Source organism: Arachis stenosperma, chromosome 6 (assembly GCF_014773155.1).
Source record: "Arachis stenosperma cultivar V10309 chromosome 6, arast.V10309.gnm1.PFL2, whole genome shotgun sequence".
NCBI lineage: Eukaryota > Viridiplantae > Streptophyta > Magnoliopsida > Fabales > Fabaceae > Arachis > Arachis stenosperma.
The window spans coordinates 88263916-88336004 of NC_080382.1; the positions used below are offsets into that span (position 1 = coordinate 88263916).

Genomic DNA, 72089 nt, shown 5'->3' on the forward strand with positions numbered 1-72089 from the left:
CTCTGAAACTCATAATGATTGGCTTCTTTTAAAACTCAACATGCAGATGAGGTTATTGATTTTCCTAGTTTAACTTTGATTGATTCTTGAACACAGCTTCCTTGAGTCTTGCTTGTGACCCTTAGCATTTTGTTTTCCAGTATTACCACCGGATACATAAATGCCACGGACATATAACTGGGGGAACCTTTTTAGATTGTGACTCAGCTTTGCTAGAGTCCCCAGTTAGAGGTGCCAGAGTTCTTAAGCACACTTTTTTGCTTTGGATCACGACTTTAACCACTCAGTCTAAGCTTTTCACTTGGACCTTTATGACACAAGCACATGGTTAGGGACAACTTGATTTAGCCACTTAGGCTAGGATTTTGTTCCTTTGGGCCCTCCTATCCATTGATACTCAAAGCCTTGGATCCATTTCACCCTTGCCTTTTTGTTTAAAGGGTTATTGGCTTTTTCTGCTTGCTCTTTCTTTTTCTTCCACTTCTTTTTTTTGAATACTACTTTTTCTTGCTTCAAGAATCAATTTTATGATATTTCAGATTATCAATAACATCTTTCTGTTTACCTCATTCTTTCAAGAGCCAAACATTACTTAAATTTCAGTATATAAAAAAATATGCACTGTTTATGCATTCATTCAGAGAGCTTAAGTAATGCCACCACATATAATTAATTTGAATTTTTCTTATTATATACTCGAAATGTTTGCACCCTTACTCTTCTAAAAAAAATCTACAGTTTTATTCAGGTTTAATGATGATAAGAAGAGTAAATTATAGCCAAATTGAAAAAAAAAATAAAAATAAAGTACTACTCATGCAATTCAAATTTTATTAAAATAACAGAGAATTAAAATGGAAATTTAAATGCTACTAATACTTATGGAATAATAATAAAAAAATAAACGACTCTAATACTAGTGCTCATGTAACTTTTAAAATAGGTCTCTAATAACAAAAGTTATCATAGAGTTAGGACTCAACAACCTTAATTTTGAGAGAGAGATGCTCCTTCAATCTGTGGGATGGCTGGCTCTTCAAGGGACAACTTCTGGTGCTTTAGCTTCTGTATCTCATGCCCTTGCTTCTCTTATTCTTTGAGCAGTTTGCAGAGCATGCTGTTTTGATTCTGCTGCTCTTCTTTGAGTTGATCCATAGCTTCTTGCAGCTTGGTGACAGATGCTTCTGAGCGGGCCCAATAGTCAAATTGAGGAATTTCTGGGAGGAGCTCATGCGCCCTCCTCTTGATGGGGTTGTCTTGAACTTGAGGTCCATCCATTACCTTTTTGGTGATTGGGCGTTCAACTGGGATATACTCATTCACACCTATCTTTACCCCCGCATCTTTACATAACAGACTAATCAAGCTTGGGTAAGCCAATTTGGCCTCAGTGGATTCCTTGTTTGAAAATATGTAAATTTCACAAGGAATCAGCTGATGAACCTCCACTTCTTTTCCCAGCATAATACAGTGAATCATCACTGCCCTTTTGACAGTGACTTCAGAGTGGTTACTGATGGGAAGTATAGAACGCCCAATGAAATCCAGCCAGTCCCTAGCAACTAGCTTGAGATATCCTCTCTTCAGTTGGTTTGGAACACCTTTTGAATTGGTTATCCACAAGGTTCCAGGGAGGCATATATCCTCTAGAACTTGATCCAACTTTTTATCTTTAGCCATTCTCCTATTAAAGGATTCTGGATCATCTTGTAGTTGAGGAAGTTTTAGGACTTCTCTTACTTTTTCAAGGTGGAAGTAAATAACCTTCCCTCTAACCATAGTCTGAAAGGAGTAGAAAGTAGTTCCCTCTATTCTTTACTTATCCGTTATCCACAAATTTGCATAGAATTCCTAGATCATGTTTCTTCCAACATGTATCTCAAGATTAGCTAGGACTTCCCAGCCCCTGTTTCGAATCTGCTCTTAGATCTTCGGGTATTCGTCTTCTTTCAAATTGAACTTAACTTCTGGGATCACTGATATTCTGCAAGCAATTTTGAGGTAATGGTCTGCATGTTCTTTGGTGTAGAACCTCTCATGTATCCAAGGTAGTTTTGGATATTTTTCTTTCTTGCCTCTTGGAGTGGTTTGCTTTCCTTTAGAGGCCATGATCTCGGTCTGTTTTAGCTCAGTGATCACAGAAAATCACACCAAACTTAGAGGTTTGCTTGTCCTCAACCAAAAAAAAAGAAAAAAGAGGAATAAAGGGAGAGAAAGATTCGAATAAGGGGTCAAGGAGGTTGGCCGAATGTGTATTTAAAAGGGAGGGGGGAATGGGTTTCAAATTTTTAGAAAAAGATAAGATAGAAAGATATGATTGATAAAAGATAAACATGATATGAAAAAGATAAGATTTTAAAATTTAAAAGAGATGAAAAAGATATGAGGAAGTAAAATCTGAATTTTTGTTAATGCATCTAAGAATTAAAAGATAATATGGATGAATTAAAAAGATTTGGAAAGAAATTGGAAAGATAAATGAGTTTTCAAAATGTTTTGAAAAAGAATTGAAAAGAATTGAAAAAGAATTAAAAAGAAATTATTAATTTTTGGAAATGGAAGTTGAAAGATGAATATTTGTAACATTTTATGCAAAAAATTATGAATTAAAACATGAAAATTCGAAAAAAATTGAATTGGAAACGAAATTACCTCCCCCTTGCTATTTTGGCGTCAAACGCCCAAAATGATAGCCATTCTGGTGTTTAACGCCCATCTGGTAGCCATTTTGGGCGTTTTCTGAATGCCCAGGATGCTGCTATTTCTGGCATTAAATGCCCAGAATACTGCCCGTTCTGGCGTTTAACACCCAGAATGATACCTTTACTGGCGTTAAACGCCCAGAATGATAGCCATTCTGGCGTTTAACGCCCAAAATGCCTCTTTGCAGCCGTTTTAACGCTAGTGAGCTCTTTTTCTCTGTGATTCCTCTGCTTTATGTTCTGAACCTTCATTTCTCTGTATTATTTACTGAAATGTATTAACAAACATGAATAACAAAATTAAATAAACTCTATAATTGTTATAAACATCTAATTTTTGCTAATGGCTGGGTTGCCTCCCAACAAGTGCTTTTTTACTGTCTTTAGCTGGACTTTAGTCTCAATCTTGAGCATTCTTGCTCAACACTACCTTCAAGATAATGCTTGACTGACTCTCTATCCCTTAACAATAAACTTTTTGTCAGAGTCAATATCCTGAAGCTCTACATATCCATACGGTGACACACTTGTAATCACATATGGTCCCTTCTACTGGGATTTCAATTTCCGAGGGAATAATCTGAGCCTAGAGTTAAACAGCAGAACCTTCTATCCTGGCTCAAAGACTCTAGATGATAGCTTTCTGTCATGCCACCTTTTTGCTTTCTCCTTGTAAATTTTAGCATTTTCGAAAGCATTGAGTCTGAACTCCTCTAGCTCATTCAACTGGAGCAATCTTTTCTCTACAGCTACCTTAGCATCAAGGTTTAGGAACCTGGTTGCCCAGTAGGCCTTGTGTTCCAATTCCACTGGCAGATGATAGGCCTTTCTATACACAAGCTGGTATGGAGAGGTCCCTATAGGAGTTTTGAATGCAGTTCTATATGCCCACAAGGCATCATCCAGACTTCTTGCCCAATCCCTTCTACGGGTATTTACAGTCCCATTCTAGGATTCATTTTAGTTCCCTATTTGAGACTTCAGCCTGCCCATTTGTCTGTGGGTGATATGGAGTTGCCCACTTTATGGTTAATTCCATATCGGATCAGAGCAGAGTCAAGCTGTTTATTGCAGAAATGAGTGCCTCCATCACTGATCAGTACCCTAGGGACACCGAACCGGCTAAAGATATGCTTCTGGAGGAACTTTATCACTATCTTAGTATCATTAGTAGGTGTTGCAATTGCCTCTACCCACTTAGATACATAGTCTACTGCCACCAGAATATAAGTCTTTGAGTATGATGGCAGGAAAGGCCCCATAAGCATGAGGCATGTCATAAGCATGAGGCAGATTACCGGCTCTCTGGTAACTATCACAGTTATGTACAAACTCTCGGGAGTCTCTATAGAGAGTAGGCCAGTAGAAGCCACATTGGAGAACCTTTGTGGCTGTTCACTCACCTCCGAAATGTCCTCCATATTGTGATCCATGGCAATGCCATAGGATCTTCTGTGCCTCTTCTCTAGGCACACATTTACGGATTATTTCTTCTGCACATCTCTTAAAGAGATATGGTTCATCCCATAAGTAATACTTTACATCAGAAACCAATTTTTTTTTGTTTGCTGCCTATTGTACTCTTTGGGTATGAATTTCACAGCTTTATAGTTTGCAATGTTTACAAATCACGGTACTTCCTGAATGGCAAAGAGTTGCTCATCCAGAAATATTTTAGAGATCTCAGTAGGAGGGAGGGACGCTCCTGCTACTGGTTCTATCCGGGACAGGTGATTGGTGATGCGTGAGCATCTTTCCTATCTTTTTCTAGTGAATTTACATCTAATTTGTTGAGTTTAATAAAGAATTAATTATCTTTTTGCCAATATGGATGCTACTTTGAGTCTTTTGCAATTTTGTTTATTTTAGGTAGCATTCGACTGGATTTGATGGAGTTTCTGCAGCACAAGAACAAAAGGAGATGGCAGCGAGGAGCGACGCGTACGCGTGACTGACGCGTACACGTGACTGACGCGTATGCGTGATTTGGAGCTTTCCATGGCGACGCGTGCGCGTGGTTGACGCGTACACGTGATTTGAAGATTTGTACCGCGACGCGTGCACGTGATCGACGCGTACGCGTGACTAACGCGTACGCGTGTGCCACGTGTAAAAAGTGCAGAAAAATGCTGAGGGTGATCTCTGGGCTGTTTTGACCCAGTTTTCATCCTAGAAAACACAGATTAGAAGCTGCAGAATGGACAAAACAAGTGGTCCCCACCCATCAGCTGAAGACTTGTTAATTAATTCAAATTTAAATTCAAATCTTTTAGGAAAAGATATTATTTTAGTTTTAGATAGATTTTAAATTAATTAGGATTAATTTTAAAAGGAATGCCAACAGGGTGATTCCAACACAACATTATTCCATTCCAATTTACAATCCTAGTTTTCTTCTCTGAACCATGAGCAACTAATCCTTCATTGTTAAGGTTAGGAGCTCTGTCTATTTGTATGAATTGATTTTATTGCTTTTTCTATTTTAATTTATGCATGGATTTATAATTTAAGAATTGTTTTCGCTCTTTATTTTATGAATTTGGGTGGAACGGAAGTATAACCCTCTTTCACAACTAGAAAATGGATTAATACAGACAGATTTACAGACAAATTTAGTCTTTATTACAGACGAATTTTTGGTTACCGATGAAATTACTGACGGATTTTGTCCCTCTGTAAAAGCCCTGTCAGAAATTATTTACCGACGGATTTTTTTCCGTCAAAAAATTACAGACAGATTTTTACTAGTTACCGACGGATTTTCCCTCTGTAAATTCTCTATCCATTTCCCGAAGGCGACGAACTTTCCGACGGATTTTTCGGCTGTAATTACAGATGGATTTTCCGATAGATTTTCCGTCTGTAATTACAGACGAATTTTTAGACAGATTTTCCCTCTGTAAATATAGACGGATTTTCCGACAGATTTCTGTCTGTAATTACAAACGGATTTTCAGACGGATTTTCCGTCTGTAATTATAGACGGATTTTTCAACAGATTTTCCGTCTGTAATTTGAACTTTGAAAAATCATCTCACACTCTGATTACAGACAGAAAATCCGTCTGTAAATCCGTTAGTAAGGTAAAATAGAATTTTTTTATTTTTCCAATTACAAAATAAACTTGTTTTCACACAAAATAAATATAAATTTAATACAAATTTTTATCTAATTTGTATTCAAATATTTATAATATTTCAAAAAATAAACAAATTCAACGTATTATCAAACTAAAAAAAACTACTATAAACAAGCAAGTCAATATAATTCAAAATATAAACAAAGTGTATTGATACATCAACTATAATAAGAAGTAACAAACATACATCAACAAAGTCTATTGAATAAATTAAAAGTTGTTAATGAGTATCCAAAGGGCTCTAAATGATTTTCCTCATACTAGTAAATTAAAAGACCTATATTGCAAGCAACTCCTATTCAATTTCCTAACTTATTTGAACAATTTTCGCTGCTCTAATAATTAATAGATGAAGTTGGTGAAGGAGGTCTTGTGTTAATTCCACTTATCTCATCTGCAAAATTCACTTCACTTGCTCTTTCTGCTGCTGCTTCTTCTTCATCATCCTAGCTTTCCTCACACGGTCACAAATATTCTCTAAGACCAGATCATTCATGTGTTGAAACAGTAGTGCCTGAAAAAATTAAAATAATTAAATGTTGACCAATAAAGGATCGAGAATGTAATACCATGATGCAAATAATGCACAAAATCCAGAATATATGTTCATAGTCAATAGTGAACAAAATCTCAACTCACACCACAAACATGGCTGTTTCAAATATAATCTAGTTAATAGTAAAAAAACAAACAGCTATTTCTATAATGCTAATAGTAATCATTGTCAAATAGTATTGTAATGTACAAACACATCTTCGCATTCAAATGCAAAGCAAAGTAATGATCATTCTTAACATTTTGCTGCTAAAAAAATAAAGCACCCTTAACCGCAATAAGTAAAAATAAGATGAGTCTAATGTTCTTAATAGCAGGTCTCTCTACAGTGTGAGTATGTCTCTTCTGTTAATTATCTCCTTTTATTGTAAAACTTTGCTCTAAACTACCTACTGAACAATGAGTATTTCAAGTTCAAGTTCATAGCATTCAATTTTGGCTGATCAGCAAACCAATTTTTTGATCAGCAAACCAATGAAAGCATTCAATTTTGGCTGATCAGCAAACCAATTTTGGTAGCTTTCTGAACCTGCTCTGAGTAGTTAAGGTACAGTTCATAATTTGGTGAGAATTTGGACCATGCTAAAAGTTACCACTCAAGCTGGTGTGTCCAAGAAAGCAAAAAACCCATACCTTTAAAAGCGCACTAGGTCCTTCTTCCTTGATAATTGTTTGAACACAATCTACGATTCCATTATATTGGTTTGCAGATCCCTTTAGGAGGAAAATGAGAACTTTGTTAATGGATTGATAATTGAAACTGGATATTCTTACTGATTTTCATGCGGATTACAGTACATAACATGGAATCATCTGCATATGGCGTTATACGAGTTTCATGTGAAAATGAGATTGAAAAGGAAGAATACAGCAAAAGAGATTGAAAAGGAAGAATATGCAAGTCATTACAGTTTCCCCTCACAACTGATAAAAACAAATAGAAGACCAGGGCCAAGCTGCATATGATACAAAATTTCTAAATATCATTACATGATGAAAATGCCAAATTATGAATAATAGTTGCTAAACTGTTTAGAAGGAAGGATTTTAGAAGAAAAGAGATATTACCGCTTTGAAGGGCCACCTTCCAGCACAATTAAATCCACTGAGTATTCCATTTCCAAGCTGCAATCATGAAGCAGTTATGTGATGATCCGGGAAAAAAATCCATAGAATTCCCTGCTTTTAAACTTGGGTTGAAACTTGAAACAAAAGAGAAAGTTGAAGAACAAAACAAAACCCAAAAACACCCACCTGATATTGGAAGAATGAGGCTTGAAATTGGTGTGAGGCTAAGGTTGAGGTAGCCAGGTGAAAGCAGCAGAGTCTGGACCCATGAAGTCAGCCACAGAGATGTTATCAAAGCCATAATCGTACTCTCATTCTTTTTCAAAATGTACCTATTAAAAACTGTAAACTAAAATTCGAACTTAAATTGCATCCTTATATGATAAACTGAGCTTCTTTACCATCAAACAAAAATTTATGTAGTCATGTATTGATTTTTCAAGAAAAACAAGGCATAAAAAAACAAGCAGTACTTGCTTTAATAAATACCTTGACTAAGAGTGAACTTTATAGGTTGATCTTTATCCCTACTGGAATCAAACTTGGTTCCATCTTCCAAAGTCCCAACATAGTGCACTGCATTCTCGAGATGAAATAAATAATCAAACATTAAACATTTTTTATTATTAACAACAACTACTACTTTTTTTATTACTAACAACAACTACTGCCACTAAGAGTGTTCTTGTTTCAGCTTATGTTGCCAGAAAAATCTTATTTTCAAAAAAATCCTAATTAAAAAAATCAATAAATCTGATTTTCAGCTTCATACATTCTCAACTTCTTCAATTATATGTAAAATCACCTAAGAAGTTATGTCCAAAGCAATATGAACCCTCCACCGGGCCTGGAGAAAAGATTCGCCAATCCGAAACTGGCAGCAATGATCCCAGTAGTGTGCAGCTTGAGATTGAATCTGTCATAGAAGTACTCAGCTATGATGTTATCAATAGTCAACTCCACACCAAAGTAGTATCCATAAGTGAAGTACAGACAGCAGTATTCAATTTCTGAATAAAAAATTAATCTTTACAACAGCAAAAACAAAAATATAAATAAATAAAGCATAATGCCAACAAAAAAAGTGTCAAAAAGAGATTATAAAGCATTACTTACAGTATTTTAGCTTAGCTTAGCTTAGCTTCCTTTTAATTGCAGTAGGGAACAAGCAATCATCAAAATTAAACAAAGGGGAAAGAGAGAATGAAAAGGATGGGAGCATAGAGAGCATACATGTTCATTCTTTGTTCATCAAAACAAACATGTCGTACTCAACCACCTTTGCTACTCCCAATCAGCTATAGCAATTCTCTGCTTCTGTCCTCTAGAAAGTTGGGTGCCACCTTCTCCAACCTGTGTTAGAAATAAACTATCAGACTTTAAATTTGAATGCGTATTTTCTGATATCAAAGTATTTTAGATCTACACTTTCGTTACCGAAAGATTTTTGTTTTAACACTCTAGTCCCTTTTGAGGATTAAAATGTATATATCTTAATCATGCGGAACTGAAGTGTAGTCTTACTCAATTAATCGTGTTGTGGACACACCTGAGTATTATAACCATCAGGTAATCCTTCAATGAAGGAATGAGCATTTGCAGCCTTGGCAGCTTGTATGATTTGATCCATGTCAGCACCTTCTTTTCCAAATAAGATGTTGCCAGCTATTGTTGTGGCAAATAGTGCTGGTTCTTGACTTACCAATCCCATCTGTTCTTTCAACCATTTCAATTGAAGATTCTTTAAGTCATATCTATCCAACAGGATCTTACCTAAGTGAAAATTAATGCATTAACCTCTCCTCCTAAATGCACAACTCTATATAAAGCAACTATCTGTGAACTATTTCAATAAAGTGTGATATATGTCAGGTTTATGCATTTTAATGTGTTTGTATTTTTTGTCCTCAGAATTGAGATAGTATTTAAATGCAGGTGTGACTTTGGTAAAAATAGAGGTGAAAAATTCAAAGATGAGTCTTAGGTATGATTTTACTCAGTTTGATCATAATTTTACACCCTCACCCAAAATAGCAGTGTCAATTACCTGAAGTTGTGAGAGTAAGATTGATAATGTTGTTCCTATGGTTTGCAAAAGTTGTGAGAGTAAGATTGATAAAGTGAGTTCGGCGAGTGTGAGACAGAGTGAGTTCGCAATACTCGAAAACTCGAATTCGTCCTAGTTTTGTTGCCACAAACAGCCTTGTCCCCTGGCCCTGCATACTCATCAAAGAAGCTATAATTTTCAGACCTCATGAAGCATCCATCAAGAAATATTTGGGACATTGTGGCTTAAAGCAAACATGTTAAGGAACTAGTTTGTTGCTCAACAATAAAATACTATCATTAACTATAACTTTGCAAAAGCAATATCAGGACAGCAAAGAGAGATCAAATTAAACATGACCTGAAGTATTATTGCAATAGCAATTATCATGCAAATTGAAATGAGTTTAAAATGAAGATGTAAATTAAAGGATACAATGACAAATATCTATCAGGCCTCAAAAAAGTAACTCTCTGACCACCATTGAGTATGACTTTGACATTCGACACTTTTCCAGGAATTATATAGTCTTTTGTTCCTAAATCTGCAAACAAATTTATGCACACCATTAACAAGAAATGGATGCAAGGAATGGATGCCCACAAAGGAATGGATGCACACCACAATGAACTCTAGCAAAACCTTGCTGAATTCCACTCAATTAACATTATCAGATACACCTAAGTAAATGAAATGACACCGGAGATGCTAACAGGCTCTGACAGCTATCTTTCTAAATATTTCAAATTACAATTTATACTATAGACCAACCAAAGCTTCAAATTAGATGAATTCTGAATGACTAAATCAAACTTGATTTTGGTGTGAACTCCAAAACAATATGAACAACTTGAACTGACATATGACCCCAAGCACCATTACCAGTCCCATCAACAATTCAAAGTCAATCTCACATATTAAAGTGCTTTAGTGCATCTACATATTAAAGTTGAAAGCTTTAGTTCATCTAAAGTTTATTGAACAAAATATAAAAAATCTGCCAATTCAAATGCAATGGTTATTCGCATCAGTCACCATCCAACAATTAGATTTTGAATTAACTTAAAAGTAAGAAAATAAAAATCAGAATGACAAAAAAGAAAAACAAAGCATACTGCTGGGGATCTTCACTCGACCATAAATGGTGTAACCTTCAGCGGACCTGAAAAAAACAAATTAGGATTAAAATCAATCCACATAACATAATTCTAAACCAGAAAGAACAAACGGAAAATTAGGGTTAAGGGACAAGAATTAGGGTTAAGAAAAATAGGGAAGGGACAGGGTTAGGGCTAGGGATAATGAAATCGGAACAGAATCACAATGGAAGGGTTAGGGCTAGGGACGAGAAGGAAGCGGAGGCCTACCTGAACTAACAGCGACGAGAAGAGACGATGATAAACCTCCGGCAAGGAGAGAAGAAGCAGCGCGAGAGCGGTGACGGAGGGAGCTCGTAAGACAAGAGCACGGCCGAGAGAACTCGTGTGACGACGAAAGGAGCAAACGCATTGAGAGCGGCAGTGGAAGGAGCTTGTGCGACTTAAGCCGTAGCCACGGCGGTGGCGGCGACAGCAGAGGACGTCACATCTTCAATGGAGCTTCAATGGAGAGAGAGAGAGAGAGAGAGAGAAGGCATGTGGGTTCAACAGAGTAACTCACGGAGATGTGAAAAAAAGTGAAATGAAGTATTCGGGAGTAAAGTGACCATCTCCTTATTCTAATATATTTCTGTCGGAAAATTTTAAATTATAGACGAAAAATCCGTCTGTAATAATTTAACAAAATGCAGCACTTTGTTTATTTAATTACAGACGGAAAATTCGTCTGTAATTATTTTTCACAAAAAAAATAATTTTACAGATAGAATTATCGACGGATTCTCTTTTCCGTTTGTAATTTATGCTAATTCATATTTTTTGTTTTTCGAGAAAAAAATTCCTCTGAAATTCTGTCTGTATTTCCGTGGGATAAAATTCGTCGGAATTATCCGTCTGTAATAACTAGTTTTCTAGTAGTGTTTCTATTTGAGTTCTTGTAAAACTTGAAAAAACTCTTTACTTGAACAACAGCTTGAAAACAATTTCTCCTAAATTTTAATTATTTAAATTTAACGGGATACGTGACATATAATCCCCTTATTTTTGGGTAATTATAATTTTGTGGCATATAAACTGGAATTTGAACTTCACACTCTAATTGGAATTAATTTACCAAGGAATTGGCAGTTAATGAATTTTAGAGGAGACTAGAAAGGTCTAAGGAATTAGGGTCTAGTCACATATAGTTTGCCATAAATTAAATTCTACATGATTAAAATAGTTAGTAAGAGAAGTTAATCCAGAAAAATAGATAACTCTGAAGCCTTAACTATCTTCTCCATATTTTATTCCCAACTTAATTATTTGTCTATTCTTTTGATATTCTGAGTTGTTGTTTAATGCTCTTTGAACACTCAACATACTATTCTGTTTATCTAACTAAGTAATTTAATCAGCCATTGTTGCTTGATCCATCAATCCTCGTGGGATCGACCCTTACTCACGTAAGGTATTACTTGGTACGACCCGGTGCACTTGCCGGTTAGTTTGTGGGTTATAAAATCCGCACCAAGTTTTTGACACCGTTGTCGGGGATTGATAGTGATTAACAACTATTCGTTGTTTGATTGCTTAGATTAGATAATTTTTTATTATATTTTTTAATTTTATTATTAATTTTTATTTTGCATTTCTTTTCTTTTTTATGTTATTTTTTCTTTTTTTCTTTTACGCTAATTTTTTCTTTTTTTTCCATTACGTTATTTTTTTTCTTTACGTTATTTTTTTCTCTTTTCCTTTTCATTTACTTTCCACCCCTCCCCTTTATGCCGTACTTTTTTTCTTTTTTTATTTATTTTATTTTTATTATATAAAAAATAAAAAAATCTCTTTTCTTCTTTCTTTCGACTTTTGTTCGTACCCCTCCCCCTTTTTCGTTTTCTTTCTTTTTTTTCTTTTATTAATAAAATAAATAAATAAAATAAAATAAAGTAAAATAAAATAAAAATAAAAATAAAAATAAAAATAAAAATATTTTATCTCTTTACACAGGTTACCTCACTGAGAATTCTCTGCACTCTGACATAGAGATTCCCATCTTTTCTTGTTTTCTGTTTGTTTATGTGCAGGAACAGGGACAAAGAACATCTCTTCGACTTTGATCCTAAACTTGAAAGGACTTTTAGGTGGCGTTTACAACAAGCAAGACTTTACAAGGCTGCAGAATCCACTATGGATCCTAATGATGCTGATAATGCCAATGTGGCCAATCCGAATGGAAATGAGCAACAAAGGAGAGTACTTAGCTCTTACTCTGCTCCTACTACAGATCTTTATGGAAAAAGCATTGTGGTGCCTTCTATAGCTGCGAACAACTTTGAGTTGAAGCCACAACTAGTCACCCTGGTGCAACAAAACTGCCAGTATCATGGTCTTCCCCACGAAGACCCAAATCAATTTATTTCCAATTTTCTGCAGATTTGTGATACTGTGAAGACAAATGGAGTGAACCCAGAGGTGTACAAACTCATGCTCTTCCCGTTTGCTCTGAGGGATAGAGCAAAGCTATGGTTAGATTCCCGACCCAAGGAGAGTTTGGAAACTTGGGACAAGGTTGTTACTGAGTTTCTTACTAAATTTTTTCCACCAAAGAAGCTGACTAAGCTTAGGGTGGAGGTTCAGACCTTCAGACAGAAGGATGGTGAAACTCTGTATGAAGCTTAGGAGAGATACAAGCTATTGACTAGGCAACGCCCTCCAAACATGTTCTCCAAATGGACACAACTAGACATCTTTTAGGAAAGTTTGGGTGAAATGTCCAAGATGTGCTTAGATAATTCTGCAGGAGGTTCATTGCACAAGAAGAAGACACCAGAGGAGACTATTGAGCTTATTGAATTGGTTGCTAGCAACCAATACTTGTACTCATCTAACAAGAATCCTGTGAACTCTGAAACCTCTCAGAAGAGAGGCGTGTTGGAAGTAGAAACTCTTAATACTCTTCTTGCTCAGAACAAGCTTATGTCGCAGCAAATAATTCTACTAACTCAACGGATGAGTGGCATGCAAGTCTCAACTATCAATACCCAAAATCCACCTCAAGAAGCCTCTTATGACATGACAGATAATGTTATGCAAAACAATAATTATGATTATGCTCAATTTTCTTCTGAATAGGTCAATTACATGGGGAGTGCTCATAGAAATCCCAACAATGATCTCTATTCTAAGACCTTCAATCAGGGGTGGAGAAATCACCAAAATTTTGGGTGGAGAGAGCAACCTCAGAGGCCACAAAATTTTAATCATAATACCGAGGGTGGTTTTCAACAGAATAATTTTAATAACCACCAGTTTCAGTCATCTCAGCAAGCAACTTCTCAGCCCCAACAGAATAATGATTTGGAAGCAATGTTGATAAGTTTTAGATAGGAAACCAGAGCATCAATCAAGAACTTAGAGATTCAGATGGGTCAAAAAGCCACCAGAGTTAATGAAATTGATCAGAGGACCACTAATAGCCTTCCTGGTAACACAATTCCAAATCCAAGAGAGGAATGCAAGGCTATCACCTTGATAAGTGGATGGTGCGCGAAATTGTGATCACTACACAACTTTGCACAACTAACCAGCAAGTGCACTGGGTCGTCCAAGTAATACCTTACGTGAGTAAGGGTCGATCCCACGGAGATTGTTGGTATGAAGCAAGCTATGGTCACCTTGTAAATCTTAGTCAGGCAGACTCAAATGGGTATAGTGATATACGAATAAAGCATAAAGATAAAGATAGAGGTACTTATGTAATTCATTGGTAGGAACTTCAGATAAGCGTATGAAGATGCCTTCCCTTCCGTCTCTCTGCTTTCCTACTGTCTTCATCCAATCCTTCTTACTCCTTTCCATGGCAAGCTTATGCAAGGGTTTCACCGTTGTCAGTGGCTACCTCCCATCCTCTCAGTGAAAACGTTCCTATGCTCTGTCACAGCATAGGCTAATCAGCTGTCGGTTCTCGGTCAGGCCAGAATAGAATCCAGCGATTCTTTTGCGTCTGTCACTAACGCCCCGCCTGCTAGGAGTTTGAAGCACGTCACAGTCATTCAATCATTGAATCCTACTCAGAATACCACAGACAAGGTTAGACCTTCCGGATTCTCTTGAATGCCGCCATCAGTTCTCGCCTATACCACGAAGACTCTGATCTCACGGAATGGCTGGCTCGTTTATCAGGCGAGCACTCGGTTGTCAGGCGATCAACCATGCATTGTGTATCAGAAATCCAAGAGATAAACACTAGAGCCTTGATTGCTTGTAGAACAAAAGTGGTTGTCAGTCACCTTGTTCATAGGTGAGAATGATGATGAGTGTCACGGATCATCACATTCATCAAGTTGAAGAACAAGTGATATCTTGGACAAAGAACAAGCGGAATTGAATAGAAGAACAATAGTAATTGCATTAATACTCGAGGTACAGCAGAGCTCCACACCTTAATCTATGGTGTGTAGAAACTCCACCGTTGAAAATACACAAGAACAAGGTCTAGGCATGGCCGTGAGGCCAGCCTCCCAATGATCTAAGAACTAGATGTCCAAAGATTCCTAGATGTCAAGATACAATAGCAAAAGGTCCTACTTATAGAAAACTAGTAGCCTAAGGTTTACAGAGATGAGTAAATGACATAAAAATCCACTTCCGGGCCCACTGGTGTGTGCTTGGGCTGAGCAATGAAGCAATTTCGTGTAGAGACTCTTCTTGGAGTTAAACGCCAGCTTTTATGCCAGTTTGGGCGTTTAACTCCCATTTAGGTGCCAGTTCCGGCGTTTAACGCTGGAATTTCTGAGGGTGACTTTGAACGCCGGTTTGGGCCATCAAATCTTGGGCAAAGTAACTACCTAATTTCTGAGGGTGACTATCATATATTGCTGGAAAGCCCAGGATGTCTACTTTCCAACGCCGTTGAGAGCGCGCCATTTGGGCTTCTGTAGCTCCAGAAAATCCACTTCGAGTGCAGGGAGGTCAGAATCCAACAGCATCTGCAGTCCTTTTCAGTCTCTGGATCAGATTTTTGCTCAGGTCCCTCAATTTCAGCCAGAAAATACCTGAAATCACAGAAAAACACACAAACTCATAGTAAAGTCCAGAAAAGTGAATTTTAACTAAAAACTAATAAAAATATACTAAAAACTAACTAGATCATACTAAAAACATACTAAAAACAATGCCAAAAAGGGTACAAATTATCTGCTCATCACAACACCAAACTTAAATTGTTGCTTGTCCTCAAGCAACTGAAGATCAAATAAGATAAAAAGAAGAGAATATGCAATGAATTCCAAAAACATCTATAAAGATCAGTATTAATTAGATGAGCGGGGCTTTTAGCTTTTTGCCTCTGAACAGTTTTGGCATCTCACTCTATCCTTTGAAATTCAGAATGATTGGCTTCTTTAGGAACTCAGAATCCAGATAGTTTTATTGATTCTCCTAGTTAAGTATGATGATTCTTGAACACAGCTACTTTATGAGGCTTGGCCGTGGCCCAAAGCACTCTGTCTTCCAGTATTACCACCGGATACATACATGCCACAGACACATAATTGGGTGAACCTTTTCAGATTGTGACTCAGCTTTGCTAGAGTCCCCAATTAGAGGTGTCCAGGGTTCTTAAGCACACTCTTTTTGCCTTGGATCACAACTTTATTCTTTCTTTTTCTTTCTTTTTTTTTTTATTTTTTTTGCATTCACTGTTTTTTCTTGCTTCAAGAATCATTTTTAATGATTTTTCAGATCCTCAGTAACATGTCTCCTTTTTCATCATTCTTTCAAGAGCCAACATTCATGAACCACAAATTCAAAAGACATATGCACTGTTTAAGCATACATTCAGAAGACAAAAGTAATGCCACCACATCAAAATAATCAAACTGTTATAAAATTCAAAATTCATGCAATTCTTTTTCTTTTTCAATTAAGAACATTTTTTTTCTTTTTTATTTAAGAAAGGTGATGGATTCATAGGACATTCATAACTTTAAGGCATAGACACTAAGACACTAATGATCACAAGACACAAACATAGATAAACATAAGCATTAATTTTCGAAAAACAGAAAATAAAGAACAAGGAGATTAAAGAACGGGTCCACCTTAGTGATGGCGGCTCTTTCTTCCTCTTGAAGATCCTATGGAGTGCTTGAGCTCCTCAATGTCTCTTCCTTGTCTTTGTTGCTCCTCTCTCATGATTCTTTGATCTTCTCTAATTTCATGGAGGATGATGGAGTGTTCTTGATGCTCCACCCTTAGTTGTCCCATGTTGGAACTCAGTTCTCCTAGGGAGGTGTTCAGTTGCTCCCAATAGTTTTGTGGAGGAAAGTGCATCCCTTGAGGCATCTCAGGGATCTCATGATGAATGGGGTCTCTTGTGTGCTCCATCCTTTTCTTAGTGATGGGCTTATCCTCATCAATGGGGATGTCTCCCTCTATGTCAACTCCAACAGAATAACAAAGGTGACAAATGAGATGAGGAAAGGCTAATCTTGCTAAGGTAGAGGACTTGTCCGCCACCTTATAGAGTTCTTGGGCTATAACCTCATGAACTTCCACTTCTTCTTCAATCATGATGCTATGAATCATGATGGCCCGGTCTAGAGTAACTTCGGACCGGTTGCTAGTGGGAATAACTGAGCGTTGGATAAATTCCAACCATCCTCTAGCCACGGGTTTGAGGTCATGCCTTCTCAATTGAACCGGCTTCCCTCTTGAATCTCTCTTCCATTGGGCGCCCTCTTCACATATGACTGTGAGGACTTGGTCCAACCTTTGATCAAAGTTGACCCTTCTAGTGTAAGGATGTTCATCTCCTTGCATCATGGGCAAATTGAATGCCAACCTTACACTTTCCGGACTAAAATCCAAGTATTTCCCCCGAACCATAGTAAGATAATTCTTTGGATCCGGGTTCACACTTTGATCATGGTTCTTGGTGATCCATGCATTGGCATAGAACTCTTGAACCATTAAGATTCCGACTTGTTGAATGGGGTTGGTAAGAACTTCCCAACCTCTTCTTCGGATCTCATGTCGGATCTCCGGATATTCACCCTTTTTGAGTGAAAAAGGGACCTCGGGGATCACCTTCTTCAAGGCCACAACTTCATAGAAGTGGTCTTGATGCACCCTTGAGATGAATCTTTCCATCTCCCATGACTCGGAGGTGGAAGCTTTTGTCTTCCCTTTCCTCTTTCTAGAGGTTTCTCCGGCCTTGGATGCCATAAATGGTTATGGAAAAACGAAAAAGCAACACTTTTACCACACCAAACTTAAAAGGTTTGCTCGTCCTCGAGCAAAAGAAGAAAGAAGAGAGTAGAAGAAGAAGAAATGAGGAAGAAGGGAGTGGCTTTTGTGTTCGGCTAAAGAGGGGGAGAAGTGGTGTTTAGGTTGTGTGAAAATGAAGGGGTGAAGAAGGGTATATATAGGAGAGGGTGAAGGGTAAGGTTCGGTCAAGTGAGGGTGGGTTTGGGAGGAAAAGTGGTTTGAATTTGAATGGTGAGGTAGGTGGGGTTTTATGAAGGATGGATGTGAGTGGTGAAGAGAAAGATGAGATTTGATAGGTGAAGGGTTTTTGGGGAAGAGGTGTTGAGGTGATTGGTGAATGGGTGAAGAAGAGAGAGAGTGGTGGGGTTGGTGGGGATCCTGTGGGGTCCACAGATCCTGTGGTGTCAAGGAAAAGTCATCCCTGCACCAAATGGCAAGCAAAATCATGTTTTGAGCTAATTCTGGTGTTAAACGCCGGGCTGGTGCCCATTTCTGGCGTTTAACGCCAGGTTCTTGCCCTTTTCTGGCGTTTAACGCCAGTCTGGTGCCCCTTTCTGGCGTTAAACGCCCAGAATGGTGCCAGACTGGGCGTTAAACGCCCAACTGCTACTCTTACTGGCGTTTAAACGCCAGTCAGTTCTTCCTCCAGGGTGTGCTGTTTTTCTTCCTGTTTTTCATTCTGTTTTTGTTTTTTCAATTGATTTTGTGACTTCTCATGATCATCAACCTACAAAATAAAATAGAATAACAAAGGAAAATATGTAAAATATAACATTGGGTTGCCTCCCAACAAGCGCTTCTTTAATGTCAGTAGCTTGACAGATGGCTCTCATGGAGCCTCACATTTTCTCAGAGCAATGTTGGAACCTCCCAACACCAAACTTAGAGTTTGAATGTGGGTGTTCAACACCAAACTTAGAGTTTGGTTGTGGCCTCCCAACACCAAACTTAGAGTTTGACTGTGGAGGCTCTGTTTGACTCTGATTTGAGAGAAGCTCTTCATGCTTCCTCTCCATGGTGACAGAGGGATATCCTTGAGCCTTAAACACAAAGGATTCTTCATTCACTTGAATGATCAGTTCGCCTCTATCAACATCAATCACAGCCTTTGCTGTGGCTAGGAAGGGTCTGCCAAGGATGATGGTTTCATCCATGCACTTCCCAGTCTCTAGGACTATGAAATCAGCAGGGATGTAATGGTCCTCAATCTTCACCAAAACATCCTCTACAAGTCCATGAGCTTGTTTTCTTGAGTTGTCTGCCATCTCTAATGAGATTCTTGCAGCTTGCACCTCAAAGATCCCTAGTTTCTCCATTACAGAGAGGGGCATGAGGTTTACACTTGACCCTAAGTCACACAGAGCCTTCTTGAAGGTCATGGTGCCTATGGTACAAGGTATTGAAAACTTCCCAGGATCTTGTCTCTTTTGAGGTAATTTCTGCCTAGACAAGTCATCCAGTTCTTTGGTGAGCAAAGGAGGTTCATTCTCCCAAGTCTCATTTCCAAATAACTTGTCATTTAGCTTCATGATTGCTCTAAGGTATTTAGCAACTTGCTCTTCAGTGACATACTCATCCTCTTCAGAGGAAGAATACTCATCAGAGCTCATGAAAGGCAGAAGTAAGTCCAATGGAATCTCTATGGTCTCATTTTGAGCCTCAGATTCCCATGGTTCCTCATTGGGGAACTCAATGGAGGTCAGTGCACGCCCATTGAGGTCTTCCTCAGTGGCATTCACTGCCTCTCCTTCCTCTCCAAATTTGGCCATGTTGATGGCCTTGCACTCTCCTTTTGGATTTTCTTCTGTGTTGCTTGGGAGAGTACTAGGAGGGAGTTCAGTAACTTTCTTGCTCAGCTGTCCCACTTGTGCCTCCAAATTCATAATGGAGGACCTTGTTTCAGTCATGAAACTTTGAGTGGTTTTGATTAGATCAGAGACCATGGTTGCTAAGTCAGAGGGGTTCTGCTTAGAATTCTCTGTCTGTTGCTGAGAAGATGATGGAAAAGGCTTGCCATTGTTAAACCTATTTCTTCCACCATTATTGTTGTTGAAACCTTGTTGAGGTCTCTCTTGATTCTTCCATGAGAAATTTGGGTGATTTCTCCATGAAGAATTATAGGTGTTTCCATAGGGTTCTCCTAGGTAATTCACCTCTTCCATTGAAGGGTTCTCAGGATCATAGGCTTCTTCTTCAGATGAAGCATCCTTAGTACTGCTTGGTGCATTTTGCATTCCAGATAGACTTTGAGAAATCAAATTGACTTGTTGAGTCAATATCTTGTTCTGAGCCAGAATGGCATTCAGAGCATCAATCTCAAGAACTCCTTTCTTCTGATTAGTCCCATTGTTCACAGGATTCCTTTCAGAAGTGTACATGAATTGGTTATTTGCAACCATTTCAATTAGCTCTTGAGCTTCTGTAGGCGTCTTCTTCAAATGAAGAGATCCTCTAGCAGAGCTATCCAAAGACATCTTGGATAGTTCAGAGAGACCATCATAGAAAATACCTATGATGCTCCATTCAGAAAGCATGTCAGAAGGACATTTTCTGATCAATTGTTTGTATCTTTCCCAAGCTTCATAGAGGGATTCTCCATCCTTTTGTCTGAAGGTTTGGACTTCCACTCTAAGCTTACTCAATTTTGAGGTGGAAAGAACTTTGCCAAGAAGGCATTGACTAGCTTTTCCCATGAGTCCAGGCTTTCTTTAGGTTGTGAGTCCAACCATGTCCTAGCTCTGTCTCTTACAGCAAAAGGGAATAGCATAAGTCTGTAGACCTCAGGGTCTACCCCATTAGTCTTGACAGTGTCACAGATTTGCAAGAATTCAGCTAAGAACTGATGAGGATCTTCCAATGGAAGTCCATGGAACTTGCAATTCTGTTGCATTAGAGAAACTAATTGAGGCTTAAGCTCAAAGTTGTTTGCTCCAATGGCAGGGATAGAGATGCTTCTCCCATAGAAGTCGGGAGTAGGTGCAGTAAAGTCACCCAGCACCTTCCTTGCATTGTTGTTGTTTTCGGCTGCCATGGGTTCTTCTTCTTTGAAGATTTCTGTTAGGTCCTCTATAGAGAATTGTGCCTTAGCTTCTCTTAGCTTTCGCTTCAAGGTCCTTTCAGGTTCAGGGTCAGCTTCAACAAGAATGCCTTTGTCTTTGTTCCTGCTCATATGAAAGAGAAGAGAACAAGAAAATGTGGAATCCTCTATGTCACAGTATAGAGATTCCTTGAGGTGTCAGAAGAACAGAAAAATAGAAGAAAGAGGTAGAAGAATTCGAACTAAATCAGAGAGAGTTCGAATTGTGCATTGAGAAGGAGTGGTACTCCATAAATAAAAGGATGTGGGAAGAGGGGAAGAGAATTTTCGAAAATTAATTAAAAAGTTTTTAAAATCATTTTGAAAAATTGATTGATAATTTTCGAAAACTCACAGTGGAAAAGGAATCAAGTGATTTTTTGAGAAAGATTTTGAAATTAGAAGTCAAAAAGATTTGATTGAAAACTATTTTGAAAAAGATGAGGTTAAGAAGATATGATTGGTTTAAAAAAATGTGATTGAGAAGATATGATTTGAAAACAATTTTAAAAATATTTGATTTTAAAAATTAATAACTTGGCTATCAAGAAAAGATATGATTCAAACATTAAACCTTTCTCAACAGAAAAGGCAACATACTTGAAATGTTGAATCAAATCATTAATTGATAGCAAGTATCTTTGAAAAAGGAAAGAAATTGATTTTGAAAACATTTGATTGAAAAGATATGATTTGAAAAAGATTTGATTTTGAAAAACTTTGAAAACTTTGAAAAAAAATTGATTTGAAAACAAAATCCTCCCCCTTGTGCCATCCTGGCGTTAAACGCCCAGAATGGTGCACATTCTGGCGTTTAACGCCCAATGCTATACCCTTTTGGGCGTTAAACGCCCAACCAGGTACCCTGGCTGGCGTTTAAACGCCAGTCTGTCCTTCTTCACTGGGCGTTTTGAACGCCCAGCTTTTTCTGTGTAATTCCTCTGCTGCATGTCCTGAATCTTCAGTTCCCTGTACTATTGACTTGAAAATAGAACCAAGATCAAATAAACAATGCATTGCAAGACACCAAACTTAAATTTAGACACTAGACTTAAACAAGAAACATAAAATATTTTTGGTTTTTATGATTTTATAAATTTTTTTTTGTGTTTTTCGAAAATTATATGGAAATAGAAAATAAAAGTTTCAGAATTCTTAATTCGGATTCCAGGAATCATTGCAATGCTAGTCTAAGACTCCGGTCCAGGAATTAGACATGGCTTCACAGCCAGCCAAGCTTTCAAAGAAAGCTTCGGTCCAAAACACTAGACATGGCCAATGGCCAGCCAAGCCTTAGCAGATCATTGCTCCAATAGCAAGATTGATAGAGATCAACAAGCTCTTGTGATGATCAGTTGAAACCTCGGTCCAATAAGATTAGACATGGCTTCTCAGCCAGCCAGATTTCAATAGATCATCATGAAACACTAGAATTCCTTCTTAAGAACTCTGAAGAAAAATACCTAATCTAAGCAACAAGATGAACCGTCAGTTGTCCATACACAAAACAATCCCCGGCAACGGCGCCAAAAACTTGGTGCTGTTGCCGGATTTTGGCACTGATGTTACCGGACAAAAAGCTTGCTCAAAACTCGAACAATCCCCGGCAACGACGCCAAAAACTTGGTGCGCGAAATTGTGATCACTACACAACTTTGCACAACTAACCAGCAAGTGCACTGGGTCGTCCAAGTAATACCTTACGTGAGTAAGGGTCGATCCCACGGAGATTGTTGGTATGAAGCAAGCTATGGTCACCTTGTAAATCTTAGTCAGGCAGACTCAAATGGGTATAGTGATATACGAATAAAGCATAAAGATAAAGATAGAGGTACTTATGTAATTCATTGGTAGGAACTTCAGATAAGCGTATGAAGATGCCTTCCCTTCCGTCTCTTTGCTTTCCTACTGTCTTCATCCAATCCTTCTTACTCCTTTCCATGGCAAGCTTATGCAAGGGTTTCACCGTTGTCAGTGGCTACCTCCCATCCTCTCAGTGAAAACGTTCCTATGCTCTGTCACAGCATAGGCTAATCAGCTGTCGGTTCTCGGTCAGGCCGGAATAGAATCCAGCGATTCTTTTGCGTCTATCACTAACGCCCCGCCTGCTAGGAGTTTGAAGCACGTCACAGTCATTCAATCATTGAATCCTACTCAGAATACCACAGACAAGGTTAGACCTTCCGGATTCTCTTGAATGCCGCCATCAGTTCTCGCCTATACCACGAAGACTCTGATCTCACGGAATGGCTGGCTCGTTTGTCAGGCGAGCACTCGGTTGTCAGGCGATCAACCATGCATCGTGTATCAGGAATCCAAGAGATAAACACTAGAGCCTTGATTGCTTGTAGAACAAAAGTGGTTGTCAGTCACCTTGTTCATAGGTGAGAATGATGATGAGTGTCACGGATCATCACATTCATCAAGTTGAAGAACAAGTGATATCTTGGACAAAGAACAAGCGGAATTGAATAGAAGAACAATAGTAATTGCATTAATACTCGAGGTACAGCAGAGCTCCACACCTTAATCTATGGTGTGTAGAAACTCCACCGTTGAAAATACACAAGAACAAGGTCTAGGCATGGCCGTGAGGCCAGCCTCCCAATGATCTAAGAACTAGATGTCCAAAGATTCCTAGATGTCAAGATACAATAGCAAAAGGTCCTACTTATAGAAAACTAGTAGCCTAAGGTTTACAGAGATGAGTAAATGACATAAAAATCCACTTCCGGGCCCACTTGGTGTGTGCTTGGGCTGAGCAATGAAGCAATTTCGTGTAGAGACTCTTCTTGGAGTTAAACGCCAGCTTTTATGCCAGTTTGGGCGTTTAACTCCCATTTAGGTGCCAGTTCCGGCGTTTAACGCTGGAATTTCTGAGGGTGACTTTGAACGCCGGTTTGGGCCATCAAATCTTGGGCAAAGTATAAACTATCATATATTGCTGGAAAGCCCAGGATGTCTACTTTCCAACGCCGTTGAGAGCGCGCCAATTGGGCTTCTGTAGCTCCAAAAAATCCACTTCGAGTGCAGGGAGGTCAGAATCCAACAGCATCTGCAGTCCTTTTCAGTCTCTGGATCAGATTTTTGCTCAGGTCCCTCAATTTCAGCCAGAAAATACCTGAAATCACAGAAAAACACACAAAATCATAGTAAAGTCTAGAAAAGTGAATTTTAACTAAAAACTAATTAGATCATACTAAAAACATACTAAAAACAATGCCAAAAAGGGTACAAATTATCCGCTCATCAGTGGACAAGTGGCAAGTATGGAAGCACAAGTTGATGAGGAGCCAGTTGAAAAAGATTGCAAGGTTATTCAACTGAGAAGTGGTAAAGTAGCTGGCTCTAAGACCAAGGCCAATGAAGAGTTATTTAAAAAGGAAGCTCCAGAGGAGAAGAAGGGAGAAGTAGAGCATGCTCCTCCAAAGTGTGTGGACAACCCATTTTCAGATTCTCTTGACACTTATCCTACTTTGCCAAAGGCTCCTGAGTACAAGCCTAAAATGCCATATCCTCAGAGACTTTAAAAGGAGACCAAGGACAAACAGTTTTCAAAGTTCTTGGAAGTCTTCAGAAAGTTGCAAATTAATATTCCTTTTGCTGAGGTTTTGGAACAAATGCCTCTCTATGCCAAGTTCATGAAGGAACTGTTGTCAAAGAAGAAGCCTTTAAAGGGAGATGAGGTAGTGGTCCTGACTAAAGAATGCAGTGCCATCATTCAGAATAACTTACCAAAGAAGATGCCAGATCCAGGGAGCTTTCAAATTCCATGCACCATTAGAAGCACAACCTTTGAGAAAGTGTTATGTGATCTGGGAGCAAGCATCAATTTAATGCCCTTGTCTGTGATGAAGAAGCTGCAAATCCAAGAGGCGCAACCCACAAAGATAGTATTACAGATGGCGGATAAATCTATGAAGCTTGCATACGGATTAGTGGAGAATATCTTGGTCAAAGTGGGTAAGTTCTTCCTCCCAGCAGACTTTGTGATTCTTGACACGGGGGAGGATGAGAATGCCTCTATAATTCTGGGAAGACCATTCCTAGCCACTAGAAGAGTTTAGATTGATATATAAGTAGGCGAATTAGTGCTTAGAGTGCATGATGTGCAACTAGTCTTCCATGTTTTCAAAGATGTACATTCGACAGGTGAAGAAAAGAGGTGCATGCAGACTGAGCTTATTGATCCAACCCTTCAAAAACCCCATGAGGATACACAGCAGAATCTGTAGCTTAAACCTTCCTTGGCAACAATCAATAAAATTCCTCCTAACATCAAACCTAAGTTTGGTGTTGGGAATGCATCATCTACCAAGGAGGAGGTTCCCAAAAAGAAGAAAGTACCCAGAGGATGGAGAAACAAAAAGATCACCACTGAAGGTTTCTCCCCAGGAATGAAGGTGGTGTTGACCAGTAATCCAGCATGGGTTTATATAGTAATTATAATCCTCTCTCTGGAGCATATTGAGCTCAGTTATGGAAACACAGGAAAGAAGTTCAAAGTAAGGGGTGAAGAGCTGAGCCCCTATGATCCTCCTCCTTAGAGGAGCTGACCGTCAAGCTAGTACCGATAAAGAAGCGCTTGTCGGGAGGCAACCCGATAATTTCGTATCCTTAGTTATTTTTTGTAGTAGTAGTTGTCTTACTTATTTGATTTTTATTGAGTTCTTATTAATTTTCTGATCATGCAGCTATTTTTGAACAGGAACCGAAAAAAAAGAGGGCACATGACGCGCAAGCGTCGCTGACGCGCACGCGTCAGATGGGTGTGCGTAAAAAAATAAAAATGAATAGAGAGTGGCGCGGGAGTGGCACCAGAATGAACGCATACGCGTGACCAGGAAAATGGCGTAAATATGTGTTTGGGCAGAGAGTTGTGCTGGCTTGGGGCTGGAAGTGAGCTAGAAGCATAAAACTTGTTCACGTGTGCACGTCATTTGCACAAATGGCCATCCACGCGTGCGAGTGCATGACGCGCACGCGTCGATTGAAAATCTGGGTTCCCAAGCCACGCGAATAAAGAGTTGTGCGTGCACGCGGCTGCCTTCGCGCGAATCGCACATAACCCAGGGCACGCAGACGCGTGTCTGATGCTGACGCGTCATTAAGAAAATTTGCGACCCACGCGTACACGTGCCAGACGCATACGCGTCACCTTCGCCGCATAACTACACTTGTTCGCCGCACAGTTTTCACTTTTCTTTCTCTCTCTCCTAATCCTAATTCTCTCTTGTTCTTTTATCTTTATATTCTTCTTTCCTTTCACTATTTGTTTTTATTTTCAGTTCTTCTTTGCTTGAGGACAAGCAAACCTTTAAGTTTGGTGTTGATGCTTCGCTTATGGGTTTTCTGGCACAAAAGGGAGGCGAATCATCTTCACGGAGGAGCACAACCTGAAGAATAAAGCGACCACCAAGATAACTAAGGTGGTTGAGTTCCTTTCATTCTATATTCCTTCCCACTTTTACTATGTTATGTTCCGGTTTCCTGCTATTTTTCCTGGTTGTTGCATGACCCTTTATTAGTTAGAGTCCTAGGTTCTAGTTTAGTTTTCTCTTAATTGCTTTAATTCTGAAAAGATGTCTCATGTATTACTCATTGAGCTTGAATTCAAATAAAAAATACAGAAGTGATGTATTGCATGAGAAATTGAGTTAATTTTAAGAGTAGTCGTATTTACTTAAATATGGTAGTATTAATTGTAATTCTGAATGCATGACATGAGCAGTGCATATTTAAATTTGAATCAAAGAATGTTGATGTACAAGGAACAGAAATTTAGAAAGAAACAACAAAAGAAAGAAAAAACTAAATAAAAGCAAGGTCCAAGGCTCTGAGCATCAATGACTAGGGAGGTCAGACATGATTAAAAGCTCAAAGAGTTGTTTCCCTAGTCATATGCTTGTGGTGTTCTTGTATCAAGTAATCCTTGAGACAAAACATTTAGAGTCGAGATCAATTGCAGAGTACGCCAAAGGCTTTGAGCACCACTGTCTAGGAGTGACTAATAAAAAAAATAAATAATAAATAACAAAAAAATAAAAAAAGAGAGTTCCCAGTTAACTGCTTGTGGTGTTTCTATGTCAAGTAAAGCTGGAGACAAAAAATTTAAAGTCATGGCTAGGCTCAAGTTGCAAAGCACCAAAGAAAAATTACTGTGTTCAAGGATTAAATTGAGTTACAAAAGATCAGAGAATTCATAATATTATCCGGATTCTAATTCTAAATGACAATGGCATCCTTCTGATTCAAAGGAAAGTGAGATGCCAAACCCATTCAGGATTACAGTTATAAACTCCACTATAAAAAGAGATATGAGCTTAATCGAATTCACATTCGCATGCAAATTCACATCTTAAGTCTATGTAAATTTTGGTTGCTTGAGGACAAGCAACAATTCAAGTTTGGTATTGTGATGCGTGAGCATCTTTCCTATCTTTTCCTAGTGAATTTGCATCTACTTTGTTGAGTTTAATAAAGAATTAATTATCTTTTAGCCAATATGGATGCTACTTTGAGTCTTTTGCATTTTTGTTTATTTTAGGTAGCATTCGGCTGGATTTGATGGAGTTTCTGCAGCACAAGAACAAAAGGAGATGGCAGCGAGGAGCGACGCGTACGCGTGACTGACACGTACGCGTGATTTGGAGCTTTCCATGGCGATGCGTGAGCGTGATTTGAAGATTTGCACCACGATTCATGCGCGTGACCGACACGTCCGCGTGACTGACACGTACGCGTGACATGCGCCACGTGTAGAAAATGCAGAAAAATGCTGGGGGTGATCTCTGGGCTGTTTTGACCCAGTTTCAAGCCCAGAAAACACAGATTAGAAGCTGCAGAATGGACAAAATAAGTGGTCCCCACTGGTGCACAAAATTGTGATCATCAACAATGGCGCCAATAGTCTTGGAGCTCTCAAACGTGAATCACACTTTGTCACAACTTCGCACAACTAACCAGCAAATGCACTGGGTCATCCAAGTAATACCTTACGTGAGTAAGGGTCGATCACACGGAGATTGTTGGTATGAAGCAAGCTATGGTCATCTTGTAAATCTCAGTTAGGTGGATTTAAATGGTTATAATGGTTTTCAAAAATAAGGATAAATAAACAGAAAATAAAGGTAGAGATACTTATGTAATTCATTGGTGGGAATTTCAGATAAGTGTATAGAGATGCTTTGTCCCTTCTGAATCTCTGCTTTCCTACTGCCTTCCTCCAATCATTCTTACTCCTTTCCATGGCAAGCTATATGTTGGGTTTCACCATTGTCAATGGCTACCTCCCGTCCTCTCAGTGAAAATGGTCCAAATGCTCTGTCACAGCACGGCTAATCATCTGTCGGTTCTCGATCATGTCAGAATAGAATTCAGTGATTCTTTTGCGTCTGTCACTACGCTTAACACTCATGAGTTTAAAACTCGTCACAGTCATTCAATCCTTGAATCCTACTCGAAATACCACAGACAAGGTTTAGACTTTCCAGATTCTCAAGAATGTTGCCAATGGATTCTAGCTTATACCACGAAGATTCTGATTAAGGAATCCAAGAGATACACGCTCGTTCTAAGGTAGAACAGAAGTGGTTGTCAGTCACGCGTTCATAGGTGAGAATGATGATAAGTGTCATGGATCATCACATTCATCATGTTGAAGTGCAACGAATATCTTAGAATAAGAATAAGCTGAATTGAATAGAAGAATAATAGTAATTGCATTAATACTCGAGGAACAGCAGAGCTCCACACCTTAATCTATGGTGTGTAGAAACTCCACCATTGAAAATACATAAGTGATAATGGTGTTCATTGGTTTCGGCCCCAGAGAGGGAACCGGAATAACCAAGACGTCTAATACAATAGTAAAAAGTTCTATTTATACTAAACTAGTTACTAGGGTTTACAGAAATAAGTCTAAGTGCAGAAATCCACTTTCGAGGCCCACTTTGGTGTGTGCTTGGGCTGAGCTTGAGCTTTACACGTGCAGAGGCTTCTCTTGGGTTTAAACGCCAAGTTGTAACGTGTTTTTGGCGTTTAACTCTGGTTTGTGACGTGTTTCTGGCGTTTTACTCCAGAATACAGCATGGAACTGGCGTTGAATGCCAGTTTGCGTCGTCTAAGCTCAACAAAGTATAGACTATTATATATTGCTGGAAAGCCCTAGATGTCTACTTTCCAACACAGTTGAGAGCGCGCCATTTGAAGTTCTGTAGCTCCAGAAAAAACCCATTTCGAGTGCAGGGAGGTCAGATTCCAACAGCATCAGCAGTCCTTTGTCAGCCTTCTATAAGATTTTTGCTCTGGTCCCTCAATTTCAGCCAGAAAATACTTGAAATCACAGAAAAACACACAAACTCATAGTAAAGTCCAAAAATGTGAATTTTGCATAAAAACTAATAAAAACATCCCTAAAAGTAGCTAGATCCTACTAAAAACTACCTAAAAACAATGCCAAAAAGCGTATAAATTATCCGCTGATCACAACACCAAACTTAAATTGTTGCTTGTCCCCAAGAAACTGAAAATCAAATAGGATAAAAAGAAGAGAATATACTATAAATCTCAAAACATCAATGAAGCTTAGTTCTAATTAGATGAGCGAGACTTGTAGCTTTTTGCTTCTGAACAGTTTTGGCATCTCACTTTATCCTTTGAAGTTTAGAATGATTGACATCTATAGGAACTCAGAGTTCATATAGTGTTATTGATTCTCCTAGTTAAGTATGTTGATTCTTGAACACAGCTACTTTTATGAGTCTTGGCCGTGGCCCTAAGCACTTTGTTTTCCAATATTACCACTGGATACATAAATGCCACAGACACATGACTGGGTGAACCTTTTCAGATTGTGACTCAGCTTTGCTAAAGTCCCCAGTTAGAGGTATCCAGAGCTCTTAAGCACACTCTTTTTGCTTTGGATCACGACTTTAACCACTCAGTCTCAAGCTTTTCACTTGGACCTGCATGCCACAAGCACATGGTTAGGGACAGCTTGATTTAGCCGCTTAGGCCTGAATTTATTTCCTTGGGCCCTCATATCCATTTATGCTCAAAGCCTTGGATCCTTTTTACCTTGCCTTTTGGTTTTAAGGGCTATTGGCTTTTTCTGCTTGCTTTTTCTTTTTCTTTTATTTTTTTGCCACTTTTTTTTCGCAAGCTTTGTTCTTCACTGCTTTTTCTTGCTTCAAGAATCAATTTCATGATTTTTCAGATTATCAACAACATTTCTCTTTGTTCATCATTCTTTCAAGAGCCAACAATTTTAACATTCATAAACAACAAGATAAAAAATATGCACTGTTCAAGCATTCATTCAGAAAACAAAAAGTATTGTCACAACATCAATATAATTAAACTAATTTCAAGGATGAATTTGAAACTCATGCACTTTTTGTTCTTTTGTATTAAAAACATGTTTCATTTAAGAAAGGTAAAGGATTCATGGAATTATTCATAGCCTTAAGACATAGTTACTAAATACTAATGATCATGTAGTAAAGACACAAACATAGGCAAACATGAAGTTCAAAACCCGAAAAACAGAGAGATAAGAACAAGGAAGTTAAGGAATGAGTCCACCTTAGTGATGGTGGCGCCTTCTTCTTGAAGGACCAATGGTGTTCTTGAGCTCCTCTATGTCTCTTCCTTGCCTTTGTTGCTCCTCCCTCATAGCTCTTTGATCTTCTCTAATCTCATTGAGAATGATGGAGTGTTCTTGGTGTTCCACCCTTAATTGGTTCATGTCATGACTCAATCCTTCTAGAGAAGTGTTGAGTTGTTCCCAATAGTTGTTTGGAGGAAAATGCATCCCTTGAGGCATCTCAGGGATTTCATGATGATGAGCTTCTTCATGCGTCTCTTGAGATCTATGAATGGGCTCTCTTGTTTGCTCCATCCTCTTCTTAGTGATGGGCTTGTCCTCTTCAATGGGGATGTCTCCTTCTATGACAACTCCAGCTAAGTAGCATAGTTGGCAAATGAGATGAGGAAAAGCTAGCCTTGTCAAAGTGGAGGGCTTTTCGGCTACTTTGTAGAGTTCTAGAGAAATGACTTCATGAACTTCTACTTTTTCTTCAATCATGATGCTATGGATCATGATGGCCCGATCCACAGTTACTTCGGATCGGTTGCTAGTGGGGATGATGGAGCGTTGGATGAACTCCAACCATCCTCTAGCCACATGCTTAAGGTCCAGTCTTCTCAATTGAACCAGTTTGCCTTTTGAGTCTCTTTTCTATTGAGCTCCTTCCTCACATATGTCCATGAGGACTTGGTCCAACCTTTGATCAAAGTTGACCCTTCTAGTGTAGGGGCTTGCATCTTCTTGCATCATAGGCAAATTGAATGCCAACCTTACATTTTTCGGACTGAAATCTAAGCATTTCCCCCGAACCATTGTAAGATAATTCTTTGGATTCGGGTTTATACTTTGATCATGGTTCCTAGTGATCTATGCATTTGCATAGAACTCTTGAACCATTAAGATTCCGACTTATTGAATTGGGTTGGTAAGAACTTCCCAACCTCTTCTTTGGATCTCATGTCGGATCTCCGGATACTCATTTTTCTTGAGCATGAAAGGGACCTCAGGAATAACCTTCTTCTTGGCCACAACTTCATAGAAGTGGTCTTGATGGGATTTTGAGATGAATCTCTCCATCTCCCATGACTCGGAGGTGGAAGCTTTTGTCTTCCCTTTCCTTTTTCTAGAGGTTTCTTCGGCCTTAGGTGCCATCAATGGTTATGGAAAAACAAAAAAAGCTATGCTTTTACCACACCAAACTTAGAATGTTGCTCATCCTTGAGGAAAAGAAGAAAGAATAGATGAAGAAAAAGAAGATATGGAGGAGAGGGAGAAAGATGTGTATTCGGCCAAGAGGGAGAAAAAGGGTTGTGTTGTGTGAAAATGAAGAAGTGTGGAGGGGTTTATATAGTGGAGGGAGAGGGAGTAGGGTTCGATTATTTAGGGTGTGTTTGGGTGGGAAAGAGATTTTGAATTTGAAGGTAGGTGGGGTTTATGGGGAAGAGTGGTTGGATGTGAGTGGTGAAGAGGTGATGGGGAAGAGAGATTGAGGTGATTGGTGAAGGGTGTTTGGTTGGATTGTGTGAAGAAGAGAGAAGGTGAGTTGAGGTAGGTGGGGATCCTGTGGGGTCCACAGATCCTGAGGTGTCAATGATTTCTCATCCCTGCACCCTTTAGGTGTGTAAAACGCCCTCTGTATGCAATCCTGGTGTTTAACGCCAGACTGCAGCATGTTTCTGGCGTTAAACGCCACTTCCATGCTTGTTTTGGGCGTTCAACGCCAATCTGCAGCATGTTTCTGGCGTTGAACGCCACTTCCATGCTTGTTTCTGGCGTTTAACGCCAGCTCTCCTCATGGTGTAATCCTGGCATTTAAATGCCAGACTACTGCTTGTTTCTGGCGTTTAACGCCAGCTTCATACTCTGTTCTGGCATTGAACGCCAGCCAGATGTTCCTTACTGGCGTTTAGGCGTTTAAACGCCAGTAAGCTCTTCCTCCAGGGTGTGCTTTTTCTTCTGTTGTTTTTGATTCTGTTTTTAATTTTTTGCAGTTGTTTTGTGACTCCACATGATCATGAACCAAATAAAACATAAAAGAACAATAGAAATATAGATAAATAAAAATTGGGTTGCCTCCCAATAAGCGCTTCTTTAATGTCAATAGCTTGAAAGTGAGCTCTCATGGAGCTTCACAGATGTTCAGATCATTGTTGGGACCTCCCAACACCAAACTTAGAGTTTGAATGTGGGGGTTCAACACCAAATTTAGAGTTTGGTTGTAGCCTCCCAACACCAAACTTAGAGTTTGATTGTGGGGGCTTTGTTTGACTCTGTATTGAGAGAAGCTTATCGTGCCTCTTTTTCATGGTTGCAGAGGAAGGTCCTTGAGCTTTAAACACAAGGTAGTTCCCATTCAATTGAAGGACTAACTCTCCTCTATCAACATCAATCACAGCTCCTGCTGTGGCTAGGAAGGGTCTTCCAAGAATGATGGATTCATTCTCATCCTTCCCAGTGTCTAAGATTATGAAATCAGGAGGGATGTAAAGGCCTTTAACCCTTACCAACACGTCCTCTACCAATCCATAAGCTTGTTTTATTGACTTGTCTGCCATCTCTAATGAGATTCTTGTAACTTATATTTCAAAGATCCTCAGCTTCTCTATTACAGAGAGTGGCATAAGATTTATACCTGACCCCAGGTCACACAGAGCCTTCTCAAAGGTCATGGTGCCCAAGGTACAGGATATTAAGAATTTACCAGGATCTTGTTTCTTTTGAGGTAGAGTTTGCTGAACCCATGTATCTAGTTCACTAATAAGTAAGGGAGGTTCATCTTTCCAAGTATCATTACCAAACAACTTGGCATTCAACTTCATGATGGCTCCTAGATATTGAGCAACTTGCTCTTCAGTTACATCTTCATTCTCTTCAGAGGAAGAATAGTTCTCAGAGCTCATGAATGGCAGAAAGAAGTTTAATGGAATCTCTATGGTCTCTATATAAGCCTCAGATTCCTTTAGGTCCTCAATAGGGAACTCCTTTCTGTTTGGGAGATGTCCCATGAGGTCTTCCTCATTGGGATTCACGTCATCCCTTTCCTCTTTGGATTCGGCCATTTTGATTATATCAATGGCCTTGCACTCTCTTTTTGGATTCTCTTCTGTATTGCTTGGGAGAGCACTAGGTGGAGTTTCAGTGATTTTCTTACTCAGCTGGCCCACTTGTGCCTCCAAATTTCTAATGGAGGACCTTGTTTCACTCATGAAACTTAAAATGGCCTTAGATAGATCAGAGACTATGTTTGCTAAGCTAGAGGGGCTCTGCTCAGAATTCTCTGTTTGTTGCTAAGAAGATGATGGAAAAGGCTTTCTATTGCTAAGCCTGTTTCTTCCACCATTATTAAAGCCTTGTTGAGGCTTTTGTTGATCCTTCCATGTGAAATTTGGATGATTTCAACATGAAGAATTATAGGTGTTCCCATAAGGTTCACCCATGTAATTCACCTCTGCCATTGCAGGGTTCTCAGGATCATAAGCTTCTTCTTCAGAAGATGCCTCTTTAGTACTGTTGGATGCATTTTGCCATCCATTCAGACTTTGAGAGATCATGTTGACTTACTGAGTCAACATTTTGTTCTGAGCCAATATGGCATTCAGAGTATCAATTTCAAGAACTCCTCTCTTTTGAGGCGTCCCATTACTCACAGGATTCCTCTCAGAGGTGCACATGAATTGGTTATTAGCAACCATGTCAATGAGTTCCTGAGCTTCTGTAGGCATTTTCTTCAGGTGAATAAATCCACCTGCAGAATGGTCCAATGACATCTAAGACAATTCAGACAGACCATCATAGAATATATTCAGGATGGTCCATTCTGAAAGCATGTCAGAAGGACACTTTTTGGTAAACTGCTTGTATCTTTCCCAAGCTTTATAGAGGGATTTACCGTCTTTTTGCTTAAAGGTTTGAACATCCACTCTAATCTTACTCAGCTTTTGAGGAAGAAAGAACATGGCCAAGAAGGCCGTGACCAGCTTATCCCAAGAGTTCAGGCTATCTTTAGGTTGAGAGTCCAACCATACTCTAGCTCTGTCTCTTATAGAAAAAGGGAAAAGCATAAGCCTGTAGACCTCGGGATCAACCCCATTGGTCTTAACAGTATCACAGATCTGCAAGAATTCAGTTAAGAACTGAAAAGGATCTTCTGATGGAAGTCCATGAAACTTACAATTCTGTTGCATCAGAGAAACTAATTGAGGCTTTATCTCAAAAATGTTTGCTCCAATGGCAGGGATTGAGATGCTTCTTCCATGTGATTTGGAATTTTGTGCAGTAAAGTCACCAAGCATCTTCCTTGCATTATTGTTGTTATTATTTTCAGCCGCCATCTCCTTTTCCTGTTCGAAAATTTCAGTTGGGTCCTCTTCAAAGTACTTGCTTTAGCTATTCTTAGCTTCCTCTTCAAGGTCCTTTCAGGTTCAGGATCAGCTTCAACAAGAATGCCTTTTTCTTTGTTCCTGCTCATATGAAAGAGAAGAAAATAAAGAAAGAAGAGGAATCCTCTATGTCACAGTATAGAGATTCCTTTATGTGAGTAGAAAAAGAGGAGAATAGAGGAAAGAGAAGAAAAATTCAAACACAGAAGAGAGAAGAGGGTTCAAATTTTTGAGATGAAGAGAAGTGTTAGTAATTGAATAAATAAATAGAAGAAGATGAGAGGGAGAGAATTTCGAAAATTGTTTTTGAAAAATTGGTTAGTGATTTTTGAAAATTAAGAGAAGAAATAAAATTAAAATTAAAATTTTGAAACAATTAGTTAATTAAAAAGAATTTAAAAAAAAAGAAGAGAGGTAATTTTCGAAAATTAGAGAGAGAAAAGTAGTTAGGTGATTTTGAAAAAGATAAGAAATAGTAAAACAAACAAAAAGTCATTTAGTTAGTTGAAAAAGATTTGAAATTCAATTTTTTAAAAAAAGATATGGTTTGAAAAAGATTTGATTTTTTTAAAATTAAAATTGATTACTTGACTAACAAGAAACTAAAAGATATGATTCTAGAATTTAAAGATTGAACCTTTCTTAACAAGAAAGTAACAAACTTCAAATTTTTGAATCAATCACATTAATTGTTAGTAAAGTTTTCGAAATTTTGAAATAAAGATAAGAAAAGATTTTGAAAAATATTTTCAAATTTTCGAAAATCATAAAAGAAAAATGAAAAAGATTTGATTTTTGAAAAAGATTTTGGAAAGATAGGATTTTTAAAATTGAAATCTTGACTTGACTAACAAGAAACAACTTATTTTAAAAAATTTTGACTAAGTCAACCCAAAGATTTCGAAAATTATGAGTAAAACAAGGAAAAGATATTTTTTTATTTTTAAATTTTTAATGATGAGAGAGAAAAACACAAATATGACCCAAAACATGAAAATTTTGGATCAAAACCAATGATGCATGCAAGAACACTATGAATGTCAAGATGAACACCAAGAACACTTTGAAGATCAAGATGAACATCAAGACTTATTTTTGAAAAATTTTCAAGGAAAGAAAAACATGCAAGACACCAAACTTAGAAATTTTTCATGCTTAGACACTATGAATGCAAGAATGCATATGACAAACAACAAAAGACACAAAACAAGCAAATATGAAGATCAAATAAGAAGACTTACCAAGAACAACTTGAAGATCATGAAGAACATCATGCATGAGTTTTCGAAAAATGCATAAATTTTTAAAAACATGCAATTGACACAAAACTTAAAAATTGACACTAGACTCAAACAAGAAACACAAAATTATTTTTGGTTTTTACGATTTTATTAATTTTTTTGTAATTTTTTTTGAAAATTACTTTTTGGAAAAAACCAAAACAAAGAAAAATTTTTGAAAGATTTTTGAAAACTTTTTGAAAAGAAAATTACCTAATCTGAGCAACAAGATGAACCGTCAGTTGTCCAAACTCAAACAATCCCCGGCAACGGCGCCAAAAACATGGTGCACGAAATTGTGATCATCAACAATGGCGCCAATAGACTTGGAGCTCTCAAACGTGAATCACACTTTGTCACAACTTTGCACAACTAACCAGTAAGTGCACTGGGTCGTCCAAGTAATACCTTACGTGAGAAAGGGTCGATCCCACGAAGATTGTTGGTATGAAGCAAGCTATGGTCATCTTGTAAATCTCAGTTAGGCGGATTCAAATGGTTATAATGGTTTTCGAAAATAAGGATAAATAAACAGAAAATAAAGGTAGAGATACTTACGTAATGCATTGGTGGGAATTTCAGATAAGTGTATGGAGATGCTTTGTCCCTTCTGAATCTCTATTTTCCTACTGCCTTCCTCCAATCATTCTTACTCCTTTCCATGGCATGCTGTATGTTGGGTTTCACCGTTGTCAATGGCTACCTCCCGTCCTCTCAGTGAAAATGGTCCAAATGCTCTGTCACAGTACAGCTAATCATCTGTCGGTTCTCGATCATGTCAGAATAGAATCCAGTGATTTTTTTGCGTCTATCACTACGCCCAACACTCGCGAGTTTGAAACTCGTCACAGTCATTCAATCCTTGAATCCTACTCGGAATACCACAGACAAGGTTTAGACTTTCCGGATTCTCAAGAATGCTGCCAATGGATTCTAGCTTATACCACGAAGATTCTGATTAAGGAATCCAAGAGATACACGCTCGTTCTAAGGTAGAATGGAAGTGGTTGTCAGTCACGCGTTCATAGGTGAGAATGATGACGAGTGTCACGGATCATCACATTCATCATGCTGAAGTGCAACGAATATCTTAGAATAAGAATAAGCTGAATTGAATAGAAGAATAATAGTAATTGCATTAATACTCGAGGAACAGCAGAGCTCCACACCTTAATCTATGGTGTGTAGAAACTCCACCGTTGAAAATACATAAGTGATAATGGTGTTCATTGGCTTCGGCCCCAGAGAGGGAACTGGAATAACCAAGACGTCTAATACAATAGTAAAAATTTCTATTTATACTAAACTTGTTACTAGGGTTTACAGAAATAAGTCTAAGTGCAGAAATCCACTTCCGGGGCCCAATTTGGTGTGTGCTTGGGCTGAGCTTGAGCTTTACACGTGTAGAGGCTTCTCTTGGGGTTAAACGCCAAGTTGTAACGTGTTTTTGGCGTTTAACTCTGGTTTGTGACGTGTTTCTGGCATTTTACTCCATAATGCAGCATGGAACTGGCATTGAACGCCAGTTTGCGTCGTCTAAGCTCGAACAAAGTATGGACTATTATATATTGCTGGAAAATCCATTTCAAGTGCAGGGAGGTCAGAATCCAACAGCATCAGCAGTCCTTTGTCAGCCTTCTATCAGATTTTAGCTCAGGTCCCTCAATTTCAGCCAGAAAATACCTGAAATCACAGAAAAAGACACAAACTCATAGTAAAGTCCAGAAATATTAATTTTGCATAAAAACTAATAAAAACATCCCTAAAAGTAGCTAGATCCTACTAAAAACTACCTAAAAACAATGCCAAAAAGCGTATAAATTATCCGCTCATCACCCACCCATCAGCTGAAGACTTGTTAATTAATTCGAATTTAAATTCAAATCTTATTTTTAGGAAAAGATATTATTTTAGTTTTAGATAGAATTTAATTTAATTAGGATTAATTATAAAAGGAATGCCAACAGGGTGATTCCAACACAACATTATTCCATTCCAATTTACAATCCTAGTTTTCTTCTCTGAACCATGAGCAACTAATCCTTCATTCTTAATGTTAGGAGCTCTGTCTATTTGTATGGATTGATTTTATTGCTTTTTCTATTTTAATTTATGCTTGAATTTATAATTTAAGAATTGTTTTTGCTCCTTATTTTATGAATTTGGTTGTAACGGAAGTATGAACCTCTTTCTATTTGAGTTCTTGTAAAACTTGGAAAAGCTCTTTACTTGAACAACAGCTTGAAAACAATTTCTCCTAAATTTTAATGATTTGATTTAACGGGATACGTGACATATAATCCCTTTATTTTTGGGTAATTAGAATTTTTGTGGCATATAAACTGGAATTTGAACTTCACACTCTAATTGGAATTAATTGACCAAGGAATTGGCAGTTAATGAATTTTAGAGGAGACTAGAAAGGTCTAAGGAATTAGGGTCTAGTCACATATAGTTTGCCATAAATTAAATTCTACATGATTAAAATAGTTAGTAAGAGAAGTTAATCCAGAAAAATAGATAACTCTGAAGCCTTAACTATCTTCTCCATATTTTATTCCCAACTTAATTATTTGTCTATTCTTTTGATATTCTGAGTTGTTGTTTAATGCTCTTTGAACACTCAACATACTATTCTGTTTATCTAACTAAGTAATTTAATCAACCATTGTTGCTTGATCCATCAATCCTCGTGGGATCGACCCTTACTCACGTAAGGTATTACTTGGTACGACCCGGTGCACTTGCCGGTTAGTTTGTGGGTTATAAAATCTGCACCAATCGGCTACTTGGTTCTCTGTCCCTTTTCTGTCTTTTATTTCTATGTCAAACTCTTGCAGATGCAACACGTATCTTATGAGTATAGGTTTTGAATCCTGCTTTGTGAGGAGATATTTTAGAGCAGTATGGTCAGTGTACATAATCACTTTTGATCCTACTAAGTAAGATCTGAACTTGTCAATGGCATAAACCACTGCAAGCAACTCCTTTTCTGTGGTTGTGTAATTCTTCTGTGCATCATTCAAAACACGGCTAGCATAATAAATGACATGCAAAATCTTGTCATGCCTCTGTCCCAATACTGCACCAATGGCATGGTCACTGGCATCACACATTAGTTCGAATGGTAATGTCCAGTCTGGTGCAAAAATGACTGGTGCTGTGACCAGCTTAGCTTTCAAAGTCTCAAAGGCCTACAAACACTCTGTGTCAAAGACAAATGGTCTATCAGCGGCTAGTAGATTGCTCAGAGGTTTTACAATTTTTGAAAAATCCTTTATAAACCTCCTATAGAATCCTGCATACCCCAGAAAGATTCTGATTACCTTAACATTGGTAGGTGGTGGTAATTTTTCAATTACCTCTACCTTAGCTTGATCTACCTCTATCCCCTTGCTCGAAATTCTGTGCCCAAGGACGATTCCTTCAGTCACCATAAAGTAACATTTCTCCTAGTTTAAAACCAGGTTAGTCTCTTGGCACCTTTTTAGAATAAGTGCTAGATGGTCAAGACAGGAGCTGAATGAGTCTTCAAATACTGAGAAGTCATCCATGAAGACTTCTAGAAATTTTTCTATCAGAGAAGAAATAGAGCATGCATCTCTGAAAGGTTGCAGGTGCATTGCACAGACCAAATGGCATCTTTCTGTAGGCAAATACTCCAGATGGACATGTGAATGCTGTTTTCTCTTGGTCCTGAGGATCTACTGTAATTTGGTTGTAACCTGAATAGCCATCCAAAAACCAGTAGTATTTATGACCTGCTAGTCTCTCTAGCATCTGGTGTATGAATGGTAAAGGAAAATGATCCTTTCTGGTGGCTATATTGAGCCTTTTGTAGTCAATACACATACGCCACCCTGTAACTGTTCTTGTGGGAACCAGTTCATTCCTTTCATTATGAACCATAGTCATACCTCCCTTCTTGGGGACAACTTGGATAGGGCTCACCCAAGGGCTATCAGAAATAAGATAAATTAATCCCAGCCTCTAGTAACTTAGTAACCTCTTTCTGCACCACCTCCTTCATGGCTGGATTCAGCCGCCTCTGTGATTGAACCATTGGCTTAGCATCATCCTCTAATAGGATCTTGTGCATGCATCTGGCTGGACTAATGCCCTTAAGATCACTTATGGACCACCCAAGAGCTGTATTGTGTGTCCTTAGCACCTGAATTTGTACTTTCTCTTCCTGTGGCTCTAAAGCAGAGCTTATGATTACCAGAAAAGTGTTGTCTTCTCCTAGAAATGCATACTTCAGGGATGGTAGTAGTGGTTTGAGCTCAGGTTTGGGAGGTGTCTCCTCTTCCTGAGGAGTTTTCAGAGGTTCTTCTGTTTTCTCTGGTTCCTCCAGATCAGGCTGAACATTTTTAAAAATGTCCTCTAGCTCTGATTCGAGACTCTCAGTCATATTGACCTCTTCTGCCAGGGAGTCAATAATATCAATGCTCATGCAGTCTTTTGATGTGTTTGGATGCTGCATAGCTTTGACAGCATTCAACTTAAATTCATCCTCATTGACTCTCAGGGTTACTTCCCCTTTTTGGACGTCAATGAGAGTTCGTCCAGTTGCTAGGAAAGTTCTTCCTAGAATGAGAGTTGCAATCTTGTGCTCCTCTATTTCCAGTACTACAAAGTTAGTGGGAAAGGCAAATGGCCCAACCTTGACAATCATGTCCTCAATTACGCCTGATGGAATTTTAATGGAGCCATCAGCAAGTTGGAGACATATTCTGGTTGGTTTGACTTCTTCAGTCAAATCAAGCTTTTTGATAGTGGATGCAGGTATTAGGTTGATACTTGCCCCAAGATCACATAAAGCTGTCTTGGTAGAAGCATCCTCTAATGTGCATGGCACCATAAAGCTTTCGGGATCCTTAAGCTTCTCTGGTATGCTTTTTAAAATGACTGCACTGCATTCTTCAGTGAGAAAAATTTTTTCAGTCTCCCTCCAATCCTTCTTATGACTTAAGATCTCTTTCATTAACTTAGCATAAGAGGATATTTGCTCAAGTGCCTCTGCAAACGGAAACTTTATTTCAAGAATCCTGAGATAGTCTGTAAAGTGGGCAAATTGTTTATCCTGTTCCGCTTGACGGAGTTTCTGAGGATAAGGCACCTTGGCTTCATATTCTTCAACCTTAGTTGCTACAAGTTTATTTCCTACAGAAGTGGTTGGAGAAGCATGCTTAAGGGGTTTGTTATCAGCACTTGCAGGTGTCTGATCCCTTATTGGCGTTTGAACGCCAGGTTTGGGTGCTGTATGGGCATTTAACGCCAGATTGCCACACTTTTCTGCCGTTTGAACGCTAGAATTGGTTGTTGTATAGGCGTTTAACGTTGACTTCTGGCCCTTTTCTGGTGTTTGAACGCCAGAATCATTCCTCTCTGGGCTCTTACTGTCCTCAGAGGGATTTTGGGCAGTGAATTGGTCATCCTCTGTCAGATGTTCCTTTCTTGGCTTCCTGCTTCTTTGAGTTGAGACATTCAATGTCTTTCCACTCCTTAAATGAACAGTTTGGCATTCTTCTGTTATCTGTTTAGATACCTGCTATTTTGTCTGATTCAATTATTTTTTCATATTCTGATTAAGGAATCCAAGAGATACACGCTCGTTCTAAGGTAGAACAGAAGTGGTTGTCAGTCACGCGTTCATAGGTGAGAATGATGATAAGTGTCATGGATCATCACATTCATCATGTTGAAGTGCAACGAATATCTTAGAATAAGAATAAGCTGAATTGAATAGAAGAATAATAGTAATTGCATTAATACTCGAGGAACAGCAGAGCTCCACACCTTAATCTATGGTGTGTAGAAACTCCACCATTGAAAATACATAAGTGATAATGGTGTTCATTGGTTTCGGCCCCAGAGAGGGAACCGGAATAACCAAGACGTCTAATACAATAGTAAAAAGTTCTATTTATACTAAACTAGTTACTAGGGTTTACAGAAATAAGTCTAAGTGCAGAAATCCACTTTCGAGGCCCACTTTGGTGTGTGCTTGGGCTGAGCTTGAGCTTTACACGTGCAGAGGCTTCTCTTGGGTTTAAACGCCAAGTTGTAACGTGTTTTTGGCGTTTAACTCTGGTTTGTGACGTGTTTCTGGCGTTTTACTCCAGAATACAGCATGGAACTGGCGTTGAATGCCAGTTTGCATCGTCTAAGCTCAACAAAGTATAGACTATTATATATTGCTGGAAAGCCCTAGATGTCTACTTTCCAACACAGTTGAGAGCGCGCCATTTGAAGTTCTGTAGCTCCAGAAAAAACCCATTTCGAGTGCAGGGAGGTCAGATTCCAACAGCATCAGCAGTCCTTTGTCAGCCTTCTATAAGATTTTTGCTCTGGTCCCTCAATTTCAGCCAGAAAATACTTGAAATCACAGAAAAACACACAAACTCATAGTAAAGTCCAAAAATGTGAATTTTGCATAAAAACTAATAAAAACATCCCTAAAAGTAGCTAGATCCTACTAAAAACTACCTAAAAACAATGCCAAAAAGCGTATAAATTATCCGCTGATCACAACACCAAACTTAAATTGTTGCTTGTCCCCAAGAAACTGAAAATCAAATAGGATAAAAAGAAGAGAATATACTATAAATCTCAAAACATCAATGAAGCTTAGTTCTAATTAGATGAGCGAGACTTGTAGCTTTTTGCTTCTGAACAGTTTTGGCATCTCACTTTATCCTTTGAAGTTTAGAATGATTGACATCTATAGGAACTCAGAGTTCATATAGTGTTATTGATTCTCCTAGTTAAGTATGTTGATTCTTGAACACAGCTACTTTTATGAGTCTTGGCCGTGGCCCTAAGCACTTTGTTTTCCAATATTACCACTGGATACATAAATGCCACAGACACATGACTGGGTGAACCTTTTCAGATTGTGACTCAGCTTTGCTAAAGTCCCCAGTTAGAGGTATCCAGAGCTCTTAAGCACACTCTTTTTGCTTTGGATCACGACTTTAACCACTCAGTCTCAAGCTTTTCACTTGGACCTGCATGCCACAAGCACATGGTTAGGGACAGCTTGATTTAGCCGCTTAGGCCTGAATTTATTTCCTTGGGCCCTCATATCCATTTATGCTCAAAGCCTTGGATCCTTTTTACCTTGCCTTTTGGTTTTAAGGGCTATTGGCTTTTTCTGCTTGCTTTTTCTTTTTCTTTTATTTTTTTGCCACTTTTTTTTCGCAAGCTTTGTTCTTCACTGCTTTTTCTTGCTTCAAGAATCAATTTCATGATTTTTCAGATTATCAACAACATTTCTCTTTGTTCATCATTCTTTCAAGAGCCAACAATTTTAACATTCATAAACAACAAGATAAAAATATGCACTGTTCAAGCATTCATTCAGAAAACAAAAAGTATTGTCACAACATCAATATAATTAAACTAATTTCAAGGATGAATTTGAAACTCATGCACTTTTTGTTCTTTTGTATTAAAAACATGTTTCATTTAAGAAAGGTAAAGGATTCATGGAATTATTCATAGCCTTAAGACATAGTTACTAAATACTAATGATCATGTAGTAAAGACACAAACATAGGCAAACATGAAGTTCAAAACCCGAAAAACAGAGAGATAAGAACAAGGAAGTTAAGGAATGAGTCCACCTTAGTGATGGTGGCGCCTTCTTCTTGAAGGACCAATGGTGTTCTTGAGCTCCTCTATGTCTCTTCCTTGCCTTTGTTGCTCCTCCCTCAGAGCTCTTTGATCTTCTCTAATCTCATTGAGAATGATGGAGTGTTCTTGGTATTCCACCCTTAATTGGTTCATGTCATGACTCAATCCTTCTAGAGAAGTGTTGAGTTGTTCCCAATAGTTGTTTGGAGGAAAATGCATCCCTTGAGGCATCTCAGGGATTTCATGATGATGAGCTTCTTCACGCGTCTCTTGAGATCTATGAATGGGCTCTCTTGTTTGCTCCATCCTCTTCTTAGTGATGGGCTTGTCCTCTTCAATGGGGATGTCTCCTTCTATGACAACTCCAGCTAAGTAGCATAGTTGGCAAATGAGATGAAGAAAAGCTAGCCTTGTCAAAGTGGAGGGCTTTTCGGCTACTTTGTAGAGTTCTAGAGAAATGACTTCATGAACTTCTACTTTCTCTTCAATCATGATGCTATGGATCATGATGGCCCGATCCACAGTTACTTCGGATCGGTTGCTAGTGGAGATGATGGAGCGTTGGATGAACTCCAACCATCCTCTAGCCACATGCTTAAGGTCCAGTCTTCTCAATTGAACCAGTTTGCATTTTGAGTCTCTTTTCTATTGAGCTCCTTCCTCACATATGTCCATGAGGACTTGGTCCAACCTTTGATCAAAGTTGACCCTTCTAGTGTAGTGGCTTGCATCTTCTTGCATCATAGGCGAGTTGAATGCCAACCTTATATTTTCCGGACTGAAATCTAAGCATTTCCCCCGAACCATTGTAAGATAATTCTTTGGATTCGGGTTTATACTTTGATCATGGTTCCTAGTGATCCATGCATTTGCATAGAACTCTTGAACCATTAAGATTCCGACTTATTGAATTGGGTTGGTAAGAACTTCCCAACCTCTTCTTTGGATCTCATGTCGGATCTCCGGATACTCATTTTTCTTGAGCATGAAAGGGACCTCAGGAATCACCTTCTTCTTGGCCACAACTTCATAGAAGTGGTCTTGATGGGCTTTTGAGATGAATCTCTCCATCTCCCATGACTCGGAGGTGGAAGCTTTTGTCTTCCCTTTCCTCTTTCTAGAGGTTTCTTCGGCCTTAGGTGCCATCAATGGTTATGGAAAAACAAAAAAAGCTATGCTTTTACCACACCAAACTTAGAATATTGCTCATCCTCGAGGAAAAGAAGAAAGAATAGATGAAGAAAAAGAAGATATGGAGGAGAGGGAGAAAGATGTGTATTTGGCCAAGAGGGAGAAAAAGGGTTGTGTTGTGTGAAAATGAAGAAGTGTGGAGGGGTTTATATAGTGGAGGGAGAGGGAGTAGGGTTCGATTATTTAGGGTGTGTTTGGGTGGGAAAGAGATTTTGAATTTGAAGGTAGGTGGGGTTTATGGGGAAGAGTGGTTGGATGTGAGTGGTGAAGAGGTGATGGGGAAGAGAGATTGAGGTGATTGGTGAAGGGTGTTTGGTTGGATTGTGTGAAGAAGAGAGAAGGTGAGTTGAGGTAGGTGGGGATCCTGTGGGGTCCACAGATCCTGAGGTGTCAATGATTTCTCATCCCTGCACCCTTTAGGTGTGTAAAACGCCCTCTGTATGCAATCCTGGCATTTAACGCCAGACTGCAGCATGTTTTTGGCGTTAAACGCCACTTCCATGCTTGTTTTGGGCGTTCAACGCCAATCTGCAGCATGTTTCTGGCGTTGAACGCCACTTCCATGCTTGTTTCTGGCGTTTAACGCCAGCTCTCCTCATGGTGTAATCCTGGCGTTTAAACGCCAGACTACTGCTTGTTTCTGGCGTTTAACGCCAGCTTCATGCTCTGTTCTGGCATTGAACGCCAGCCAGATGTTCCTTACTGGCGTTTAAACGCCAGTAAGCTCTTCCTCCAGGGTGTGCTTTTTCTTCTGTTGTTTTTTATTCTGTTTTTAATTTTTTGCAGTTGTTTTGTGACTCCACATGATCATGAACCTAATAAAACATAAAAGAACAATAGAAATATAGATAAATAAAAATTGGGTTGCCTCCCAATAAGCGCTTCTTTAATGTCAATAGCTTGAAAGTGAGCTCTCATGGAGCTTCACAGATGTTCAGATCATTGTTGGGACCTCCCAACACCAAACTTAGAGTTTGAATGTGGGGGTTCAACACCAAACTTAGAGTTTGGTTGTAGCCTCCCAACACCAAACTTAGAGTTTGATTGTGGGGGCTTTGTTTGACTCTGTATTGAGAGAAGCTTATCGTGCCTCTTTTTCATGGTTGCAGAGGAAGGTCCTTGAGTTTTAAACACAAGGTAGTTCCCATTCAATTGAAGGACTAACTCTCCTCTATCAACATCAATCACAGCTCCTGCTGTGGCTAGGAAGGGTCTTCCAAGAATGATGGATTCATTCTCATCCTTCCCAGTGTCTAAGATTATGAAATCAGGAGGGATGTAAAGGCCTTTAACCCTTACCAACACGTCCTCTACCAATCCATAAGCTTGTTTTATTGACTTGTCTGCCATCTCTAATGAGATTCTTGTAACTTATATTTCAAAGATCCTCAGCTTCTCTATTACAGAGAGTGGCATAAGATTTATACCTGACCCCAGGTCACACAGAGCATTCTCAAAGGTCATGGTGCCCAAGGTACAGGATATTAAGAATTTACCAGGATCTTGTTTCTTTTGAGGTAGAGTTTGCTGAACCCATGTATCTAGTTCACTAATAAGCAAGGGAGGTTCATCTTTCCAAGTCTCATTACCAAACAACTTGGCATTCAACTTCATGATGGCTCCTAGATATTGAGCAACTTGCTCTTCAGTTACATCTTCATTCTCTTCAGAGGAAGAATAGTTCTCAGAGCTCATGAATGGCAGAAAGAAGTTTAATGGAATCTCTATGGTCTCTATATAAGCCTCAGATTCCTTTAGGTCCTCAATAGGGAACTCCTTTCTGTTTGGGAGATGTCCCATGAGGTCTTCCTCATTGGGATTCACGTCATCCCTTTCCTCTTTGGATTCGGCCATTTTGATTATATCAATGGCCTTGCACTCTCTTTTTGGATTCTCTTCTGTATTGCTTGGGAGAGCACTAGGTGGAGTTTCAGTGATTTTCTTACTCAGCTGGCCCACTTGTGCCTCCAAATTTCTAATGGAGGACCTTGTTTCACTCATGAAACTTAAAATGGCCTTAGATAGATCAGAGACTATGTTTGCTAAGCTAGAGGGGCTCTGCTCAGAATTCTCTGTCTGTTGCTAAGAAGATGATGGAAAAGGCTTTCTATTGCTAAGCCTGTTTCTTCTACCATTATTAAAGCCTTGTTGAGGCTTTTGTTGATCCTTCCATGTGAAATTTGGATGATTTCACCATGAAGAATTATAGGTGTTCCCATAAGGTTCACCCATGTAATTCACCTCTGCCATTGCAGGGTTCTCAGGATCATAAGCTTCTTCTTCAGAAGATGCCTCTTTAGTACTGTTGGATGCATTTTGCCATCCATTCAGACTTTGAGAGATCATGTTGACTTACTGAGTCAACATTTTGTTCTGAGCCAATATGGCATTCAGAGTATCAATTTCAAGAACTCCCCTCTTCTGAGGCGTCCCATTACTCACAGGATTCCTCTCAGAGGTGTACATGAATTGGTTATTAGCAACCATGTCAATGAGTTCCTGAGCTTCTGTAGGCATTTTTTTCAGGTGAATAAATCCACCTGCAGAATGGTCCAATGACATCTAAGACAATTCAGACAGACCATCATAGAATATATTCAGGATGGTCCATTCTGAATGCATGTCAGAAGGACACTTTTTGGTAAACTGCTTGTATCTTTCCCAAGCTTTATAGAGGGATTCACCGTCTTTTTGCTTAAAGGTTTGAACATCCACTCTAATCTTACTCAGCTTTTGAAGAAGAAAGAACATGGCCAAGAAGGCCGTGACCAGCTTATCCCAAGAGTTCAGGCTATCTTTAGGTTGAGAGTCCAACCATACTCTAGCTCTGTCTCTTATAGAAAAAGGGAAAAGCATAAGCCTGTAGACCTCGGGATCAACCCCATTGGTCTTAACAGTATCACAGATCTGCAAGAATTCAGTTAAGAACTGAATAGGATCTTCTGATGGAAGTCTATGAAACTTGCAATTCTGTTGCATCAGAGAAACTAATTGAGGCTTTATCTCAAAAATGTTTGCTCCAATGGCAGGGATTGAGATGCTTCTTCCATGTGATTTGGAATTTTGTGCAGTAAAGTCACCAAGCATCTTCCTTGCATTATTGTTGTTATTATTTTCAGCCGCCATCTCCTTTTCCTGTTCGAAAATTTCAGTTGGGTCCTCTTCAAAGTACTATGCTTTAGCTATTCTTAGCTTCCTCTTCAAGGTCCTTTCAGGTTCAGGATCAGCTTCAACAAGAATGCCTTTTTCTTTGTTCCTGCTCATATGAAAGAGAAGAAAATAAAGAAAGAAGAGGAATCCTCTATGTCACAGTATAGAGATTCCTTTATGTGAGTAGAAAAAGAGGAGAATAGAGGAAAGAGAAGAAAAATTCAAACACAGAAGAGAGAAGAGGGTTCAAATTTTTGAGATGAAGAGAAGTGTTAGTAATTGAATAAATAAATAGAAGAAGATGAGAGGGAGAGAATTTCGAAAATTGTTTTTGAAAAATTGGTTAGTGATTTTTGAAAATTAAGAGAAGAAATAAAATTAAAATTAAAATTTTGAAACAATTAGTTAATTAAAAAGAATTTAAAAAAAAGAAGAGAGGTAATTTTCGAAAATTAGAGAGAGAAAAGTAGTTAGGTGATTTTGAAAAAGATAAGAAATAGTAAAACAAACAAAAAGTCATTTAGTTAGTTGAAAAAGATTTGAAATTCAATTTTTTAAAAAAAGATATGGTTTGAAAAAGATTTGATTTTTTTAAAATTAAAATTGATTACTTGACTAACAAGAAACTAAAAGATATGATTCTAGAATTTAAAGATTGAACCTTTCTTAACAAGAAAGTAACAAACTTCAAATTTTTGAATCAATCACATTAATTGTTAGTAAAGTTTTCGAAATTTTGAAATAAAGATAAGAAAAGATTTTGAAAAATATTTTCAAATTTTCGAAAATCATAAAAGAAAAATGAAAAAGATTTGATTTTTGAAAAAGATTTTGGAAAGATAGGATTTTTAAAATTGAAATCTTGACTTGACTAACAAGAAACAACTTATTTTAAAAAATTTTGACTAAGTCAACCCAAAGATTTCGAAAATTATGAGTAAAACAAGGAAAAGATATTTTTTTATTTTTAAATTTTTAATGATGAGAGAGAAAAACACAAATATGACCCAAAACATGAAAATTTTGGATCAAAACCAATGATGCATGCAAGAACACTATGAATGTCAAGATGAACACCAAGAACACTTTGAAGATCAAGATGAACATCAAGACTTATTTTTGAAAAATTTTCAAGGAAAGAAAAACATGCAAGACACCAAACTTAGAAATTTTTCATGCTTAGACACTATGAATGCAAGAATGCATATGACAAACAACAAAAGACACAAAACAAGCAAATATGAAGATCAAATAAGAAGACTTACCAAGAACAACTTGAAGATCATGAAGAACATCATGCATGAGTTTTCGAAAAATGCATAAATTTTTAAAAACATGCAATTGACACAAAACTTAAAAATTGACACTAGACTCAAACAAGAAACACAAAATTATTTTTGGTTTTTACGATTTTATTAATTTTTTTGTAATTTTTTTTGAAAATTACTTTTTGGAAAAAACCAAAACAAAGAAAAATTTTTGAAAGATTTTTGAAAACTTTTTGAAAAGAAAATTACCTAATCTGAGCAACAAGATGAACCGTCAGTTGTCCAAACTCAAACAATCCCCGGCAACGGCGCCAAAAACATGGTGCACGAAATTGTGATCATCAACAATGGCGCCAATAGACTTGGAGCTCTCAAACGTGAATCACACTTTGTCACAACTTTGCACAACTAACCAGTAAGTGCACTGGGTCGTCCAAGTAATACCTTACGTGAGAAAGGGTCGATCCCACGAAGATTGTTGGTATGAAGCAAGCTATGGTCATCTTGTAAATCTCAGTTAGGCGGATTCAAATGGTTATAATGGTTTTCGAAAATAAGGATAAATAAACAGAAAATAAAGGTAGAGATACTTACGTAATGCATTGGTGGGAATTTCAGATAAGTGTATGGAGATGCTTTGTCCCTTCTGAATCTCTGTTTTCCTACTGCCTTCCTCCAATCATTCTTACTCCTTTCCATGGCATGCTGTATGTTGGGTTTCACCGTTGTCAATGGCTACCTCCCGTCCTCTCAGTGAAAATAGTCCAAATGCTCTGTCACAGCACAGCTAATCATCTGTCGGTTCTCGATCATGTCAGAATAGAATCCAGTGATTTTTTTGTGTCTATCACTACGCCCAACACTCGCGAGTTTGAAACTCGTCACAGTCATTCAATCCTTGAATCCTACTCGGAATACCACAGACAAGGTTTAGACTTTCCGGATTCTCAAGAATGCTGCCAATGGATTCTAGCTTATACCACGGAGATTCTGATTAAGGAATCCAAGAGATACACGCTCGTTCTAAGGTAGAATGGAAGTGGTTGTCAGTCACGCGTTCATAGGTGAGAATGATGACGAGTGTCACGGATCATCACATTCATCATGTTGAAGTGCAACGAATATCTTAGAATAAGAATAAGTTGAATTGAATAGAAGAATAATAGTAATTGCATTAATACTCGAGGAACAGCAGAGCTCCACACCTTAATCTATGGTGTGTAGAAACTCCACCGTTGAAAATACATAAGTGATAATGGTGTTCATTGGCTTCGGCCCCAGAGAGGGAACTGGAATAACCAAGACGTCTAATACAATAGTAAAAATTTCTATTTATACTAAACTTGTTACTAGGGTTTACAGAAATAAGTCTAAGTGCAGAAATCCACTTCCGGGGCCCAATTTGGTGTGTGCTTGGGCTGAGCTTGAGCTTTACACGTGTAGAGGCTTCTCTTGGGGTTAAACGCCAAGTTGTAACGTGTTTTTGGCGTTTAACTCTGGTTTGTGATGTGTTTCTGGCATTTTACTCCATAATGCAGCATGGAACTGGCATTGAACGCCAGTTTGCATCGTCTAAGCTCGAACAAAGTATGGACTATTATATATTGCTGGAAAATCCATTTCAAGTGCAGGGAGGTCAGAATCCAACAGCATCAGCAGTCCTTTGTCAGCCTTCTATCAGATTTTAGCTCAGGTCCCTCAATTTCAGCCAGAAAATACCTGAAATCACAGAAAAAGACACAAACTCATAGTAAAGTCTAGAAATATTAATTTTGCATAAAAACTAATAAAAACATCCCTAAAAGTAGCTAGATCCTACTAAAAACTACCTAAAAACAATGCCAAAAAGCGTATAAATTATCCGCTCATCACCCACCCATCAGCTGAAGACTTGTTAATTAATTCGAATTTAAATTCAAATCTTATTTTTAGGAAAAGATATTATTTTAGTTTTAGATAGAATTTAATTTAATTAGGATTAATTATAAAAGGAATGCCAACAGGGTGATTCCAACACAACATTATTCCATTCCAATTTACAATCCTAGTTTTCTTCTCTGAACCATGAGCAACTAATCCTTCATTCTTAATGTTAGGAGCTCTGTCTATTTGTATGGATTGATTTTATTGCTTTTTCTATTTTAATTTATGCTTGAATTTATAATTTAAGAATTGTTTTTGCTCCTTATTTTATGAATTTGGTTGTAACGGAAGTATGAACCTCTTTCTATTTGAGTTCTTGTAAAACTTGGAAAAGCTCTTTACTTGAACAACAGCTTGAAAACAATTTCTCCTAAATTTTAATGATTTGATTTAACGGGATATGTGACATATAATCCCTTTATTTTTGGGTAATTAGAATTTTTGTGGCATATAAACTGGAATTTGAACTTCACACTCTAATTGGAATTAATTGACCAAGGAATTGGCAGTTAATGAATTTTAGAGGAGACTAGAAAGGTCTAAGGAATTAGGGTCTAGTCACATATAGTTTGCCATAAATTAAATTCTACATGATTAAAATAGTTAGTAAGAGAAGTTAATCCAGAAAAATAGATAACTCTGAAGCCTTAACTATCTTCTCCATATTTTATTCCCAACTTAATTATTTGTCTATTCTTTTGATATTCTGAGTTGTTGTTTAATGCTCTTTGAACACTCAACATACTATTCTGTTTATCTAACTAAGTAATTTAATCAACCATTGTTGCTTGATCCATCAATCCTCGTGGGATCGACCCTTACTCACGTAAGGTATTACTTGGTACGACCCGGTGCACTTGCCGGTTAGTTTGTGAGTTATAAAATCTGCACCAATCGGCTACTTGGTTCTCTGTCCCTTTTCTGTCTTTTATTTCTATGTCAAACTCTTGCAGAAGCAACACGTATCTTATGAGTATAGGTTTTGAATCCTGCTTTGTGAGGAGATATTTTAGAGCAGTATGGTCAGTGTACATAATCACTTTTGATCCTACTAAGTAAGATCTGAACTTGTCAATGGCATAAACCACTGCAAGCAACTCCTTTTCTGTGGTTGTGTAATTCTTCTGTGCATCATTCAAAACACGGCTAGCATAATAAATGACATGCAAAAGCTTGTCATGCCTCTGTCCCAATACTGCACCAATGGCATGGTCACTGGCATCACACATTAGTTCGAATGGTAATGTCCAGTCTGGTGCAAAAATGACTGGTGCTGTGACCAGCTTAGCTTTCAAAGTCTCAAAGGCCTACAAACACTCTGTGTCAAAGACAAATGGTCTATCAGCGGCTAGTAGATTGCTCAGAGGTTTTACAATTTTTGAAAAATCCTTTATAAACCTCCTATAGAATCCTGCATACCCCAGAAAGATTCTGATTACCTTAACATTGGTAGGTGGTGGTAATTTTTCAATTACCTCTACCTTAGCTTGATCTACCTCTATCCCCTTGCTCGAAATTCTGTGCCCAAGGACGATTCCTTCAGTCACCATAAAGTAACATTTCTCCTAGTTTAAAACTAGGTTAGTCTCTTGGCACCTTTTTAGAATAAGTGCTAGATGGTCAAGACAGGAGCTGAATGAGTCTTCAAATACTGAGAAGTCATCCATGAAGACTTCTAGAAATTTTTCTATCAGAGAAGAAATAGAGCATGCATCTCTGAAAGGTTGCAGGTGCATTGCACAGACCAAATGGCATCTTTCTGTAGGCAAATACTCCAGATGGACATGTGAATGCTGTTTTCTCTTGGTCCTGAGGATCTACTGTAATTTGGTTGTAACCTGAATAGCCATCCAAAAACCAGTAGTATTTATGACCTGCTAGTCTCTCTAGCATCTGGTGTATGAATGGTAAAGGAAAATGATCCTTTCTGGTGGCTATATTGAGCCTTTTGTAGTCAATACACATACGCCACCCTGTAACTGTTCTTGTGGGAACCAGTTCATTCCTTTCATTATGAACCATAGTCATACCTCCCTTCTTGGGGACAACTTGGATAGGGCTCACCCAAGGGCTATCAGAAATAAGATAAATTAATCCCAGCCTCTAGTAACTTAGTAACCTCTTTCTGCACCACCTCCTTCATGGCTGGATTCAGCCGCCTCTGTGATTGAACCACTGGCTTAGCATCATCCTCTAATAGGATCTTGTGCATGCATCTGGCTGGACTAATGCCTTTAAGATCACTTATGGACCACCCAAGAGCTGTATTGTGTGTCATTAGCACCTGAATTAGTACTTTCTCTTCCTGTGGCTCTAAAGCAGAGCTTATGATTACTAGAAAAGTGTTGTCTTCTCCCAGAAATGCATACTTCAGGGATGGTAGTAGTGGTTTGAGCTCAGGTTTGGGAGGTGTCTCCTCTTCCTGAGGAGTTTTCAGAGGTTTTTTTTTTCTCTGGTTCCTCCAGATCAGGCTGAACATTTTTAAAAATGTCCTCTAGCTCTGATTCGAGACTCTCAGTCATATTGACCTCTTCTGCCAGGGAGTCAATAATATCAATGCTCATGCAGTCTTTTGATGTGTTTGGATGCTGCATAGCTTTGACAGCATTCAACTTAAATTCATCCTCATTGACTCTCAGGGTTACTTCCCCTTTTTGGACGTCAATGAGAGTTCGTCCAGTTGCTAGGAAAGTTCTTCCTAGAATGAGAGTTGCAATCTTGTGCTCCTCTATTTCCAGTACTACAAAGTTAGTGGGAAAGGCAAATGGCCCAACCTTGACAATCATGTCCTCAATTACGCCTGATGGAATTTTAATGGAGCCATCAGCAAGTTGGAGACATATTCTGGTTGGTTTGACTTCTTCAGTCAAATCAAGCTTTTTGATAGTGGATACAGGTATTAGGTTGATACTTGCCCCAAGATCACATAAAGCTGTCTTGGTAGAAGCATCCTCTAATGTGCATGGCACCATAAAGCTTTCGGGATCCTTAAGCTTCTCTGGTATGCTTTTTAAAATGACTGCACTGCATTCTTCAGTGAGAAAAATTTTTTCAGTCTCCCTCCAATCCTTCTTATGACTTAAGATCTCTTTCATTAACTTAGCATAAGAGGATATTTGCTCAAGTGCCTCTGCAAACGGAAACTTTATTTCAAGAATCCTGAGATAGTCTGTAAAGTGGACAAATTGTTTATCCTGTTCCGCTTGACGGAGTTTCTGAGGATAAGGCACCTTGGCTTCATATTCTTCAACCTTAGTTGCTACAGGTTTATTTCCTACAGAAGTGGTTGGAGAAGCATGCTTAAGGGGGTTGTTATCAGCACTTGCAGGTGTCTGATCCCTTATTGGCGTTTGAACGCCAGGTTTGGGTGCTGTATGGGCATTTAACGCCAGATTGCCACACTTTTCTGCCGTTTGAACGCTAGAATTGGTTGTTGTATGGGCGTTTAACGTTGACTTCTGGCCCTTTTCTGGTGTTTGAACGCCAGAATCATTCCTCTCTGGGCTCTTACTGTCCTCAGAGGGATTTTGGGCAGTGAATTGGTCATCCTCTGTCAGATGTTCCTTTCTTGGCTTCCTGCTTCTTTGAGTTGAGACATTCAATGTCTTTCCACTCCTTAAATGAACAGCTTGGCATTCTTCTGTTATCTGTTTAGATAACTGCTATTTTGTCTGATTCAATTATTTTTTCATATTCTGGTTAGCATCTTTGGTTTCTTGTAGCATCTCTTTAAATTCTGCTAACTGTTCTGTTATAGAAAATAGTTGCTGGTTGAGTTCAGCAACTTGTTCTGGAGGACTAAGTTTAGTGGATACTGCTTTAGCCTCTTCTTTCATGGAGGACTCACTACTTAAGTACAGATGCTGATTTCTAGCAACCGTATCTATGAGCTCTTGAGCCTCTTCAACTGTCTTTCTCATGTGTATCGATCCACCAGCTGAGTGGTCTAGAGACTGATGTGTGGAAAATGATCCAACAAAAAACTCACCGGCAAGTGTACCGGGTCGCATCAAGTAGTAAAACTCACTTAGAGTGAGGTCGATCCCACAGGGATTGATGGATCAAGCAAATTTAGTGGGTGATTAGTTTAGTCAAGCTAACATGGAGTGAATTGTATGAAATGTAGCCAACAGAAAGTAAATTGCAGAAATCTTAAAGATGCAGAAAGTAAAATTGCAAGTAACTTAAATAACAAGAAAGTAAAATTGCATCAAATGTAAAGGGGGTTGGGTGCGGGAAATTAAAGAGATCAACGAAGCAAGCAATCAAGGAGATCTTGAGAACAAGTAACAGGAAGCTTAAAGTGCAGAAAATTTAAATCAAGCTCACAGCAACTCAAATGTAAATTTCAGAGGAACAAAAGTACAGGAAGAATAAATTGGGAACAATGTAAGCAGAGAAGTAAAATTGCAGTGAACAAGAACTTAGAGCACTTGCAGGAAATGTAAATTGGAAGCAATGCAACAGAAAGTAAAAATGCTTGAAAGATTAAAAACAGAAAAGCAATGCTTAATTTGCAGCAATTTAAAAGGGTGTTGAAGATCTCAGGGGTGGAGGAGACTAGAAAACAAGTCTAGATCTCCAATCCTTCCTTGATCCAACAGAGAAGATGCAGGAAATTAAAGATGAAAGCAATGAAGAGAACTTTGATTCAAATCACAATTCACGTGAAAGTTTACAGAAGAAGAACCAAGAGAAATCTTAGACTAAGAGGAAAACAGAATTCCTTCTCCCCTCAATCCAAAATTCAAAAACAGAAAATGAAAACTAAAGAGAGAGAGAGAGAGAGAGCTTTCTAATGGAGCTACCCTCCAATATTCTCTAATGGAACTCCCCCTTTTACAAAGATGAAAATGATGCCTTATATAGGCTTTACAAAGTGAAAATAAAATGAAATTGAAATTAAAAATTCACAAAATAAAATTCCTAATCTAGCTTGTTCTTGTGCCTTTGAGTGATGATGTGGGCTTTGCTTGCTTTGGATTTGAGGAGAAATGGGTTTGGTTGGCCTTGATTCAATTTGGAGAAGAATTGAATTAAATTGGATTTTAGTTGAATTTTGGCCCATGTGAAAATTTGCTCCCAGGAGGATGCTCAGCTCACAAGGTGAGCAGAGCATTGGAGCTTATGTGGGGATCCTTTGTAGCGTGCAATGCATCAGGGGAATGCTCAGCTCACAAGTTGAGCTGAGCATTGAGGCCTTGTGCGCACACCTTGCGCGCTTGTCTTCCCTGGCCCGTGTCAAATGTTTGTGTGGTGCACCAAGAGTAGCGCTCTGCTCACTTTGTGAGCTGAGCATTGGCTTCCAAGGGGAGGTCCTTGGTTCGAAACTTGAGAGAAGCACGCTAGTGCAATTTCCTTGGGTTTCCTTGTGTCTCCCTCTTCGAGCCTTGGTGGAAGCATTTTGGTCTATTTTTGCTTATTTTTGGCCCTTAAAGATGCCTTTCACTCATGCCTAAATTATACGGAAATTAATGGATTGCTATATATCGTTGGAAAGCTCTGAATGTCAGCTTTCCAATGCAACTGAAAGCACATCAATCGGACATCTGTAGCTCAAGTTATAGCCCTTGGAAGGAGGCATGGTCATGCTGTGAGCGCCCCAAATTTAACTTAGCGAAAATTTGCTTTCTTCTTTGATTTGGTCATGGGTTTAAACCTTGGAGCAAGCATTGGCAACTTATTTCCTTAAATTTCTTTTGATGAATGCCCGACAATGCTCACTTGGTGAGCTGAGCATTGTTTTTCCCTTCCTTGTTTCTTTGCTTCAAATTGTGCTCAGCTCACAAAGTGAGCAGAGCATTGAAACATTGCCTCCTTGGAATTTTTCCTTTGTGCTCCTTTCTTGTGCCACGCTTCTCACTTTTCTTTGCCACACTCTTTTCTTCCTTGGGCCACGCCTCTTAGGCCACGCTTTTTTCTTTTCTTCTTTTCTTCACCTACAATTAATCAAAACAACCAATCAAAGTATCACCAAATTCACAAAGTTTATAAATCATTAAAAATCAATTAATTTTAGCCCAAACCTCATGATTTAGCATCAATTAAATGGTGGTTGTTTGATTTAAAGAAGTCATGCATTTTCATTCCAAATTACTTACTTAGAATGCAAGAAAGTGCATGAAAACTAGTGAAACAAGTGAAATTAGCTTGAAAAATGGGTATATGATGACTTGTCATCACAACACCAAACTTAAACCTTGCTTGTCCCCAAGCAAGAAAAGAATCATGCAATAAAGATTGACAATCCAAGGTAAGAAGAATAGCAACTCAATGTTCATGGTTAGCTAGTTTTCAATGCATGCTACAATCACAAAAGAAATGTAAATGATTGATGCTTCCATCTAGCTCAATTTATGAAATCTTTTCCTTATAATTCTTCCTTGAAACAAGCTTTTGATTGATTTTTTTTTTATTAGCTTCTCCTTTTGGGTGCTTTGCCCCATGAGTTAATAACAAAGCTATGACTTCTAAATGCTTTGTTTTCAAGTATTACCACTTGATACATAAGCATCACAAGCATTTAATTAGAGGACTTCATTAAGCTCATTTTTCTTTTCTTTTCTTGACTCTCTAATCATTGATGCTCAGAGCCTTGAGCTTTGAGGGAGTGCTTTTGCACTTGAGCCTAGCCTTGACTTCTAAGTGTTTTGTTTTCAAGCATTTGGCTTGATACATAAACACCACAAGCACTTAACAATGGAATTGTCATTGGTACTCAGAGCCTTCAGCTTTCTCATTCTTTCCCTTTTTTTTTGCTTTAATTGTATTTGCTTCTTTAAGGTTTCCATAATTTCAAAAGATTTCACAAGATGTACTAGATGAAAAACTTCAATTAAATAAAGTCAAATGCAATTGAGCAACAATTAACCATACTAGCTTTCCAATACTTTTATGCACATGCTAAGTTCTTCTTTAATTCCTTGTTTGTTTATGATCATGATGCTTTACTGCTTTTGAACTCACAGAATTCAAGTTGGTAGTTATAATGTCACAGCAACATATTACAAATCAAGATTCAAGCTATGCTTTATTCATACACACATGTAAACAGAGAAGATAATAAGATAGTCATGCAATTTAAGTGCTAGAAACAAATGAGAAAAAAGGAACTCTACAACCTTGTAGTTTATCTTCATTAGTGTTGTCCTTTTTCCTCTATTCTTCCTCTTTCCCTTGCCAAACTCAGTATGCTTGTTCATCCTCAAGCAAAATTAGAACAGTGGCTATGGGGCTAAGATGGATTATGAATGTCTTGCACAATGAAATGTTAGCAGTACATGTGTTGCAAGCAAGAAAAATTTAAGATAAAAATCAAGGAACAAGAGACAGAGACATTGTGATTGCAAACTTAAGAAGGTGAGCATAATACATTGCATAAAAGATAAGTGGCACACCAAACTTAGTGTGACACTTTTACTTGGAATCAATGCAAGTATCCAGTAAAGATTTGAAGCAAATTGTGTTGCATAGCAACACCAAACTTAGAATGCAATCCTATGTCAATTTATTTGAACTAAAACCAAGCAAATGAAACTGTTATTTATTAAGTACAATCACCAAGCCAAGAATCTGTCATTAATAAAGCTCTCTTGGTAATGTATTAACAAACACAGTAAATAAGCAAACTAAAATGAAAGCATTTAAAAACAGAAAAATGACTAAAGAAAGTAGAATGAAAAAGTGTCAAATTAAAAGAAAAGAGAAAAAAAAATAAAACTGCAGAGGCATTATGATTATGCAGACAAGTAGTGTTGCTTGAATGAATTGCATAGAAAATAAGTGGCACACCAAACTTAGAATCTTGGTGTGTCACTTTCATTTTTGATTTGATGCAATCATCCAAAAAGATTGAAAACAATTGTTGCAAGGCAACACCAAACTTAGAATGTAACCATATGCCAATTTATTGAATTTAAACAAAGCTAAGAAAGAAAACAAAGCAGAGAAGAGAAATTATACCTACGGTTGGGTTACCTCCCAACAAGTGCTTTTTAGTGTCATTAGCTTGACATGTTGTTCTTCACTTTCTTCCTCTTCTTCCAGTTTGTTAAGAGGAATGACCTCAAAGGAGGGAAAGATTCAGTTAGTGTCCCTTGTCTTGGCCTTTCCTCAGCAAGCTTCCTTTTGCAAATGGCTTGATTGATCTTGCTTGCTGGATTAGGGACAGAACTGGTGTTCTTGCTAGTTGCCTTCACTTCTTTGGATTCAAGACTTGGTTGCTGTGTGATTTTTGGATTGTTTTCTTCATCAAAAGTCTTTTGAATTGGTGGTTCAATGAGCTTTTCCTTCATGTGCCTTTCTGTTTCCCTTGAGTTTGGACGTTCTTGATTGTCCTCCTCACTAGCTTGTTCTTCCACTTCCTCTTTTACACTCAATATTTGCTTTAATAGCTCTTTCATGGAGGAGGTTTGCTGATCTTCCCAAGCTTTCTTCATCTCCTCTTCATACCTTTCAATCATGGATTCAAGTGTTGAGGCATTTTGGTCCAGGGAGGTTTGAGAGAGTTGTGAGTTTTCATGTTCCCTTGTCATCTCAAGTGGCTTCTGTGAATATGAAATCCTTGGCTCATGTTCCTCATCTTTCATTGCAATTTCACTTGACACAAGGACCTTTTGTTCTTGTTTTTCCACTTCCTCTCTCACAAATTGATTTTTACTGTTTGATGGTTCTAAGTGTTTCCTTATGTTCTCCAAGTGCTCATTTGTCCTCTAATGGAGGATTTCTTCCCTTTTCCCGGCTTGTTCTTGTCTTTCAAAAAATCCTCTGGAATATTGAAGGAGATCCTCTGAAGGTTGGGAGTGATTTTGTGGACATGGACGTATTTTATTTTGAGGGGTATGGGGTGAATTTTGTGAGTTGTGGACTGAACTTGGTGGTTGATGAGATGAGTTGTATGAATATTGGAGGGAGTTTTGTATTGAGGCATAATCAAGTGATGAAGAACTTTCAAATGTAGAAATGGAAGGTGAGGTTGGACAATCTTTCATGTGACTTGACTGCTCAGAATTTGCAGTTTCTTGGTAATACTCCCAGCCACCATTAGAATAATGACCTGAATCATTTTGTGGTGATGAGAAATATTCCATCTGATTTTCTTGCTCATCTTGTGATTCTGAAGCATTTCTCCATGGATTGGAGTGCTCAGACTTTGTATTTTCTTGGTGATATTCCCAACCACCATTAGAGATTGGTGATGGTGGGTGATATCCCATAAAATTTTGTTTGACCATAAGATGAGTTGAACTCCATTTGTATTTTGTAAACATCAATGAAATTTGAAATTCATGTCACAGAGAAAGAATTTCTTAGTGAGGCAATAGCTCAAACACCTTGCTATCAATTTAAAACAGAGAACAAAAACAAAAAAATGCTTGATCTAGACTTCTCACCCACTTAATCATTGTTGATCTAAATCAATCCCCGGCAACGGCGCCAAAAACTTGATGTGTGGAAAACGATCCAACACAAAACTCACCGGCAAGTGTACCGGGTCGCATCAAGTAGTAAAACTCACTTAGAGTGAGGTCGATCCCACAGGGATTGATGGATCAAGCAACTTTAGTGGGTGAGTAGGGTGAATTCTCTATGAAGTGCCCAACAATCCTCCTAGACCCATCTATTTGAGCACTACTCCAACCTTTATATCTCATGTTTGATGCATCAACCATAATGCGCCTTGATTTGCAACGCCAACCACGAAACATCTTTCGCTTACGCTTCATCCCACAAAGCATCCTAAGTTGACCATCCGTTTCAAGCAAGCCATACTCAAGTGGGACAATAAAGCTAATAAAAATGAATTTTACCCACTCAAGTGAAGGATTAGATGACAACCTAGGCAAAGATGCTTCCAACGATCTTGACAAAGCATAACCAACCCTCGTTCTTCTATTTCTAGGGACTTCCACCTCTTCACAAGATTTCTCTAATTCAATCCTTTGTTCAACAACTTTATCTAAACCTTTTCCCTTACTCAAATCATAATAGGGAGTGTGAGAAAAATTTACCTCCTCAACGCTTTCAAATCCAACGGGAGAAGGTTCTTCATGCTCAAAGGATTCTTCACCACTAAGACTTGATGCTTGATCTTCATCTCCACGGGAACTCAATTCTTGCTCTATCCCATCCAAGTCTTCATATGGAATATGCCTTGGAAGGTGTGCACTTTCCTCCCTAGCATCAATTTCAATCATCTTGAAGGGGTTTTCTTCAACTCTATGTTCCCATGGAGGCTCCGCATCTCCTAAGTCTTCTACCACTTCTTCCTTGTCTTCAACATTTAAAGCTTCCTCCAATTGTTCCAATACAAAGCAATTTCCTTCATTTCCCACCGGAGTTTCCAATCTCTCCTTCATGCTATGTTCTTCATTTGATTCTCCACATGTAGCCATGGGAGTTTCTTGAGTGTTCAAGCATTGGGAGGCTAATTGATTTGTTACCGCATCCAAGGCGGCCATGAAATTTTGCACATCCCTTTTCATCTCTTCTTGCCCTTGAACAAGAACACCAAGGGTTTCATCCATTAGAGATTGGGGTGGTTGGAAGGATTCATCATTTTGGTGGAAGGGTTCATAGTAGGAAGGTAGTTCTTCTTGGTAGAGTTGTGGTGGTTCAATGTTTTCCATTCTTTCCACTTGTTGCACAACACACTCCATGGTTGCTTGAAATTGATCCAATGCTTCCTTTAGATGATCCCTTGACTCTTGTTCCTCTTGGATAATATGATTAGGATCATGTGGCTCTTGGATCAATGGATATGAGTATTCTTCCATGGGAGGTTGTGGTGGAAAGTAGTATTCATCTTGTGGTTGAAAATTTTCGTATATTGGAGGTGGTTCATCTTGGTAATAATGTGGAGGAGGTGGCTCTTGAAAATATTGATGTTGGAATGGTGGTGGCTCTATATGTGGTTCATATGGTTCATATGGTTGTTGGTAGGATGGATATGGGTTAGGGTCATATGAAGGTGGTTGGTGAAAAGAGGCTTGTGAGTATGGTTGAGAGTTATGTTGAGGATATGGTTCATAGGCATATGGTGGTGGTTCTTGAAAGTCACAAGGTGATTCACCATAGCCATTGGATTGATATACATCATAGAATGGCTCTTCTTCATAGTGCATTGGTGGGGGTTGTTGCCATGAGGATTGATCATAAGCGTATGGCTCCTCCCACCTTTGATTGTCCCATCCTTGATGCATCTCTTCATTGAAGTTCTCATTACTTACAACATAGTTGTAACTACACTCATAGCCAAAGTGAGAATTCATGATAGTAAGAGAGGGCAAAAAAACAAAAAATAGTAACAAATAAAGAGAACAAACTAAAAACTAACAAAGAAGCAAAAAGCAAACATATTCACAATATTCACATATATACAATAACCAATAACATAACACCATTGCAATTCCCCGGCAACGGCGCCATTTTGATGATTGGATTTTTGACGGTTTAGAATTTCACCAATGAAACCTCGTTGTAAAGTATAGTTCCTAAACCAAACAATAATCCTTTCGTACAAAAAGTTGTTTGTCACTAGTACAAACCCCTAAAATTTATAAACCGAAGTATTTGGACCTCGGGTCGTTCTCCCTAGGATTTACAATAGAGTGTTTTGTTATTGGTTGTGAGTTATTTTGGGGTTTTAGATGAGAAACATGAATAGTAAATGGTAAGAAAACTTTATTAACAAAAATGGTCTTGGCAAGATTTGGTTGTCAAGGGTCTTCATCATTATCACTAGCCACAAGTATGGTAGTTGCAAGGATTAATCCCACTTAGTCATCCTTAAATCAATTAACAAAGGAAAGTCAAGTGAGCTATATCAATCCTAGTCCATAAATCCTAGCTTTCCACTAATTGGATTAATGAAGGCTAGAGTTAATGGCTATCAACTAGCACTCAATTGGACACTAGTGACTCAAGAAATCCTAAGTTACCTTCTCAAGCCAAGAACATAAAATCCTACTCTAACATCCTCTCAAGCATTTCATCAAACACTTGATAGGCATAAAAGGAAAACATAGTAAATCAACAACAAGAATGAAATCTAACAACAATTATTGAAAGAAATTAACAACAACAATCAAGGAACTCACAATTATCATGAATTACCTCAAATTGCATTATTGAAAGAAAACAAAAGAACAAGAATATCTCAATTACAAAACCTAGAAACAAAATAAGAGAAATTACAACAAGAGAAGAGGGATAGAAAGAAGAACCAAAGTGTAGCAATCATCAATTGAAGGTAGAAATAGAAGGAGACTTGAATTAAACCTAGAATTATGAGATCCTAATCTAACCCTAATTCCTAATCCTAGAGAGAAGTGAGAGCTTCTCTCTCTAAAACTAACTCTAACTCCTAAAACTAAGCTAATGGTAACTAACATATGTAAAGTGTGAAGTGTATATCAATCCCCTTCAACCCTTGGCTTTTATATGCATTTTGGCGCCAAAGTTGGTTGCTGAAACCTTCCCAAAATCGCCAGGCACGTGCTTCATTAGTGAGGTCATGTGCCATCATCGGCGCGTGCGCGCATGGTACGCGTGCGCGTCCTTGGCCTGTTTCGCAATGTGCGCGCGAGCGCCTTGTGCGCGTGCGCGTGCTTTGGCTGACTTTATTTCGTTGACTTTTTATGCTTCTCTCCACTTGTATGCTTCCTTCCTTGCTTCCTTTGATCCATGCCTAGCCTATTTCATCCTGAGATTACTAACAAACATATCAAGGCATCTTATGGAATCAAAGAGGAAATAGAATTTATCAAAATAAGGCTTAAAAAGCATGTTTTTACACTTAAGCACAAATAAGGGAGAGATAACAAAACCATGCTAATTTATAGGCTAAATGTGACAAAAGGTTATCAAAATACTCTAAATTCAATACAAGACAAACCCTCAAATTGGGGTTTGTCAACCTCCCCACACTTAAGCCTTAGCATGTCCTCATGCTAAAATAAGAAGGAACTAAAGGGTTATGACATTTATTTGAATGCAACTAAACTATATGAGTCCTATCTACATGCAACTACCTAAAGCAATTGGAAATGTTTAGTTCAAACAAATCAATTTTCAAGAAAGCATGTGTAAGCACAAGAGCTAGGCAATAGGAATTAAGTCCAAACCACAATTGTATTGAATCATCAAAAAGAGTTTAAACTTGCAAGAATATAGATAATACGGGTGAACACATGTGATTGAACTTTTGAACCCTCACCGGATGTGTATCCGCTCTATTCACTCAAGTGTTTAAGGGTTAATTCACTCAATTCTCTTCTAATCATGTTTTCCAAAATTTGATTTTCTCCTAACAATCAACACTTATTCAATGCATGCATACATTCATCATGAGGTCTTTCATTTAGGTTGTAATGGGGTTAGGGTCAAGGTAGGATCATTTATGGTTAAGTGGACTAGGGTTTGAATCTTTGATTAGCATAGACTTTCCCACCTAACCTATTTAATGACTTATACAAGTTCAAACTACTCTAACTACCCATTCTTCACTTTTTTCACATACTCATGTATTCTTATTTGGTTCATAACACTTATGCATTGATTCCTTTTTATTGACTTCACTTTAGGGCATTTTGTCCCCTTTTTTGCTTTTTTTTCTTTTTCTTTCTTTTCTATTTTTTTCTATATTTTTTTCCATATTATTTTTCTTTTCTTTTTTTCTTTTGTTTTTTTTTTCTCATCATTTTTTTTATATACAAGAGCATCAATGCATAAGGTCTATACATTTGATCAATACACGAGCATGTACCCCAATTCCCAATATTTTCAATAATAATACAAAACTACCCTTTTATTCACCCAATGTCCCAAGGTTCCCACACTTGAATGATACTCACACACACTAGCCTAAGCCAATCAAAGATCCAAATTAAGGACATTTATTGTTTTCCGCTTTAAGCTTGTAATGTGCTAAAATTAAGAACAAGTGGGTTAATCGTAGGCACAAATTTGGCTAACAAAGGAAGATAAAAGGTAAGGCTATTTGGATAAGTGAGCTAATGAAATGATGGCCTCAATCATATAAATGCATGTATACAAGAAATAATGGGACATATAGATTCAAACAAATCAAAGATTACATTCATAGAAAGAGAATAATGCGCACAAGAAGGAAAACAAGTGGTTATAAAATGTAACCACACCATTAGGCTCAAATCTCACTTGCTTGTGTTCTTAGCTCAAAAATATGATCCACAATATATATATATTTCAAGCAAGTTCTATGAAAAGTTTTCACTCAAATCAATTATGGTGCCCTATAGATAGAAATCTTGAAAAATTCATTATTTTGACTAAGCTTATTGTGTATATATATGCAATAAGAATCCTAAAAACCTAAAATGAAATGCAAAAGTGTTGGGATTAGAAGTTTGTCACCCAAGATCGCCGAACGGTCGGACGACCTCCCCACACTTAAAAGTTTGCACCGTCCTCGGTGCACGCAAAGGAGAGCAAGGTGGATGGGTTGCTACAATTGATGAGCTCCTTCAAAAGGTTGTGCGGATGACTTGTTTGTTGCCCTATTTAGAAACTTTCCTTTCTCCCTCCTTGGTGGCCAACCTAAAATGATAGAAAAGGAAAGAAATATTAAGCCTATAGCAAGGATATTAAAGCAAATAGAATATAGGCGGGGGCTAATGCCAAATAAGAGTATGGTTCTCTACTACATGGTAGCTACAACATGTGAGTAAGAAAACAATATAAGCTAATGGCATATTAACTAATACTTGATGCAAGAGTAAAATCAAAGCATGAAGAGCATATGGCACATCAAGTTCACATAAGAAGAAGTGGGTCATGAAAGACAATATGAGGTCATATCAATGCACAAAGACATAAGAGTCATACAAGATGAAGCATTGATTTAAAAGTTTCATCACCCAACAATATCAAACAAGTCAAGAAGCACCAAAATAATGCAAGAATTTCCCAATAATTGAGTGTAAGAATCCAACACCATTATTGAAATGGCACTTAGAAAAAAAATTGAAAACATGCTATAAAAACAAAATGAAAATGGAAAGAGTAGAAGTATGCGAATGTGATAAGCAAAAGAAGATAGAAGGGGAGAAAAAAAAACTCTCTTTTTTTTTTTTTTTTTTTTTTTTACCGACGCGTGCGCGTCATGCGTGCTTACGCGTCGATGTGCATATTGGTTGAAGGACGCGTACGTGCCAGGTGCGTGCACGCGTGCATCGAGTTAGGCCGGAGGCATAATGTCGGCCCAAGTCTGGCACAACTCTCGGGTAAAAGTACCGAGAGTGCAGATTGTGCAATCGACGCGCGCGCGCACAGTGTGCGGGCGCGCGCATTGCGAATTTAAGATCATCTGCGCGTTCGCGCCAGGTGCGCGCACGCGTGCATAGACTTGTGCCTTAGGCCCAATGTTCGCACAGTGCAGGCCTAACTCTCGGGTTTTTGGCTGGAGGTGAAATTGTGCATCCACGCGTACGCGTACAGTGCGCGTCTGCGTGGATGGTCAAAAAAATGATCAGGTGCGCGTACGCGTCATGTGCGCGCACGCGTGGATGGTGTTCTGTTTTTTCAAAAAATATTTTTCTAAGTTCTTACACCAATCCAAGCCTTTCAATCCTCCAAACAGCTACCAAAACGCCCTAGAACCTTATTCAACATACTATACTACTAACTAAACTTGATAAAACAATAAAAACAAGAATTTAAACTAATTCTACCAATATGTACAAAGAAAGAAAATGAAAAGATGTTACCATGGTGGGGTGTCTCCCAGCTAGCACTTTTGTTTATTGTCCTTAAGTTGGACTTATGGGGAGCTTCTTATCAAGGTGGCTTGTGCTTGTATTCATCTTGGAACTCCCACCAATGCTTGGTTCTCCATTGTGCCCCAAGATTCTTCATGGATTGAGCCAAGTCTTGATGGAGTTCTTCACAAGCTTGGGGCTCCCAAAGTTGATCCTCTTCTTGTAATCCGGGATCCCACACTTTATTTTCACACCCGTCTTGAGGTTGATCATCATTATTAGTCCAACCGGGTGGTGAGTAGGGTGAATTCTCTATGAAGTGCCCAACAATCCTCCTAGACCCATCTATTTGAGCACTACTCCAACCTTTATATCTCATGTTTGATGCATCAACCATAATGCGCCTTGATTTGCAACGCCAACCACGAAACATCTTTCGCTTACGCTTCATCCCACAAAGCATTCTAAGTTGACCATCCGTTTCAAGCAAGCCATACTCAAGTGGGACAATAAAGCTAATAAAAATGAATTTTACCCACTCAAGTGAAGGATTAGATGACAACCTAGGCAAAGATGCTTCCAACGATCTTGACAAAGCATAACCAACCCTCGTTCTTCTATTTCTAGGGACTTCCACCTCTTCACAAGATTTCTCTAATTCAATCCTTTGTTCAACAACTTTATCTAAACCTTTTCCCTTACTCAAATCATAATAGGGAGTGTGAGAAAAATTTACCTCCTCAACGCTTTCAAATCCAACGGGAGAAGGTTCTTCATGCTCAAAGGATTCTTCACCACTAAGACTTGATGCTTGATCTTCATCTCCACGGGAACTCAATTCTTGCTCTATCCCATCCAAGTCTTCATATGGAATATGCCTTGGAAGGTATGCACTTTCCTCCCTAGCATCAATTTCAATCATCTTGAAGGGGTTTTCTTCAACTCTATGTTCCCATGGAGGCTCCGCATCTCCTAAGTCTTCTACCACTTCTTCCTTGTCTTCAACATTTAAAGCTTCCTCCAATTGTTCCAATACAAAGCAATTTCCTTCATTTCCCACCGGAATTTCCAATCTCTCCTTCATGCTATGTTCTTCATTTGATTCTCCACATGTAGCCATGGGAGTTTCTTGAGTGTTCAAGCATTGGGAGGCTAATTGATTTGTTACCGCATCCAAGGCGGCCATGAAATTTTGCACATCCCTTTTCATCTCTTCTTGCCCTTGAACAAGAACACCAAGGGTTTCATCCATTAGAGATTGGGGTGGTTGGAAGGATTCATCATTTTGGTGGAAGGGTTCATAGTAGAAAGGTAGTTCTTCTTGGTAGAGTTGTGGTGGTTCAATGTTTTCCATTCTTTCCACTTGTTGCACAACACACTCCATGGTTGCTTGAAATTGATCCAATGCTTCCTTGAGATGATCCCTTGACTCTTGTTCCTCTTGGATAATATGATTAGGATCATGTGGCTCTTGGATCAATGGATATGAGTATTCTTCCATGGGAGGTTGTGGTGGAAAGTAGTATTCATCTTGTGGTTGAAAATTTTCGTATATTGGAGGTGGTTCATCTTGGTAATAATGTGGAGGAGGTGGCTCTTGAAAATATTGATGTTGGAATGGTGGTGGCTCTATATGTGGTTCATATGGTTCATATGGTTGTTGGTAGGATGGATATGGGTTAGGGTCATATGAAGGTGGTTGGTGAAAAGAGGCTTGTGAGTATGGTTGAGAGTTATGTTGAGGATATGGTTCATAGGCATATGGTGGTGGTTCTTGAAAGTCACAAGGTGATTCACCATAGCCATTGGATTGATATACATCATAGAATGGCTCTTCTTCATAGTGCATTGGTGGGAGTTGTTGCCATGAGGATTGATCATAAGCGTATGGCTCCTCCCACCTTTGATTGTCCCATCCTTGATGCATCTCTTCATTGAAGTTCTCATCACTTACAACATAGTTGTAACTACACTCATAGCCAAAGTGAGAATTCATGATTGTAAGAGAGGGCAAAAAAACAAAAAATAGTAACAAATAAAGAGAACAAACTAAAAACTAACAAAGAAGCAAAAAGCAAACATATTCACAATATTCACATATATACAATAACCAATAACATAACACCATTGCAATTCCCCGGCAACGGCGCCATTTTGACGATTGGATTTTTGACGGTTTAGAATTTCACCAATGAAACCTCGTTGTAAAGTATAGTTCCTAAACCAAACAATAATCCTTTCGTACAAAAAGTTGTTTGTCACTAGTACAAACCCCTAAAATTTATAAACCGAAGTATTTGGACCTCGGGTCGTTCTCCCTAGGATTTACAATAGAGTGTTTTGTTATTGGTTGTGAGTTATTTTGGGGTTTTAGATGAGAAACATGAATAGTAAATGGTAAGAAAACTTTATTAACAAAAATGGTCTTGGCAAGATTTGGTTGTCAAGGGTCTTCATCATTATCACTAGCCACAAGTATGGTAGTTGCAAGGATTAATCCCACTTAGTCATCCTTAAATCAATTAACAAAGGAAAGTCAAGTGAGCTATATCAATCCTAGTCCATAAATCCTAGCTTTCCACTAATTGGATTAATGAAGGCTAGAGTTAATGGCTATCAACTAGCACTCAATTGGACACTAGTGACTCAAGAAATCCTAAGTTACCTTCTCAAGCCAAGAACATAAAATCCTACTCTAACATCCTCTCAAGCATTTCATCAAACACTTGATAGGCATAAAAGGAAAACATAGTAAATCAACAACAAGAATGAAATCTAACAACAATTATTGAAAGAAATTAACAACAACAATCAAGGAACTCACAATTATCATGAATTACCTCAAATTGCATTATTGAAAGAAAACAAAAGAACAAGAATATCTCAATTACAAAACCTAGAAACAAAATAAGAGAAATTACAACAAGAGAAGAGGGATAGAAAGAAGAACCAAAGTGTAGCAATCATCAATTGAAGGTAGAAATAGAAGGAGACTTGAATTAAACCTAGAATTATGAGATCCTAATCTAACCCTAATTCCTAATCCTAGAGAGAAGTGAGAGCTTCTCTCTCTAAAACTAACTCTAACTCCTAAAACTAAGCTAATGGTAACTAACATATGTAAAGTGTGAAGTGTATATCAATCCCCTTCAACCCTTGGCTTTTATATGCATTTTGGCGCCAAAGTTGGTTGCTGAAACCTTCCCAAAATCGCCAGGCACGTGCTTCATTAGTGAGGTCATGTGCCATCATCGGCGCGTGCGCGCATGGTACGCGTGCGCGTCCTTGGCCTGTTTCGCAATGTGCGCGCGAGCGCCTTGTGCGCGTGCGCGTGCTTTGGCTGACTTTATTTCGTTGACTTTTTATGCTTCTCTCCACTTGTATGCTTCCTTCCTTGCTTCCTTTGATCCATGCCTAGCCTATTTCATCCTGAGATTACTAACAAACATATCAAGGCATCTTATGGAATCAAAGAGGAAATAGAATTTATCAAAATAAGGCTTAAAAAGCATGTTTTTACACTTAAGCACAAATAAGGGAGAGATAACAAAACCATGCTAATTTATAGGCTAAATGTGACAAAAGGTTATCAAAATACTCTAAATTCAATACAAGACAAACCCTCAAATTGGGGTTTGTCAACCTCCCCACACTTAAGCCTTAGCATGTCCTCATGCTAAAATAAGAAGGAACTAAAGGGTTATGACATTTATTTGAATGCAACTAAACTATATGAGTCCTATCTACATGCAACTACCTAAAGCAATTGGAAATGTTTAGTTCAAACAAATCAATTTTCAAGAAAGCATGTGTAAGCACAAGAGCTAGGCAATAGGAATTAAGTCCAAACCACAATTGTATTGAATCATCAAAAAGAGTTTAAACTTGCAAGAATATAGATAATACGGGTGAACACATGTGATTGAACTTTTGAACCCTCACCGGATGTGTATCCGCTCTATTCACTCAAGTGTTTAAGGGTTAATTCACTCAATTCTCTTCTAATCATGTTTTCCAAAATTTGATTTTCTCCTAACAATCAACACTTATTCAATGCATGCATACATTCATCATGAGGTCTTTCATTTAGGTTGTAATGGGGTTAGGGTCAAGGTAGGATCATTTATGGTTAAGTGGACTAGGGTTTGAATCTTTGATTAGCATAGACTTTCCCACCTAACCTATTTAATGACTTATACAAGTTCAAACTACTCTAACTACCCATTCTTCACTTTTTTCACATACTCATGTATTCTTATTTGGTTCATAACACTTATGCATTGATTCCTTTTTATTGACTTCACTTTAGGGCATTTTGTCCCCTTTTTTGCTTTTTTTTCTTTTTCTTTCTTTTCTATTTTTTTCTATATTTTTTTCCATATTATTTTTCTTTTCTTTTTTTCTTTTGTTTTTTTTTTCTCATCATTTTTTTTATATACAAGAGCATCAATGCATAAGGTCTATACATTTGATCAATACACGAGCATGTACCCCAATTCCCAATATTTTCAATAATAATACAAAACTACCCTTTTATTCACCCAATGTCCCAAGGTTCCCACACTTGAATGATACTCACACACACTAGCCTAAGCCAATCAAAGATCCAAATTAAGGACATTTATTGTTTTCCGCTTTAAGCTTGTAATGTGCTAAAATTAAGAACAAGTGGGTTAATCGTAGGCACAAATTTGGCTAACAAAGGAAGATAAAAGGTAAGGCTATTTGGATAAGTGAGCTAATGAAATGATGGCCTCAATCATATAAATGCATGTATACAAGAAATAATGGGACATATAGATTCAAACAAATCAAAGATTACATTCATAGAAAGAGAATAATGCACACAAGAAGGAAAATAAGTGGTTATAATATGTAACCACACCATTAGGCTCAAAACTCACTTGCTTGTGTTCTTAGCCCAAAAATATGATCCACAATATATATATTTCAAGCAAGTTCTATGAAAAGTTTTTTTTTTACTCAAATCAATTGG

At 38.2% G+C, this 72089-nt stretch overlaps 1 non-coding gene across 1 annotated transcript; it reads left to right on the plus strand.

The window, feature by feature from the left end:
• The first annotated feature begins 20390 nt into the window (after positions 1 to 20390).
• Positions 20391 to 20498, plus strand: LOC130937613 (small nucleolar RNA R71). Its single transcript, XR_009068824.1, has one exon. It is a non-coding gene; the product is annotated as a small nucleolar RNA R71 (small nucleolar RNA).
• The last annotated feature ends 51591 nt before the right edge of the window (positions 20499 to 72089 follow it).